General features: G+C 35.5%; 2 protein-coding genes across 2 annotated transcripts; both read left to right on the top strand.

Annotated features, from left to right (window-relative positions):
• The first annotated feature begins 18,279 nt into the window (after positions 1–18,279).
• On the top strand, positions 18,280–30,491 carry LOC125829268 (uncharacterized). Its single transcript, XM_049508519.1, has 14 exons — positions 18,280–18,371; positions 19,290–19,363; positions 19,481–19,558; positions 23,272–23,347; positions 23,649–23,713; positions 24,393–24,494; positions 28,210–28,299; positions 28,384–28,458; positions 28,675–28,707; positions 28,801–28,881; positions 28,956–29,018; positions 29,415–29,483; positions 29,913–29,951; positions 30,038–30,491. Exons 1-14 carry the CDS (start codon positions 18,329–18,331, stop codon positions 30,227–30,229), a joined length of 1,080 nt encoding a protein of 359 aa, XP_049364476.1. The 5' UTR covers positions 18,280–18,328; the 3' UTR covers positions 30,230–30,491.
• A 23,622-nt stretch (positions 30,492–54,113) lies between these two features.
• Positions 54,114–57,679, top strand: LOC125829290 (squamosa promoter-binding-like protein 16). Its single transcript, XM_049508535.1, has 4 exons — positions 54,114–54,501; positions 55,215–55,451; positions 56,626–56,759; positions 56,900–57,679. Exons 2-4 carry the CDS (start codon positions 55,249–55,251, stop codon positions 57,520–57,522), a joined length of 960 nt encoding a protein of 319 aa, XP_049364492.1. The 5' UTR covers positions 54,114–54,501; positions 55,215–55,248; the 3' UTR covers positions 57,523–57,679.
• Positions 57,680–72,089: the final 14,410 nt, after the last annotated feature.

Genomic DNA, 72,089 nt, shown 5'->3' on the forward strand with positions numbered 1-72,089 from the left:
CTTTCTGCAATTTAATATGCGGTGGCCCTCTTGGCCTTTATGAATATGCAATGGCCCTCTTGGCAATTTGAATATGAATGGCTTTCTCGGCAATTTGAATATGCAATGGCCCTCTTGGTAGTTTGAAATGAATGGCCCTCTCAACAATATGAATATGAATGGCCCTCTCGCCAATTTAATATGTGATGGCCCTCTTGGCCTTTGTATAGGATGGCCCTCTCAGCAATATGAATATGAATGGCCTTCTCAGCAATTTGAATATAAATGACTATGAATGTCGTCTTTCATCAATATTTGATATGATGATAGGTACTTTTTTATCATAACATCATTTTCATCGGTATCTCGCAACCTTAAGTGGTAGATACTCTTGTTTAATCTGTCAAATACCTCTTTGATCAAATGATGATGTTACACTCACTAATAGATATTTGTTGGATATGTTCTCCTAAACTAGTTGGTTGATAAATATAGCTCCTTTGATGATCTTATTACACCCTGCATCCACAAAAACATGTTAGTTTTGGAACACTGATATGTGTTGAAGTTGCCTTGCTCCTGGTCTCGTTATCTCTGGAACTTTGTCTGGTAGGTCCAATGAATCGCAGTAGACAAAAAACAAGATCATATTAAAACATTTGCTAGGTATGAAGTTTTTTTTAAAAAAAGTTTTAAAGAAAATCTCTGCCAATTAACTGTCACGACATGCATGACACGAACAAAACCATTTGTCTCAGCTTTTGACATGGTAGGTAGCTTGCTGACAACTTAAAATGCTTTAAGAACACGTCAATTTAAGGCAATTGAATTTGACTTCGAAGGTCCGAGTATCCTTGATGGAATTTTTGAGGTCTTTCTGAAAAATTATGTCCCAGTTAAATGTTTCAAAAACAAATCTGATGATGATCACAGGAGTCTTGAATTTGAGATCTCCTCAAAATTATTCCCGTTGCACATTTTGATATGACCCTTGACTCTTGTTTGTAGGAAATGACTCTTCTTGTAGAACTTTTGAGGTCCTTTCAAAAATTTTGTCCCAATTTCCATTACGAGGGGAAATGGAAATCTTATTGGGAATATGACCGAACCCTTGTGGTGCCTACGTATCCCGTTGAGGCAGGAATCAAGTCAAACGTAGTTCCCCTCTCGAGGATTGATAGAAATAGAAAATTTTGATAAGGAAACGACTGAGGCCGACATAGACCATCTCATTCTTGAGAATTCAGGTCGAACGTAGTTCAAGTACAAGGGTAATGTTTCAAAACATAATGCGACAATGATTACAAGCAAACTGCAATTACAAGGAAATAAAGGAAAGAAGTATCATTCTTCAAATGTAGTATCTTTTGACGACATCTGAATTGATAGTTTTTCGCCACACTTTACCGTCCATCTCTACTAGAACCAAAGCTCCTCTTGATAGTACTTTGTGGACGACATATGATCCTTGCTAGTTAGGTGCAAATTTCCCTTTATATTCCTCTTGATGAGGAAAAATGCGTTTCAACACCAATTGGCTTACATCAAATGTTCAAACTCTAACTTTCTTGTTAAAAGCGCGAGTCATTCTCTGTTGATACAACTGACCATGACACAAACGACACTCATTCTTTTCTCATAAATCAATGTTAATTGCTCATATCGATCATGAATGCATTCGGCATCGCTCAATCCAGCTTCCTGAATAATCCTTAAAGAGGGTATCTCAACTTTAGCTGGTATCACTGCTTCAGTTCCGTATACCAATAGATAAGGAGTTGCTCTAGTTGAGGTTCGAATCGTGGTGCGATAACCTAGCAAAGCATAAGGTAAATTTTCATGCCAAGATCTGTAGTTGTCAATCATCTTTCTCAGTATCCTCTTGATGTTCTTATTAGCAGCTTCCACAGCTCCATTCATCTGCGGGCGATATGCAGTTGAATTGCGGTGGGTAATTTTGAATTGTTCACATATCTCTTTCATCAAGTGGCTATTCAGATTTGCTCTATTGTCTGTGATGATAGACTCTGGAACTCCAAAATGACATATCAAATTGCTGCGGACAAAATCGGCCACAACTTTTTTTGTCACAGCTTTGTAGGAAGCAGCTTCAACCCACTTTGTGAAGTAATCAATGACGACCAAAATGAACCTATGGCCATTTAAGGCAGCCGGCTCAATTGGTCCAATAACATCCATCCCCCAAGCTGCAAATGGCCAAGGAGAACTCATCGTATTGAGCTTGTGGGGTGGTACTTTGATCAGATATCCGTGTACCTGGCATTTATGACATTTTGGACAAATCGTCCACAATCATTTTCCATAGTCATCCAGAAATATCCCGCCCTTAAGATTTTCTTTGCTAATGTAAACCCATTCATGTGCATCCCACACACTCTAGCGTGCACTTCTTCAAGCAATTTTGTGGCTTTTGCAGCATCCACACATCTCAGTAATCCCAGATCGAGTGTCCTCTTATAAAGAACCTCTCCATTCAAAAAGAAGTTGTTTGCCGTTCTTCGAATTGTTTCCTTCTGAATACTTGTTTCTTTTTCCGGATATTCACCTGCTTCTAAGTACCTTTTCACATCGATATACCATGGATTCCCGTCCCATTCTGCTTCCACATGTGAACAATGTGCTGGTTGTTCTTTTAAAACTATCTCAAATGATCGATATAACTTTTTCTGGGTGTTGTATCATGGATGACATGGTTGCAAGGGCATCAACAAGCTCGTTCTGTATTCTCGGCGTATGTCTGAACTCGGTCTTCTTAAATCTTTGGCATAATCTCCGTACCAATTGTACGTAAGGTAAGATTTTAGAATTCTTCACCGCCCATTCTCCTTGAACTTGATGAATCAACAAGTCTGAATCACCAATTATCAGTAATTCTTGAACATTCATGTCAAGAACCATTCTAATGCCAAGAATACATGCTTCGTACTCAGCTATGTTATTAATGCATCAGAATCTAAGCTTTGCTGTTGCTGGATAATGTTGCCCTGATTCAGATATCAACATTGCTCCAATTCCTGATCCTATAGAGTTTACTGCTCCATCAAAGAACATTCTCCACCCAAGATATGATTCTGATATGTCTTCCCCTACAAACAATACTTCTTCATCAGGGAAATATGTTCTAAGCGGTTCATATCCTTCATCTACTGGGTTTTCAGCTAGGTGATCGGCCAAAGCTTGCCCCTTGATTGCTTTCTGAGTCAGGTACATAATATCGAACTCACTCAATAACATTTGCCACTTTGCTAGCTTTCCTGTGGGCATTGCTTTCTGAAATATATACTTGAGCGGGTCCATCATCGAAATGAGATGTGTTGTATAAGCCGACAGATAATGTCTCAATTTCTGAGCAACCCAAGTCAAAGCATAACAAGTTCTCTCTAAAAGGGTGTAACGAGCCTCATAGGACGTGAACTTCTTGCTCAAATAGTATAAAGCTCTCTCATTTCTTCCGGTCTTATCATGCTGCCCCAACACACACCCGAATGCATTGTCAGAGATGGATAAATACAATAGAAAAGGACTGCCCGCACGTGGTGGCACCAATACTGGTGGATTCGAAAGGTAACTCTTGATAGTGTCAAAAGCCTTCTGACATTCTTCGGTCCATTTGGTTGGCGCATCTTTTCATAGTAACTTGAATATGGGCTCACATATTACCGTTGATTGAGCTATGAATCGACTGATGTAATTTAGTCTTCCCAGAAAACTCATTACTTCCTTCTTAGTCTTTGGAGAAGGTAAGTCTTGAATTGCCTTGATCTTGGAAGGATCAAGCTCGATACCTCTTTTGCTAACTATGAATCCGAGTAACTTTCCTGCAGGTACTCCAAATGCACATTTGGCTGGGTTCAACTTCAAATCATACCTACGCAACCTGTTAAAGAACTTTACTAAGTGTGTTAGGTGATCCAAACTCTCACGGGATTTTATGATGACATCGTCCACATACACCTAAATTTCTTTGTGGATCATATCATGGAAAATAGTGGTCATAGCTCTCATGTAAGTGGCTCCAGCATTTTTGAGGCCAAACGGCATCACTCGATAATGGTAGACTCCCTAAGGTGTGATGAATGCTATTTTTTCTGCATATTCTTCATCAATTAGAATCTGGTGGTATCCCGCAAAGCAATCCACAAAAAATTGCAACTCATGCTTAGCACAATTATCGATGAGTATGTGAATATTCGGCAAGGGGAAATTGTCTTTCGGACTCGCTTTGTTGAGATCCCGATAATCCACGCATATCCTGATTTTTCCATCTTTCTTCGCCACTGGAACAATGTTAGCCAACCAAGTGGGATACTTGGTCACTTCAACGACTTTTCATTCAATCTGCTTCATGACTTCTTCTTTTATCCTTAAACTCAGATCTAGCTTGAATTTTCTGGTTTTTTGCTTTACTGGCAATATTCTGGATTGATAGGCACCTTATAGGAAACAATATCAGTGCTTAACCCTGGCATATCATCATAAGACCAGGCAAACACATCGATGTATTGTCTGAGCAGCTTGATCAATTCTTCTCTTTCTGTTGCTGCCAAATGGACACTGACTTGGGTTTCTCTGACCGACTCGTCATCTCCCAAGTCTACTGTCTTTGTTTCATCCAAGTTGGGCTTTTTATCGTCTTCAAGTTGCCTAAAGTCCTCGGTAAGGTGTTCATGTATCATAGTTGCCTCATCATATTCTTCTCATTCATCTTCATCGACCTTACTTGGTTCGCCGTGTTCGTGACATGTCATGACATTAGCAGGTTTAGATTCATTTTTACTAAAAAGAACAACAAATCAACCATGTAAGATAGATAGAGTTTAAATGTATTTATTGGAAAATAATTCGCAATGACAAGATAATCAATTTAAAATAAACGAGGCTTTCATTGGAATTTTAAAAATGCGTACAAACCTTGGTCATGACTCATGAGTCATTTCCATTTTAAACATTATGATGAAAAATAAAGTGACATAAATGGTGGTTTCAGGCCTCGTCCGAACAACACCGATTTTCAAAAATAAAACTTCAAATCTTTTCTTTGTCTACCAAGCCATTCGATGGATCATAAGTGGAGTGGCCATCCAATTCTGCAGCATATCTCCAGGTCCGGCATCTCGGATGGTGGGTGTTGTTGTGCATTCTGCCGAGATCACAGCACAATCTTCTTCATCAAACAATCTTCCCATCCCTTCCACTAGACCATCAATCTCAGGCTCCAAAGCTTTAGCAACAAATGACTGGTACAATACTGGAATAGGCTTCGGTATATCACAGTCAGGCTTCTTCCTTGTTTCTACTTCAAACAATTCTTCTTCTGTTGGGGTATAACCGACACCGAAGCGGAAATTTTGAAGTGGTATAAGAAGAGGTTCGGATATGTCATCCAAATTCTTGCCTAACCCACGCCCAGGTTCAAAACCACTTCTCAGCATAGTTGTAGCTAGTAGTTTATACAATTGCGGCATTAGTACTTGCAGTGTCGTGTCTTCAAAAGCAACATTTATTATCTCCACTATGTGAAAGTCAGTACCTTGAGAAGACTCTTTAATAACTGGAATGGAGAAACCAAGGTAACTATGATTACTCCCTTCACCATGAATGGCGATTTCATGATCCTCCTAGATGAATTTCAAAAGTTGATGCAATGTGGATGGGACTGCTCCAACAACATGGATCTATGGTTTTCCTAGTAATATGTTATAGCTCGTAAATATACCCATCACTTAGAACTCAATGACAAATTCTGCAGGCCCCATTTGGATACACAGGTCTATTTCCCCCATGGTCTCTATTTGCGAACCATCAAACGCCCTTACATTCATACGGCTTTGACGAATTTTCCCTACATCATAATTTAGCTGAGTCAGGGTTGATAATGGGCAGATATTGAGCCCTGAGCCATTATCAATCAATACTCGATCTATAAACTTGTCCCTGCATTTGACGGTGATATACAAGGCATGGTTGTGCATAACCCCTCCGAGTGGTAACTCCACTTCTCGAAAAGAGATTTGATGACTCCCAATGACATGACTTACCATGGTGGCCAGATTCTCACCACTTTTTCCCGTCGGCACATATGCTTCATCAAGTACCTTCAACAGTGTTTTTCGATGATACTCAAAACTCATTAATAGAGCCTAAACAGAAATTTGAGCGAGAGTCTTCTCCAAATGTTTGACAATGGGATACTCCTTAGGCTGCATTCTTCGCCAAAACTCTTCAGCCTCACCCTCTGTGATCGGCCTTTTTTGGTTCTCCTTTCTTCGTGTCTCCTGAGCTAGTTCTTCTGGAATGTAGCATCTTCCAGAGCGTGTCATCCCTTGTGCGGTAGCCGCCTGCACGACAAACTTTTCTTTGGGTTGTACGTTGCTGCTTTCCTTTGTCAAAGCGAATGCTTGATGAGGTGTAGTGATTACAACAAACTCTGGACGGGTCTTTATAGTCAATGAGGCCATTGTTGGTATAAGTGAGTTGACATTTGCTTCACCGATAGTCCCATTAGCAAGCCAATCTTCGTCTCTTTCAATCATGTTGATGGTAGCTCCTCCATGATTCGACAATGGGTTAAGGTTCACATTGGGGGCAGGGGCTTGGAGAGTGATGACTATGTTAACGATCAAGTCTTGAGTCTTATGTTTCAGATTGATACATCCTTCTGTATCATGTCATGCCCCTCCAGAATGGTACGCACAACGTTGATCCGCTCGGAAGAACTTTGTTGTGGGATTAATTGTCCTTGTGTCTACTGGTTGGATCAATCCTGCCGCTCTTTGACGCTTAAAGAGTTGGGTACGTGTTTCTGCCAAGGGAGTGAAAACTCTGGGAGGCTTTCTTTCGAGGTTAGGGCTGGGTAGATTGTTGGCATTTGGGTTGTTTTGTCCTGGATTTTGGTAGACTGGTGCATTGGCCTGGTGATTTGGTAGCGTATTTTGGTAGGTTGGTGGTTGATTTTGGTAGATATGTGGTGGTGCTTGGTAGTTATGTTATGCATAGTAGATTTGTGGAGATGGTGGGTAAATATTTGAGGTGGGGAATCGGTTGGAGTTCCAATGGCAGAACCAGACCCAAAATACCTTTGCGAAATTGGCCTCGAGCTAAAAGATACAGCAGACACGTCCTCTTTCTTTTTCCTAGCGAATCCTGTGGCCATGGATGGTGCGGATTTGTTGGCTGCTTGCAAGGCAGTGAGACTTGTAACCTTTCCAAACTTTAGGCCATTCTCTATTGCCTCTCCCATTTTGATCAGCTCCGAAAACTTCTGTCCCATCATGGGCAACATCCTTTCATAATACTCGGGCTCTTGAGATTGAATAAAAGCAGAGGATATTTCGCTTTCAGTCAGCACAGGTTGTACCTTTGCAGCTTCTTTCCTCCAGCGGCACGCATATTCACGATAGTCCTTCGTGGTCTTTTGCTTGATTTTTTCCAAATAATATCTGTCAGGGACAGCTTCGACATTAAACTGGAATCTTTCCAAACCAAAGCCCTCCATGTAGACCACTGACGGAGTTTTTGAGATGTGAAGCATTCTAATGCATCCCCACTGAGGCTTCGACTAAACAACCTCATAATTAATGCATCATTTTTCCCGATACCCACGAGTTTGTCACAATAAGCTCGTAAGTGAGCCATGGGATTGCCAATACCATTGAAGGTTTCAAATTTTGGAATTTTGTAACCTTTGGGTATTTCCAAGTCAGGGTGCATGCAAAGGTCCTCATACTCAAGTCTTGCTATCTTCCTCGAAGATTGAACACTTTTTACTGTCTCGGAGATGACATCATTCATAACATTCATTTCTTGTTCGCGCTTTTCTTTTCTCAACCTCCACTCCTTCTCCAATTCTTCGTAGTGATCCAACTCCGGTTGAACAGGAAAGCTAGGACATGGCTCAGGGATTGTATAGGCTGGTGGAGTTTGGAATGTTACGGAAGGGTATGTAGGCTGGCTAGGCAAAACACGTGGATTATTGGAGATTGGGGTGGGATTTGGTGGGTTGGTGTAAAGATTTGGGAGTGATTAATGTTAGGTGATTGGTTCTGATTTGGTAATGGTGGTGGTGTTTGGTAGGAAGTGCTGGCGTAAGGAGCGTTGGATACAGTTAAGTCAATGGTATGAGGATTAAAGGTGGAAGTGATGGGTCATGTGGTTTGGGTAGGGAAATAGTTGGGTAATGGGGAACTTAGTGATGGAAAAGGAGGATGAGGTCTTCTAGTTTCAAGGGGGGTTCATTCAATGCAATGGCCAGTTTAGCCAGATCTTTGGTTTGTTAAAGCTCTTCCTGCATGTCTGCAATTCGTTGCAATAACTGAGAGATCAACTCACTCTGATCAGTGAGTTCAGCATTTCTGATGGTCATATCCACTATTCCTGTTTCTTCAGAAGTACCAGTCATTTTGCTTTTGCCTTTCTCCAAAGAATGATCAGGGAAGGATGGTATGATTGCTTTAGATCTTATAAAGTAGGGATGGTCGGCCAGTTTGATTTCAACACAGATCAATTTTTACCTGCAGAGAAGAACAACTCAAAAGACATATATGTTAGTTTTTGTTTTTAACGAGATATGCAAATAAGATGACAGAAAAATAAACACACAAGTGTCATTTTGCTTCAAGCAGATTAATCCACGAAAATATTTTGGGTGAATTTGAGGGCTCAAATGGAAATAAATCTTTTTTGCAATTGAATTGGAAAGGTCGACTTGCATAGAATCTTGCTAATTTCTTCCACTCATATGCTTTTGTAGGCGGAACTATTTAGAATCATTCACTAATAAGGGAGAATAAAAATTGAAAAGATAGGGACCGAGCCTTAAGTAGGCTGCCTACGTATCCACCAAGGAAATCAAGCCCGACGTAGTTCGAATTACATAAGATAACCTAAACGTACCCTTCCCGAAATTGATAAAGAGACTAGGCTCGAAAAGAGCTTCCTACGTACCTCTTATGGGCTCAAGTCTCGCGTAGTTCTTGATTACAATAAAAAATTAAAAACAACATGACAAACATAGGAAAAACGTTACATGAACCTAAATCTACCTAAAGGCTTCTTTCCTTCTTCTTCAAATGTAGGGTGACGATCCGGTGCTCTCTTCATCTGAACCTTCTTTTGTTTTACCATTTCCCCTCATGGAGGAAGCATTCCTAAAATTTAGTTTCTTAATGTCCCGTTCAATTTTGGGGATCCTTATAGACACTTTAGTGATGTTAATTATCTCTTGATCAATTTTTGCAATCTTTCTTTTCACCGAGGTTGTTTCCATGTCAACCTCAATAATTCTCTCTCGTAGCATCCATTCAGTTTGGTCTAGTATTGCAAGTCTCATTTTGGCTGCAGTTATCCTCTCTCTAGTCTCGACAAATTTTCTGAACATTGATTCTTTAGTTTCTTCCTCATTAACCAAAGTAATGGGTGGGATTGGTGCGTTGACACTTTTTCCAGACATTCTAGCAAGTCGACCTTCCTGTGACGGATGAATAAAAACTTAGAAGATTTTTTAGAGTAAATGGTTTATACTTTATGAGAAATTTGGACAACACTTCAGGAGTAATTTGGACGAACTTTGTTGTTGTGAATTTTAATATATGCTTAGAGTGCTCTAAGAAACTAGAGTGGATTAATTCTTCTTTAGACAAAGTGACACATTACAACACAAAGCAATCATATTAGGTAGCACACAAATAATTTATATCACGTCCTAAACTTGTGACCTTTTTATGCCAAAGGTGGGCCTATCGAATTGAAGGATGTATATGTCTTTTTAAACCAATTCATTATCCCCCAAAATATTTCATTAATGGCAATCAAAAATGTCTGACAAACATAAAATTTCGGAAAGTAAATTACAAATAAAGCAATCCCACGCAGGGGATGATAACAAACTTCAAACTCATCCTGATCCTTCGCCAAGTCTGGTCCTCTTGGAGATGCTGACCTCTTCCCACATAGTATATATGTTCGCCCATAGGTGATCTCTTGCCAACCGAGCCCCTTCCTGGTGTCTGAACCTCTCTACCGACTGAATCTGTTGTTCCATGCTATCATCCAATTCTGACATGCATCGTCTGGCTCTTTGTAGCTCTTGCTTCAACTGAGCTATGACTTTGGCGTCTTCCGAATGTCGACGCTGATGATCCAACTCATTCTGATCAAACTTCTCTTGGAGTTGATAAAGTCGAATTTGATGTTTGGCTCCAACATCTGCAATAATATGGGGAACGTTTGGACTGGGTTCAATAGTTCCGACGAGACTCTTCTTTAACCATTCCCTGTAATCCTTAGAGCATTCAGGATGAAACCTATTTGGCACCGGCTCACCCAATACCCTTCGAGTTTTCCATAATTGAAGCATCTTTTTAGTAAAAGCGTCTTCTCCATTTTCATGATCTGTCACAAATCTTGTCATGTCTTTGATTTGAGGAAGCTCTTGTTTCCCTCCTAGTTGTTTAAGTACGCGAGAATGAGCATACGGTCGAGTTCCTCTCAACCCAGCAAATATCAAGTAAGGGGCCTTCCCACTTCGGACCACAATTTGTTTTGTTACTACCAAGCATGAGATTGACCACTGCACATTTTCCTCTCTCAAACCCTGAAGTCTCGGATACCAAAACTCTTGGCCTCCAACCCTGTTGAAATTATTACGTTGCACCCACCAATCGTGACTTTTGAGTCTGTTCGATCTTTCCAAGGGATCTGGTTCTGTTGGATCATGAGATTTGATCAAGTGTCTCATCATCCACCATTGAAGTATTAGGTTGCACCCTTGAAAGAAACGTATGCCACTTTTACATCTATCCAATGCCCTGTAAATGTCAGCAAGGATCATAGGAGCCAAATTGTAGTACTTTCTCGCAGACCCGTAGCCTACTCCGTTAAAAATAACATGAGTAACCATTATTACACTTGGATGGATGGTGTAGTTTGGTCCTTGGGGAAACACTATTGTCCCAAGTAGGCATATCGCAAAAGCGAAGAGGCGTGTTTCCTTCCATTTTTCTTCTGAAACAAACTCTTCTTTGAACTTCTCGTAAGCTATTGCACGTCCAAATCGATAATACAACTTCCGAAGTGGAATATTTGACTCGAGAAGCTTGTCCATCCATTCAGTTTTGACGAGTGGCAATTTTTCTTTGATTTCGACAAAATCCCATACCTTTGGAAAGAGAAGATCAATATCAGATTGGCGTTTCCTCTTGTTGCACATGCCAATACTCTTGTAACTGGTAAGAACTTCGTCGATAGTCGGAGTCAACTCTACTTCCCCGAATCGAATTACTATGTTGTCGCTGTCCCAAAATTTCACCATCGTCCCGATCAGATCTGGATAAGCTACCATTTCCATTAATGACGGGAAATGACCTATATGTCTTTGAACTTTCTTCTTGTCTTCCGCGTTCATAAATTTTCACCAAACCTGGAGGTAAGGATGGGGTATGGTCACCATTCGGGTCCTCAACGGCTCATATGTCAGACTCATCCTACAAGAAAATAGACAAAGTAAGTTACCCCCACCCCCATAGATAATTGATTTATTTTAAAATGACATATACATCCTTCAATTAAACACATAAGCATGATTGTCTTTTTATTGGCAAATGGGCCAAATAGACACAAGGTAGGCTTCTAATGGGCCCAACACGCCTTGGGTGTTGGGTCAACCTAGTTCAAATGCGCTAAATTTGGGATTTGGTTTCGCTCTACGCTAGTTGACTAAGAGTGACTTTTGAAAGACCGTGAACCCAAGTGGACAACTTAGGCTGGATTCACGTCAATCATTGGACGCATGACGTACCAATAAATTGCCGATCCTTCCGGAAAAGGGTTGAGTATAAAAAGTCCGGCTGCGATTATGCAGGAACCGTCCTTAATATACTATACATACAATAGGAAGTGCCATGAATGCAATGCCAATTATAACAAATTAAACACATTAAGCGCAGATAAACAATTCAGCAATTAATAACAATTAGTCAAATAGGTCAAATCTTATGGTTAGAACTTAATTAACTCCCCAACAGAGTCGTCATTTCTGTTATGCTGTAATTTTACTAACCTTTAGAAAAAATCACTTTTTTTGAAATGTTCTAAGTATAAGACAATTTGAGAAAAATATTTAGAAAAGAGTCGCCACTTAATTTTTTAAAGAAACTAAGAAAAACTTATAATTTTCAAAGATTTAAACAGAAAAAAAATCATTTGAAAAATATCAAAAAGGGTTTGGGGTTCAATTTACACTTCGAGAAGGGTTTAGGCATTTGAAGTGTCGGCTAACATGCGGTTGACCTGCGACTTGACTAAAGTATATTTTGACTATTTTTAGGAAAATAATGATTTAACATAAAAAACAATAACTTACAATATTTGATTAACTTTGAAAAAATAATTAAGTAAATGACACATTTTTATATTTATTTTTTATCCTTTATAGAAAAGGATCAAAATGGAAACGTTTGAATATAATTACAAGTGATTGGAACTTTAACAAAACTAGATTAATTAGAATTTGTTTGAATAATTTACACCAATTTAGTTGATAAAACAAGAAATCATTTTAAACTTAATTAAAAGCAAGTGAAAGTTTTGACTAGAAACATTTGAATAAGGGTGCAAGAGTTGATAAAATAAAATTTATTAAAGTATACCAATACAAAGAAAATAGTTCATCCTTTGGGGAATTCAATTAAGTTATTTAAAGTTAGAGTTAATAAAAAGAAGAAGTTAACAATAAGTAATCACAATTAGATAATCTAGGAGAATAAATGAGAAGATGAATTTGGGCCCTATCGGTCCTAAATTCACCGTTGTCCAAAAGTGAGTTGTTGTTGATGTATTTTTGGGCTTTTGACCCATTTCCACCTGTTGTTTCTTTTTACTTATTTTGCTTCCACTGCTAAATAACTGTCGTGGCTGATTCAAAGAAGAGGAACTTAGGTTTTAACTAAACCTGAGATGCGAAGGAGAAGATTGAGCCAAGTAGTCTCGCATAAGTTCACATGAGGCAGAAAAGAATGAATTAGAGATATGAAAGATAGATTCAATAAAAGAAAAATTCAAAATATAGTAAGTAATCTACCAAGGAACAAACTCGGACACATCCCAAAGCGAACATCTCGACTAACTTATGCATTCACTCATTTATTCATTTTAACTAATACACAGATTTATCACTTATCCTAAAATGGTTTCCAAACTTACCTTTTTAATCAACCCAAATTATGAGCAAGACATTGAACAAGCTTAGAATGACAGAATATTTCAATATTGCAACATGTAATGTAACACATAGGCAACATAAGTTTGACATCATACACATCACACATATGAACTTAGTGTTTCAACTAAAGCAACAAATCATAGTATATCTTGTGATAGAACTCAAACAAATTGGTAGCATAGGAAAAGGTCACCTAATCTTAACATAATAGCATCTACTAAACTAAATTGTGGTGACAATTTTAATATATAAAAGATAGCAATTTCCAACGTACATTTAGCAAGTAAAGAACATGGTTTCGCTTAACACAATAAAAAATAAATAAGATAAAAAAAAAGAAAAAAAATGGAAATCACGTTTATACAAATAATTGACTTAATCAAAAGAGCCATTGTTTGTCATTTGGAGCAAAAACCACAACTCATCCTTTCAAACTCAAACAAAACTAAGATATATATCCTAATTTCATGTAATTTCACAAATCCACCCGACAACTAGTGATGTCATACAACGAAGACTTCAAGGAAGTATCGAGCTATGTTTATTTAGTCATGAGTAATTGTTGGACTCATATGATAGGTAAAAGAAAATTTACTACTATACCATTATCTCAAAATGGTATAAAAGAAACAAGCAAGAAGACTTGCATAAATTTCTATGTATACTTTTTTCTTCTTTTTTTATTTTAAAAAAAAAATATTAAAAAGAAAATAGAAGCTTCAAAAAGAGAATCATACAGTGGACTCAAACAAAATATCATTAGAACCAAATAACTATATTAACTATGAAGTGACAGTAAAATCACAAAAGAGGGCTGGCGTAGACACATTAAGAAACATGTGAGGTAACACAGAGGCGATAGTACAATGCTTTAAAACTGAATACGGGCAAATCAACACAAAGAAGGTCTGGACAATTAACACCATTTTAGCTAATCTAAACATGAAAGCCGAAGGGACGAGCATTTAAGGACTAATCTGGGCATAGAAGAAGAGAGTTTCAGAATCCAAATCGGTCCTATGCCAATAATGTACACGGATGGCTTCATACTTTCTTTAATGGAGAGGAAATATTTAACCTAGACCGTCATAAGTATACACTCAACAAGAGGAATTACGACTCATAATCGTAGTATATTACATTACTGGAGCTGACTAATCTTAACTATGTATAAAAACATATTTGAGACACTTAATAATAACACTGCTCATATATTCATAATGAAAATGCTAGAATTGAAAGGAATCAAATATATGCGGGAAAAGACAACGAATTACAACAACTACATATTCATATTATTGAAGCATACTAAAAATTAGATATTACGATATATACAGATTACTAGAAGCTAGTTGATCTCACAAAACTAGAATGTAAGATTGCAAACGACTAGAAACGCAAACCAAATAAAACAGAGAAATTACTGAAAGGAAAGAGCATGCTATCACTTTATTTTATGTCATGTCGTCGAAATCAAAGCGATCGGAAACGAACTAATATTGTCTTAATCTTCCTTAAACTACCTAGCAAAAGATCAACTCTTGACAAGGTTAAGATCATAATCTACACAGAATAAAAACTCTAAATTACTTCATAGTTTGGATACACTTCCATAGCTTCATAAGGCCAAATCAGAGAATATATCACCAATACAAACAAAATAAATAAATAAATAATAATAAAATAATAATATATATATATATATATATATATATATATATATATATATATAGATTAAACAGTAAGCAAACTTTGGATAAACACAATTTTTTTTTTACCTTTCTTGGAGTAGCGATACTGGAGACGACTAGCAAAAGGACTTCTCGCACAACTTCGATTCGAGCAGCAAACCAAGAATTTCAAAGTAACTTCAGACGAAACCTTTCTTAGAACTTAGAATTAGAAAATTGTTTTAAAAATCCTTGAATGTAAAAGGAGTATTGTCAAAGAACCAATCTCTAGAACATGTTTTCTCCCAATTTCAAAACTTTTCCCAATCACTTAAATGTAAAGGATCATTTATAGGGGAAGTTGGGGTCATTTAGGGGGTAAAATTCGTTTGAATTTGAATATGCCTGTTTCTTTTTTAGGCAACAGTGAAGGGATTCAGAAAATCCTAGAAAAAAAGGGGAGAAAGGACGTAAGGGTGGTTGGACGATGCAGGCGAGGGTTATGGGTTCACAGCTTTTTCGGTTTTGCTGGACTGAAGCATCTTGATTTCATCTTGGTCACGTGAAAAAGATGAGTATAGGGGTCGTAGGGTATGGTTATTACTGCTGCGTTGTTTGTACGCGTTTGCTGTTGTTGTTCTTGCGTGAACAGAGGAACGAAAGGGTGAATAATTTTGGGCGAAGAAATGGGCTTGGGTCGGATGAATTGGAATGGAATTAGACTGCTGAATGTTGAGGATGGGTCGCCTATTACTGATGGCATTGTATTGCTATTGTTGGAATGGGTTGGAGGAAATTGGGCCCAAAATTGATTTTGAATTGGGTTTAGATTGGTAATAGGATTAATTTGCCATGTGTGGTTAAGAAAATAGCCGAATTAAATTTAATTAGTAAATTCGGTTAAAATTTAAATAAGACGAATTAACATTAATTAATTAACGAGCTTTTTAATCTTAACGAATAATAATAATTATTTCTATTATAAAATAATTAGTTTAATTAAAAACTAATTAACTCGAAACTATAACTTAAAGTCATAAAATATTTAACTAAAATGTAAAATCTTTGTGATGATTTTCAAATATTTATAAAATAATGTGATTGTAAAAAATATACATATTTATTATTTAAAATTATTAAAATTATTTAAAATGATAATATTACTCTAAAAATAACTTGAAAGTATTTTGAATTTCATAAAATTCATTAATTCAAAATTATAACCCTTGCTAATAAAGTATTTAAAATATAAAATCTTTTCGAGATGATTTTTGAATACTCATAAAATGCATTAATTATATACATAACTATATAAAACATATATATTAAAAAAAGTGACAAAACTATTTAACATAACTTGCAAACTATGTTTATTTTATTTTATTTCTGAAATTTTTATAAAACTAATTATTTTAAATCGTTAGAAATTGAAGAAGCTCAATGATTAATTTATATTGTGGATGTCCAAAATTGGGTGTCAACAGAGTCAATTTCTTTAGCAACCTCACTAGAAAAAAAGAAGACAATCATCATTTTCTAAGAATTTGTGATACTCTTTTTCTTTTTAAAATCAAATCACATAAATTTTAAGCTTTACTACTACAACTAAATAAAAAACTTCTGTCCCCAAGTATAATGAAAATTTCTCTTAATTTTCAGTTTTCTTATTGCAATTTATCCTAATTTTCTGGATCATTAACAACAAAAATTGGAGGAATAGGCTATTACACTCCTTGAACAACATTTTCCCATAGCATTTATAACTAAATTCCCATTTTATTCCTCCGTCTGCATCTTCACCATATATAAATAATATTGTTATTTTTCTTTCAAGTTGCATTTCGATTTTCAAGAAAGGAGGAATTAAGGAATTTAACACAATGAATCAAAATTTTATATAGCACAAGAACACATGAATTTTAATGGGTTTGAAAAAGAATAACACAAATAAAGAACTAAAAGGCATAAGAAAATGAGGTTAGATATTCTGAAGAAAAAAGAAAGTAAAAGTGAGTTTTTTAAAAAATATAAAAGAAAATTCCACATGTCACATGTGATTAATTTATTTTTCCACGTAGGCGTTTTGATACACACTTAAGCTAGTTTTAAAAATATACAAAAAGTGTTAAAATGATATCACAGACCTCCACATGAGGTGTTTAAAATGTTAGTTAAATGGTCTAAGTGAAAATTTGTATCCACTTTAGAGGGCCACCGATGGATCATATCATTAAACTATATATATTGAAAACATGCAACCCTTTATAAACACTCTAGGCAATTGAAGACTGTAAAATAGGAAATTTTGATTGACAACTTAAATAGGGCGGCAGCCGGCAGAAATGCATGCCCCCGCCCATTGGTCCTATCTAAATATATGTGTTGCTCGTTGTGCTCTAAATACTTAGTTATTATAAATATAACTCAAAGAATTTAAGTGAAGAATTTCTACCGACAAGAGGTTTACATGTTTGATTTTAAAATTAAAAGTATATATTCAAAATTGAGTCATATTATAATGGAGTTTAATTTAATTGAATTTAAAGTCATAAATGATTTGACTTTTAACTTAGTTCAAATAAAATAATAATTTTAAAAGTAAAATTTTAGTCAAATTTAAAGTACTAAATATCAGGAATTCTTACCTCTTACAAATCTATTTTAAATTTAAATAGTGTCCTTATATAAATCAAGACTATATTAGGAGTTCTTACCTATTCCAAATTAGTAAAGATTTGGTAATTATAAATTTCATTAATTTCAAAATATTAAATATTAGAATAATACTTTAATACAATAATTTTTTAGGAAAACGATGAAAAGACTATTTTGTCTAAAACGAATTCTTTTAATCAATGACAAAAAATTCAAATAACATTTCTAAGGATCTTCATGCTATTAATGGCTTTTAATATAATATAATATAGATAGATAAATCGTCACATTTGTAATTAACATTATGTTTGTAATTCAAATGTTAATATATTTATATTATGTAAATTAAAATCTTAAATTTAATATTCTAATAATTTTTTCCACAATTAAACTAGGTCCCATTAAACAATAGCGGCCCCATGACCGGCCCGATATGGAACCGGCCAGGCCCAAAAAATTCTGGACTGCTCAGCCCCTTCACAGCCAATTCTTCCCGGTGGCAGCAATTGCAAAGCATAAAACAATATTCTTCCTATTTTGTACCAAAACCAACACCCAGGTCCTTTTCGTAAATACAAAAATCTATTCATATTTATGAATTAATTAAATTAAACAATATTTTTCCCCTAAAAGTAAGCTTCACAAAAGTAGGGTTGATCTCTCGATCAAGGACTCTGCCTTGTTCTCCAAGTTGTCAATTGTAATTTCTCACCTCACGACGCAACTCTGCCATTGCAAATAGAAATCAATGGTTTTCTCTATTTCATGATCGATTCTGAGAAATTCCATGGCTCTACCTCTCGGCAAGCTCACTATCCTCGTTGGTGCTGGTTCGTACTCTCTTGCTCTGTTGTATTGTCGATAGTGACTATTGCTAGAATTTTAGTTGATACTTTACACTCTTGGTGGCGAATTACATGTATTGTGCGTATTATGTTCTCTTTTGTTGGTATCACAAGTTTTGAGTTGCAAATTTAGTGGTTTACTAAAACCCTAAGGGGTCGATTGGTAGCCGGTAAGGAGCCTGGATAAGTAATATCTTTTGTTATGTATAAAATTCAATACACCTAATACATTGTTTGTTTTGCAATTTAGAAACTCGCATAACTAATAAATGTTTAAGTTACTGAGGGAATTCATGTGTTATTGATGGAATAACTAATACATGTTCTGACTTAAAATAATGTACATAGTTTCATCATAACTTATCCCTGTATTTCTAGTACCATAGCTTTAACCAACTACCAGACGTGAATACCTATTTGCAACAGAAGTTCATCAGTTTTTCTAGAAGTTTGTGACCTAGAAATGTCAGCTTTAAATAAAACATCTACCGCCTTTTTTGATGCAAAAGTAGAGTTGCTTTGTCGTATTTGAGATGTGAAAACAACAAATACGTCATAATACATATACCCTTTCCCTAGTCAGGGTGCAATAACCCTTTATTACTTTTTGTGTGTCTTTCATGCCTAAGCAAAGAAGAAGAGTAGAAGGTTTTGGAAAACAAGGTATGATGTGAAAATAAGACAGAAGGAGAATAGCTGGAGGAGATGATAGTGATTTTATACAACTTTTGAAGTTCACATTGAGAGAAAGAACTATTGAAGACATTTTAAGAGTTGCAACTTTATTTTGTTCTGCATAATATTCATTTTAGGAACTAAAATTGATATGTTAAAAAATAAAGTTAATAAGGTAATAACAATGGTATTGGTGGTGTTGAATAACGTATCTCATAATTTGTGCAGGCATTGTTGGGTCAGTACTTGCTAAGGAAGGACGATTGCCAGATGTCTCCGATTTTTTCTCCGGCGCATTTAAGGTCTGGTTGTTATTCACAGTTTAGTGTTTTGAGAGTTTTGGTTGTGTTGTTTCTAGTTTCTCTACCATGTCAATTCGAAATGAGCTAAATCTAATACATTGTATCCTCTGACTGTAGATTGCCTTGAGGCAAATTCGACAAGATAAATCAACCAGTTCAACTCCAAAGCCACGCAATGATTCCTTGCTGCAGCAGGTTTTGCAGTTTCTCTTGCTTGTTCATGTTTGGTGCATATGGTTTTACTCATCTTTGGAATTTGTGTTTGTTCTTAGTTTGTTCATTTTATGATTATGCTGGAGTTAGAAGATTAAAATTTCTTGTAAAGCTAAAGTTTGCATGTCATTCTTGACAATTGGAAATTCGGTTGGGAAGTTTCTTGATGGATTAGGAAGAAGGCGTGGATTATAGAAGATTGATATTCGTATCTGGGGTGTGCCATACACAATATTTTGTCAGTAGGTGTACGACACATATGAGAGTCTGAGAGAGGAGATTAGGACGTCTTTTGATCAGCATAGAAAACTTTAGCATTTTCTTTGGCTGGTTATTTTGTGGAACTAAACTTTGGATGAGATCTGGGAGTAAATTTTGATTACTAACTGAAGGATGGAAAGTAGGTTGTACACAGTGGGAAAGTCCCAATGAATGGTGTAATGAGAAAGGAATGAATCAGCATGTGGAGTATCTCGTTAAGCTGCCAAACAAATGTGGCAAGGAACCTTTGACAATAGAAGCCTGCAATCTAGCTAGGTGATTGTGGAGGTTATTTTGTCAATACAGATGTAGGCTATTAGGAAAGAAGTTGTCTTCCCAATTTAATCAGATATTAATATCATTGCTTTCTGGATGAGAAGACATGATTTGTCCAAGTCTTGGGCCATCTTTTTCTTGATTTTTTTTCGAGAGTATTATGAGATTACCGAGGACATGACCTTAAGATTGAAAGGTATGGAGGACACATATTAGTGTAGAAGGTTAGTAGGTAGTGTAGTGTTGTTTTGCTTAGGGTGGTTGATATCCATAATTATTTATTATTGTTTTCAATACTTTATTCTAGTATTTTGTGTATTGTGTTTCAAGTATTGCACTATTTTGTTGTAGTTGTTGCTTCCTTCTTGTAGACTTTGCACTGTTTCCTTGTGACTCACTATATTTTCTTCTTTGTCTTTGGAATTGCTACATCTGAGCCGAGGGTCTTTCAAAAACAACCTCTCTACCTCCACGAGGTAGTGGTTAGGTCTGCGTACATTCTGCCCTCCCCAGACCCCACATGTGGGATTTCACCGAGTATGATGTTGTGATTGTTGTTTTTCTAGGGTATTATGGTTATTGAAGATAATGATAATTATTGTGGAAACTATTATTTTGAACCAAGAGCTATTTTATTTAGCATTTTGAGCTAAAATTTTCTCAATTCCGATGTCGCTCTTATAACAACTCTCTTATAACAAAAATACCACTTCATGCCTTCTCCTAATGCAGTTATTTGATTAAAATGATAACTTATATGTGTCAGCAATAGTAGTCTCTTTGCAGGGATTTTACTACTAGATGGTTTTCAGTTTTCAAAGTTAAAAAGGTCCATGCCTCATTTCTTGAGGCATATGGCTTACTTGGTTAATGCCCCCTGTTCTAGTTTTGCTTTTTTCTTGGACAAGAGTGTAGGGTGAAGGAGAAATGGGGGAGGTGGATAATTTATTGAGCTAATCGGAGGCATCTTTTACCCCATAGCGAAGAGTTGAACCAAGATTTCAGGATGAACTGGGTTAAGATGTACTACTTGATTTCGACGTAAAGAATTGTCCTCTGCAAACAACATGTTGAATGAATTGGTTGTATATTATGAGATTTTGAAATCTTTTCATCTTTAGGGCTATCATGTTGCGAAGGAAGTTGATGAAAAAAATCTTTACTTCAAACATTGCTCTGAAAATTTATTGGCTTGACTCATTTTTATTTTATATATAATTTTGAATGCTTACATACATACATGCATCATCTTTCTCTCGATTCATCACCTATGTGGGCTGATAATCTGAAGGAGTATTTTATTAAAGAGGAGTTTGGCTAACTTGAGCTATTTTGTGAATAAGGATCTCTAAGCTCAGTAAGCTTGACATTGGCCAAGACATTTACTTGCATCGCATGAACTTAAGATCATGTTTGAGCCCACATTCAGAAATTGAGCTTGCGTAAAACATGCTTATGTTCATGAATTATTCATCTTACCTTTTTTAAATTGAAGTATAAAAAATATACATATATACTATTAAATAAGTTCTTTTAGGTTGTATAATTGATGTGATTTGGTGTTGGGGATTAGAGTGAGTTTTCAGGGACATAAATGATGCGGAAACATCTTGAGATTAACCTTTCCGAACATGTACAAAATTTCATGTCAAAAGGAGATGCTACTCCAACAGTTAAGGAGTATGCAAGGGGGAGAAGTGCATTGTTTTTGAGGTTTTAGGAATAACTTCCAAATTTAAGAGGTTGAGGAATTTGGTCAAGTTGCTCCACAAACAAACAACTTGACAGGATAGACAAGATGTATGGAGATGGTGCCCAGGGAAAACAACATCTTTTCGGTTATGTTGCTCGGACTCCCCAGATTCTCCAAAAGTAGTGTATTTTTGGAGAATCCGACATGGGTGCGGCATTGAAAATGAAGAGTCCACACAACTTAGCTTTTCAGTTAAAGTCCTGTTATGTGAAGCTTCTGATTAGGGAGGAGTCATTTTTTCCACATATCACAGTGTGGATCCCTAGGGTACTGAGAAGTATTTTTTTCACTTGGCTAACTACAAGAGGGGTAATTTTGATGGCGAAAAACTTGAGGAAGAGAAAGATTACTTGTGTAAGTTGGTGCGTCATGTGTAAAGAATCAGGGGACGACGTAAATCACCTCCTTTTGCATTGTCGGATAGCATCTTGTTTATGGTTTGGAATTGAGTAGTTGATGCCCGCCACTGTGAAAGAAACATTGTTTAGCTGAACTTTTAGATGACCGAGTCACCATGATGACGACGCAGTCATATGGACCTTACAGAGAGACGAATAATAGAGCTTTTAATGGAGTAGAGAGGGATTTTGTACACTTGAGGAATGTCCTCTTATCCATTATTTCCTTTTGGTGCATCTGTGAGATTCTTGTTTGTAAAGAACACTCTGTGTCATTCGTAGAAAAATAAAATACTTTCGTTAGGTTTTCTAATTTTTGGTATTCTCCTTGTATACGGGCATGTTTTTGACCGTCATGTAATGAAAGTTTACCTTAATAAAAAAAGATATATTTGAGGGTCATTATCCAATTTTCTGCAACACTTGGAAAACATTTTGATGTACTGTATTCAATTCTAAAATTTGCTTAAGCTATAAAGTCTTAGAATTTTCCAGTAGACCTGAAAATATGCCCATGGATTGATGTTCAAGTTTGAACTCATTTCTAAGCTCGTTCAGTTTATTGACACGAGTCATGCTCAACTCTCAAGATCGATGTGAAGCTTGATTGTCCTTGGAGCTTGACTTTATATGCTACTCGAAGTCAAGCTTGAATATGCAGGTCTTGGGGTTTGGGGTTGGCAGTTCATAGAATTTAACATTATTGGGTGTTGGAGATCACATAACTTACATTCACTAAAACAGATTTTTGTTGATTCCCTTCTTCTCTAAACCATCCTTGTATATTGTTCAATATAATGCTTGTGCAGCTCAAAAGAAAAAGAACACCGATGAGTGTTACAAATAATTATTTGTGCTTTGCATAGTTGCTTTACATTATCACTCCTTTTCTATAAGTGTCAATGTTTGTTCCTTAACAAAAAAGAGTGGTGTAATTGATTTCTAATATCAGCATACCTGCTGCTCTGGAAACAAAAACTTTTTTTAAAGAGTGATTTTCTTTACAGGTTAATAGCTTACGGCAGGAGCTGCAACTCTTGGCTTCAAATAGATCTGTTACAATCGTGACATCAAGTGGATCAGGTTTTTGTTACTACATATCATTAGTTGTATATGGAAGCAATTAAAGGCTCTTTTGTCTTCTGATGGAAACAACAGGACCTTTATGACAGGAGTGTCTTAGGACATATTTATTGTCATTTTCTTAATTTGCCAAGACAAATTGTAGTCTCATTGTCAGTGTACCACATGCCTTGCAAATTAAAATCTCCTTACCTGTAATACTCTTCCATTCTGCTTCATTTATAGCATTACTTCTTGCAGTGACCAATGATATTTGTGATTGTATTTTACGCATTTAACTTGTTTTTTAAATTCTATTCAGGTTCTAGCAGATATACTATAATCATTGTTGTTGTGGTGATGGGGTATGGCTATATTTGGTGGAAGGTAACACCTTTTATTTCTTTCTGCTAGATGGAACTGTATGTCATGATAATGGTGGATGCACAAATTATGTCTTCTAATTCATGTAACTACCCTCCATTTGACGATCAACCACACCGTCCTTATCTCAAGGAATTGAGTGATTGAGTACAGATTGTTTCCTTCCTCCCAAAAGTTTATTGTTCCTAAACTATGCCTTTCAAACAAATTGTTGAATCAAAAGGCAATTGCCATAGCCTATCTTAGGTATATGATTTTAGTCAAATGTGCTGCCCCCCATATATATATAATTATTTTTTTGAAAGAAAAAATGTTTTTATAACCATGGTGTCCGAACCAGCTTCCGCGCACCTCGACTAATTCCACGAGATACCTGCCATTTCCCACCAGCAATAGGTACTAAGTAACCCTGTCTACCAAGCCTACAACATATGGGAAGAAATCACTTAGTGTTTTGTCTTTATTGGGATTTGAACCTGAGACCTCACAGTCCTCAACCCACTTCATTGATCACTATGCCACACCCTTCGGTGCAATATATTTACATTTATATTGGTAAACGAGGTGGAGGTTAATAGTTAAAATTATTTGCCTGCTAGTTCGGATGCCATAGGCTTGAATGTTTTCTAACTGAGTCTTTTTGTCAACGACTGCACCTTAGAATTGACTTGCATGCTTGTAGGGTTGGAAGCTTCCTGAATTTATGTTTGCGACCAGGCGGAGCTTATCTGATGCATGTGGTAGTGTGTCCAAACAGCTTGAGAGTGTATATACATCTATTTCTGTAAGTTCTTATTTCCTGATTTACTGTGCTTATCTATACTATTCTAAAAGCACAAAGTCCCTACACAAAATTTTGGACTTTTTTATTCATAAAAAATAGATTTCATATTGTACACTTGTAATTTAATTGTTTTTCTAATTTTTATGACTTTGAAATCAACTGCTCCCTCTGTCCCAATTTATGTGATGCACTTTGATTGTGCACAAAATTTAAGAAAGAATATTTGTGACTTAAAATCATCTATTAAGGGTAAAATAGAAGGCTTAATGTTTAATTATTTCTAAATATTGAAAAATATCATTCTTTTGGGACAAACTAAAAAGGAAATTGTATCACATAAATTAGGTTGAAGGAGTATAATTTTGGTTATTTATTCTTTCCTTATATTATGTAGAATGTCCTAGTATTTAGGGTTTTCAAAACGACTAAGATTTTACTTTATACAAATCATTTTCTTACTTGAACTATGTAATATAACTATAAGTTCTTTCTTTTATCATGTCATATACATTTATTTGAAGCGAAATTTAGCTCGGTGGGGTCGAAAGTACTTCATTTAATGCACGTGTTATTCTACATTTTAGGTGTTGTAAATACATGATAGTGAATTTACCGGTAGTCAATCTGAATGGATTCATCTATAATGCCAGTTCAATTCAAGTAGCAGTGTTAGGGGAGTTGTAACTTGTAAGCTTCTTAACATTAGAGAATACACGGAGAAAGAGGGAAGAGGAAACAAGTGGGTAGCTAAAACCTTGGGAGCTGAAAGTAACATGGTAAAATTAATTTCTACACAAGCTTATACAAGGGGCTTAAAAGACCAGACATAATTACAAAGGCTGAATAGAGGTGTAGTCTAAATTAATTATGATACTGTACTAATTTTTAACTTTTTTTTTTATCATTATGAAAAAGGAAAGACAATGTTGTTAGAATCTTTCAAATAAAATCTCATTAACCACTTGATCTATTATAAGGTTTACAGTGATAATACTTCATAGTTCCCGATGCTTAGGATTATAATATATTGCGATCATGAAGTATAATTATGTCATATTATATTTGTACTTTGTGTTATTTGACAAATATTTGAAGATTCGTGATAAACGTATTTTTGTGTTACTTGTTTGTTTTCAGGTTGGTCATTTTAGAACTTCACATTGTTGCTTATCAATTTTTAGGAGCTATAGAGCCAACTTCATTCATTTCTAATTCTAATAGACCTAAAGATTCAAAATTTCTTTTGTGTTATTTGACAATTTTTCGAAGAATCATGATGAATTTATTTGTGTTATTAATTTGTTTTCAGTGTAAGGTCACAAAAAGTAACAACAATTTTCTTAATATAATCCCATAGAAGTCCTCAGAAATCACAGTAAGGCATATATGTACTTCTGTTAGGTAGGATTTCTCCTTATTGAGCTTAGCTAGATGAGTTCGATGTTCACCATTTTTGGGAATTTAACCATTTTTTAATATTCTATAATTCAAACACATTATTTAATAACATTTATGTAATTTTTTAAAGTTGTTTTAAATTGATATGAAGGACACGTGCAAAGTGCGTACCCAGAAACTAGTATATTCAAACATGTGAAACTCAGAGTGAGTTGGACAATAGTTACATTGTGAAATTGCCATGTACCATATTAGTGAAGTGGATATTGTGTGCTTGGTGCAAGTCCAATGCCATTGGAAAGTTTCCAAGGGTTATTACCTTAGTTTGTATACGCAGTGGTGAATTCAGACCGTTCTTTGTGGCAGCTCTGTGTCCACGCATCTTGAACTTCACAATTGAGGTTGCACTTCTCTGTTTGTGTGTTACATAACTCTTGTTGATGAAAATAGTCATCAAGCTAGGATGGTTACCTCCCAACTTCGGGCCCTGAAATGACACTTGTGAAACTGCCTTTCACAACAGAATACTCATCAGCCTAGGAATTTGACATTCATACTATAGACTCTTTTTCTTTTGATAATCGTGGTGTGCGGACCAGTTAGTGCGTACCTCAACCAATTCCATGGGTACCTGGTGCCTCTCGTCAGCACATGTGCCAATAACTCTGTTTATCAATGCTTTGGATAAATGGGAAGAAATCATCTAGTGTTTTTGTGTCACCTGAGATTTGAACTTGAAACTTCATTGTTCTCAACCCATTCATTGACCACTAGGATAAACCCTTGGGTAGCATTCCTACAATGACTCCTTATTCTGTTGGTTTTCGTAAAAAGGTGTAGTGCTCTCAAATTGGTGATTATTGGCATGATTTCACTTCTAATATCTAGACACCTATTGTGTATGTGTGCTCATTGACATATGGCACTAGGCCTTGTTAACTTACAAGTAGCAGTTTATTAAGCATGAATGACTGCATGAGCCTTGAATATTTTACCATTATAGAATTTTCTGCAGCTGACTCATGACCCAGAGTTATCTACCGTGACTCGTGAAAAAGAAAAAAGAAAGAAAAATGAACTGCATGGTTCAGGTCATTCTGCATGTGGCTATCACATAAAAGATGCCCAAGGTTTGCTCACTTTCGTAATTATGCAATAGGTCCAATGTACTTGTGTTGTCTATCCCCTGGTGATGAGGGTAGTTAGTAAGGGGTCGTTTGGTAAGGAGTATTACGAGAAATAGTCCATAGATTATGTATGACATTATTTAGTACTATTTTTGGAAGGAATTTTAGGTCACCCTACTAGGATGTATAACTAATACCTCTCATTTGGTGGTATTAGTAATACATGAGATTTAATACCATGAGGTTAATCTATGTAAAGATAAAAATATCCTTCAAATCCTTTTAATTATTTTGTTTAATTTCTTGATTTATGTTTTATATTTGTACTAGTAAATTTATTTAAATAAATTAGATTACAAATTTTATTATTTAGAGAGAGTTGTTTGTTGTTAAATAAATCCAATACAAATCAATATAATATTTGAAATGTGAGTTGTTTAATATTTAATAATTGAAAAAGCAAATATATTACTACATGACGTTTGTAATCTTAATTGAATGTATTATTTGTTGATATATATATGTTTTTCTAATTATTTGTATTTTGAACAATTTATAAAATTGCATACATATTAAAACTACAACTTGCAATTTTTATGTGTAAATGTAGATGGTTTATTCGATTTTACGATTGCTTACCATCTTTTCGGTTTTAAAAGTTGATGGTCTATTTTTTTAAATTGAAAATTGATGTTTTGTGATTGATCAATTTATTAAGATGACAATTATTTACCCTTAAACCATTCAAGTGAGAAAATAGCAAACATGTGAACAAAATTGTTCTTCTCCTAGCTAGTTAGAAGGCCATAAAAAAATAATATTGTCTAGCAATTATCTACCTTGACCCAATTACATGAAATAGAAAATGCCATAATAATTCAAGGGTATAATTGGAATTAAGCTTTCTATATAAACCAAAAACACAAGATGAGGTGGGAAGCAATGAACCAAACACTTGGAAAAAAATAAACCCTGCATTACTAATCCTTGCACTACTAATCCATGCATTACTAATCCCTCCGTTATTAATCTTTGTACGAAACGACCCCTAAGCGTGCTGGAGAGATGTCTGTTAAGACTATGGCCATTGCTTGCTTGCCTGGTGTAATATTTATGTTCCATGAGATACTTTACCTTTTCTTCTATGTTTTAGTGTCTTTAAAATTTATTTTGTTCCTTTATGTTGCCAGGCCACAAAGCGCCATTTAGCTTCACGAATTGATCGCGTGGATACTAAAATTGATGATTGTGTGGATAATACTGCTGCAACAAGAGACGAGGTGAGACCAATAATGGCTTGTACATTTAGTTAAGTTGAAGCTTTGAGATTTCTTGTAATTGATGCAGCATCATTAAATGTATAGGTTTCTGAAATTCGAGGAAAAGTGAGAACATTTGGTGAGGATGTCCAGTCAGTTCATCTTGTTGTCCAATCATTGGTGAGAAGATCTTCCATCCATCAGCATTTCCATATGTATTTTGTTTTCACTTTATTGTGCCAATTAAGCTTTTCTTCTTACACAGAAGGTTTTTGCTCTCATATTGCGTGTTTTCCACTTCATTCGGTTACATTAGGGCTTTATACAGCTCTACTTTTCGTTAGCAAAATTTGATTGTCTTGTGGAACTGAAAACCGCCTTTTCTTATATGACCAGGAGACAAAAATTAGTAGAATTGAAGGGAGACAGGTACTTGAATTGTCTTTGCTAATTTCATAATTTTGATTTAGCTTAAATTATGTCCATGTTATAGTCATGGTGGTATTATGATCTGTTGTGTAGAATGAAACAAACTATGGTGTGGGAAAGTTGCTTTCTTTTGCGAGGAGCATTGAAACTAGTAGACCCAAGGAGCAGATTGAGGTATGACTTGTCTTAATGTTTGATATCTTTTTTCCCTATGTTTTTCTTCTAACTATAGTGTTTTCAATGTGTAGGCACCTCCATCTAGCTCATCTAGACCTGCCCTTGAATTACCATCAGTAGCTTCCTCAGCACAGGTAGAGACTGAAACTATTTTTACATTGCTGGGTCAATAGTTTCATTGTTTATAGTTAGAAGGGCTTATCGTGCCGCAGACCTAGTTCTTCATCCTTCTCTTGTTTGTCTGTCTTTTTATGGTATTCCTCTCCTGGGGAGTTTAAAAAGTTAAATTATCTACTTATATTGCAAGACCAAATTGGTTATGACTTGTCAACGCATGTCTTCAGTCATGTGGACAGGCTGACTATGCTGCCTTTGTATAAACAGATTCATAGACCTGGCAAATTTTACATTGTAGATTGATTTCTTTACTTTTTATATTGGGTTTTCAGTTCTTTTGCATGCCAATCTTGTGATAACTATGCACTGTCTAGTAATAACCTGCATTTTGCTTTCTTGATTTTCTTCTGCAGGCTGGGTCTTTGCCTCCAAGTTTATCAGTCGAATCATCATCTCCATCTGCTTCTAGTGTATCTCCGAAGGTTAGTTAGTTGGTTAGTCTTGGCAGTGATTTACTGCCCCATTTAAGAGTTTATTAGCTTTATAGCAGTGTTTTTGCTAGCAAAATTCTAACTTGGCTTCGACTGGATACACCACGACACTGGGGCCTTCCCAGAGTGTAAGTAGCTTATAGAAGTATTTTCAACCTTGGTCTGAACAGTCAGAATACTTCAGAAGTTAAGGTCTTCCAATAGTTTGTTGGAGCTGGATAATATGCTAGCTATAAATTGTTGGTGTGTTAATTTGGCTTGCACCATGATGAAAGCAAAAAGGGTCTCAGTATCTTTGAAACCTGCTGTTTCCAATTTTGGTGTTCAACAAAAAGGATTAGTTGAAGGTGTTTCTGATAAAACTCTTTATCATCTTCGACTTCTAATTAAAAGAACTAATCCTCTTTTAAACTTTTGCAGCGTCCTTTGCATGGTGCTGTATCTGCCTCAGGCCTTAAGGTAGTAATAATTTTCTTTTAAGTTCTAAACTTTAACCATGGCTATGCAGTTCTGAAATTAGTTCCTTTTTGTTTTCGTCTCTTTAGGAGCTTGGAGGTATATCAGATATAGTCCAAGTGTCAAGTGAAAGCAGCCCTCAGGTTTCCAATGCTGTTTTCACCTCAGAACAGAGGAGCAATGAGAACTCTGGTTTTGGTAGCGTGTTTGGGCGTAATTTTGCAGGCAGTGGTGCTTCTCTTCTCACAAGAAGCCGCAGTGCTATGCAGAGTTTTAAGTGAGGTGGTTCACCAATCATTAAAATAATTGAACTTCTCTATGGTATATATTAAAAGTAGTGTTGCTGCTGAGCATCTATCTTGGCTCAGGGAGTATTTTGCCATTTTTTTATGGCTGCTGAATTTTGTAGAGCCAATATTTAATGAGGTACTTAGGATACATGTGTACGTTCATGCTAGAAATTGTTTACCTACCTTTAGATAAGCTGAAGAAAGGAAAAACAGGAAATTGGATGAAGGGATCTTCATGTCAATTTATCTCCTTCATAAAAAAATGATCCGCTGTTTTCTGCATATTAATTTTGTCTGCAGCTTGTCGTACCTAGGTCTTTACTTTCTATCTGTTGGATTTGATTTGTTGCTTCTGGGCCCTGTAGTACTTAGACCTTGAGCAGTTCTCTGTTTCGATGATTCTGGCCAAATGCATAGTCCAGGAATGGGTACTGTCGTCTGTTTATGATACAAATGGTACTCAAATATGCTGCAGTGGAGATGATGGTCTGAATCCATCATTGGTGAGCGTTTGTGAAATCCTGTGGTGTCAAACGCTCATGCAGGGTGAACCTTAAGCATGGGTCACTTGTTGATTGGTAATTTGGTAAAATTGTTCACAGAAACTGTCCTTCCTACCGTTTCATATGCAAAACTACTTTTCCCTATTATCAATAATATAAATAAATGGACTCAACTCGTTTCCTTGAGCTCTCTTTAATGGCTCTTAGCAGCAATTCAATAAAACCAACACAAAAGCAGAAAACGGAAAAGCAACTACAATGCCATCCTGTCATTTGGTATGCTCTATCTAATAACATAATATAAAAAACAGATTGCAGATCCAAGGGCCTTGACTTGATGCCATCTAACACCCCCACAAAACTCTCATCAAGGAAGAAGTAGAATGAGAAACTGTGAGTTATGAAACAATGAAAATAAAGAGGCCCTGAAGAGTTGTATGTATCAAACTAGCGAATATGCAGGATCGGATCAACCTTTTGAATTTGAAACTTAAAACTCTTTATTTGATGAAGTTTGATCTTGTTGAATACGTGCTGAAATCGATCAACTATAGGATTGTAGGACTGATTTTGATCGTCCTAGCTAATTCATGTCTTGTCAATGTTTAGAATCTAAAATGAAGAAAATTGTAAGGTATCTTCTCTTAACACACGTTTCACTAGCACATATTGCCTCCCCTTCTTAATATGTTTATCTCATTCACCACCGTACTAATATTCCATCAAGAATCTTATTCATGGCCATTGGATCAGTTCCCATCACTACTGGAACTAGGTGGTTAAAAATGCAGAATTCAGCTATGATATTTGAACCATCTTGTATCCTCCTTGCTTCAGTCTTGAGCATGCACCAGATCTTAACCAGCCCTCAAACCTTACGCCTATAGCCTACAAAGAATATCTGAGGCCAGTGAATGTTTTGAAGCCAACAATACCTTACTTTGGCCAAAATATATGTTAATCCTTTAAGTAAACACCGTACGTACTCCATGCATTACTATGTTTCTTCTTTTTCAGAGCTGCCATAAAATAAGAGTAGAATCTGCTTTCAATATTGGCTTGAGCTTGTATGGGCAATCAATAGTCCACCATTTGATCACTGCTGCTTGATGAACTTGTACAAAATTAAAGGAACCGGATGCCTGGATCCGAGCTGATGTAAAAAACTCCATGTTTTGGCTACGTGAGAGACGTTTCTTGATGAGGATCTCTGCAGCACAGACATCTAGATATCATCATATATAGAGATGCCAATCCTAGATAATACTTTATCAATAAGAATTTTATATTTTCATAGACCTACAAAAGCAACCCTTCAATTCATAAATTTTGATAATATTATGAGCCTTCTATCTAATTACTAGATGTGCATGGCCCGTGCCAGTATGGGCCCAACATGTTATTTGGTGTATCCTTGAAATTATGAAACGACTTAAAAGAAAAATCAAACTTTGATTTGTCTATTATTTTGATAATATTTAATTGCATCTATGTCAGAAGTAATGGTATCTTAGATCAAATGTACATATGATATGAGAAGCTAAGAGAATACTATTTTTCCAATTTAATTGGATGAACCGTAGCAGCACTTGAAGTGTAATTTTTTAAAATATGCTTATTAAAAGGAAAAAGTTTATTGCTAAAATACCCAGAAACCTTCACACTTAGAAAAAGAAGTACTAAACTCCCATACATATATGGATATACAAGTTGGCACAACGCTTTCGCTTTAAATTTTTTTCGCTCATTTGAACTTTTGTTCTTCTTGGCATCTGTTATTTTGGCACAAGTCTTTTTGGTTCTTAAAAAGAAAAAGTCTGAGAAGGTTAAAAATGAGAAATGGATCGACTCTGAAGATGAATAAAGGATAAATTCAATTTTAACAATTTTCGTGATTTCTGTTTCCTCATCAACCATGAAATATAGAGGCATAATTCTCATTCCGCCTTTGCTAATGAATCTTCTCAATGTTTTTAGCAATTACAACTCTCACTTTCTTACCGTTCTCTTCATTTAATATGCACAGAGAAGAACCTGAAAGAAATGTACAAAAATTTTAAAAGCAATGTTAAAAAATTCACCAAGATGTGAGACCCTTGACAACCCAAATTTCGCTCACTTCCACTTCCATACTCAGCTCCAAGATCAAAGTGTCTTGCACAACAGGCAAAAATTTAATTAGTAACTAATACATACAACAATAAGGAGAACCAAAATTATCTTCTCCATGAAATTATTTACACCAGATAGAGAACATAATTTTAGTCTCAAGTCCATATTCCATACTATACAAACTAACTTGCAAAACACTACTGCCAAGAAAAAGAATAATACATGGAGCACCTTCATCAATTATTTTTCTGGTGTAGTCGACATTTAAATCTATAAATATGGAATACAACAAGGAAAATGTAGAAAGTGAATACACAAAATAATAATTATCGATTCTAATGAAATAGTTAATCCAATCAAGTATCTAAGAAGAGGTATCAGCTAATGTTTTCACAATTTTAGAGAAGTTCCTAAATATCATTTTTTTCAAGCTATACATCCCTACATTGTGATGAAAGAATAACGCAGAAGCTCTGACTCAATGTGTATAGAATCTAACAAGCCAAGATTGGAGAAGAACACAAAGAAAATATAGCAATATATAGAAACCACTTCAACACTAAAAATATTACAAATATGAAAAGAAATGAAACAAATTAAAGAAGACCGAGAGAAAGTGATAATGAAATGAAAAGGAGAAGCTAAAAGTGTTTGTGGCCCACAAGAGAGGATCTTCATAGCGACTATATGTACATTTATTACCTTTAAATCAATATTTAATAACAAAGACGTTTAGATCAATTAATAACAGAGACTAATAGATAACAAATAAATGGAAAGCATACATCTAAAGCAAGATTGCTTTCTGGAACCATTCAAAATGGTAAAGAAGATGAAGAAACATGCTTGAAAGAGAAAAGACTAAAGTAGGAATTGCAAATTTTGCTACATGCAGTTTCATTTGTCTTTGATGTTCCTTCAGCCTTAAAATTTTAAATCTTATATTTGAATGCAATAGGGTTCAGGCCTCTAAAATTCTTGTTTAATGCAAATTATAGAGTTAGCAAAGTCATCCCAAAAATTTTTACCCTCCATCAATACCTCAAGTTTACGGCTAAGTTTTTTGACCAAGCATTTGGTTAGGTCTTCAAAATTATCAACTTGAAGAGTTCGAACTACTAACCTGGGCTAAATCAAGTGGCAAAAGAGCTGAATAACATCTTTGTTAGTTCCCTATGATGGATCTCCTCTATGAGCATAGTTGTACCGGCTGATAATTTCAAAAAGCTTTCTTTGCAGTCACCAAAAAACACAAAAGTAAGGAAGATACTTCCTGCAATTATAATCTCATCTAAGTTCAATTGCAGGTACCTAAGTAGACTGACCTTTTATAATCCTTTTGCTGGTGTGGATGGCTTAATTTTCAACTCTGAGTAAACCAATCAGAAGCTATCAAACAAAGGTTCGAAGTACAATTAGCATAATCATCTACACCAATAATGTTATATTAATCTCTTCTGATTTTCTTCCCCCTATTATTTAATTAATTGATAACTTGAAGTTATATGAATGTTGCCTAACCAAATAAAATAATTTTAAAAAAAATAACACCAATAAACGAGATCACCTAACTTTTGATTTTATGCATTTCATACAATCAAGACCAATCTCTTAAATATTATTTACTCTATGTTCGTCTGAATCAATAGTTTTTTTCCATTAAGTGTTCATTAAAATCTTAATGTTAGAAGTATATTCATTTATTCTACAATCATAAGTAGACTGACGTTTTACAACTCTTTGAAAGGTGTGGACGATTCAATTTTCTGAAGATTCAGACGCAATACCTGTTTTCCTGTATATTTTCATGTGGTGAATGTTTTGCATAGTCATTTGGTGATGAAGGAGTAAGCACAACAACTAAGAAATAAAATAAGAGTGACAAATGTATGATTGACGCGAGTAATTTTTAGCCAGTCCGTAATTTTTTAATAATAGCAGCCAGTTGAGATATTAGGTTTTCTAATTTACTGCTATTGCCTTCCTTCCGGAGTTCCCAAACTGAAAAAATAGCAAGCATAGATGTGACGTAGCCTTTCTTCCGTGATGAACTGTTGGCACCAGTCCTACATTTTGTCTCTGTGGACCGAGGAGGAAAGGGACTTGGTGGGAAGAGGAGTGTACCATGATAGAAGCAAGGAGATCAACCTCTTTCAAATATACAACATGGATTCTGGCAATGTAGTTGAACTCTCATGTCGATCCGAATGAATCATCCTTTCCACGGAGGTGAATCTTTACCTACAAACTAAGTAATAGTGTTTCTTTCGTTCTTGCCTGTAAATTTTCCAAATTTCTTAAACTTTTTAGCTGGATCAACTCAGACATCCTTTTCTAATCGCTACATAAATTTTATTGTGCAACTTAACCACCCAATAGATATCATGTGATAAATAAAAGATGCTCAAACCTAGTGATAACTTGTCTACAAATATTCAAATTAACAATTCAAATATTAGAAAGAACTAAAGTGAAAATTGCTGCTCCAATATCAAGTAAAATTGCAAAATATATATTTGGAGGGTTTGTATATGCGAAAAATTCCTTGCCTAAAAATCCATCTTCTTTCGATCTAAATGTCCTTTGTTGTCAAACATTTTCTTCTTCAACACATAAGAGAGTATAAGAATCAAAATAAAAAAATCAAGTTTTGTGTGTCAAAAACTTATTTTAGATGTATTAAATAGTTTGGAAGAGTAGTCATGCTTTGGGCATCAATTTGTTCTATATAAAATTATTTAAAAGAGTAGCTATGCTCTTCGCATCAATTTGTTTTTACTATTACAAAGTAAAGATGTTTATCAAAGACAAATGACTATCTACCTTCATGTAAAGCAGAACTACAAAAGACTATCTCACTATTCATTTAACTAAACTTTTAGTGGCAATGCTTAGCCTCACTTACTAATAAAAATTAAGGGAAAACAGTTTGGTATGAAATTTTATTAGGTTTCTCCTTTAACATGTCCACACATAAAAGCTTTTATAAATATTAGCTCAAATAGTTGGACTTTTTGGTGTTTATAACTTCAAAGCATGTCTTTGTCCCCTCATCACACCAAGTGTGTCAAGCACAGACTCACAAACATATGCTCATACAAGCTCTGTCCTAAAAGCGCACATTTACACCCCTATCTGTATGGCACCAGGAAGCTGCAACCCAATTAATAGTTGTATAAAAAACTACAATAGATATTCAATATTGGTATAACTGCATCTTCTTGATGTTCTTTCTATAAAATATATTACTTCCTCAAAAGAAGGATTGCAATAGATGTTCAATAATGTTGATACCTAATTAATGTTCAGCTACAAAGTCTACATCATTTTGATCGGATGTTCTTTGTGTGACAACTTCTTTTCTTACTTTTTCTTTCTCAATTAGGACCAATGTTTGAACTGTGCTCTAGATTCTCCTCGAGTTCATACTTTTTCTCCCTGTGACTTGTGAGAATGAAAAATATTTGTGTTGCATCTCAATGTTTGTACATTAACATTGAGAAATGCATATTAATTGAGTTCAACTCGACTAATCGAGAATGCAAATGAACCAAACAGATTCTAATCGATCAAGAATTAGTTAAATAATAAGCCGAGAATATATAACAAAAAGAAAATAATGAATCACAAAAGTGAAAAATGTTGTCTAATCTCTCATAAACTTATCAAAATTATGGAGAAAGGAAGGGGCAGGAAAATCACCAAAAGTGACTATCGGCTAACACGTAGTACTAACCTTTAGGAGAAAGAAAGAAAGGGGCAGAAAAATGTTGTCTAATAGAGCCTTTTTGTATTATCATTGAATTCTTCCTAATACCATATATGCCTATGAAATTGAGACAAAATAGTGAATTAGTACATGCATGTGCAAAATCAGTTAAAGAAGAGCGCCAAAAGCTCACAAGGTTTCCAGTGAGTTTTACTTCATTCTCTTTCTTTCTTTGTTGCACCCATTTCATAGTGATGGAGAACCTGTAACTTTTTTCTAATTCCGCGTTAAAAACACATACGAAGTAAAAGACAACATCAACAACTCAGAAAAAGTAAAATAATTAAACCCAAACACTGGAAGGGGGAAACCCAAAAAATTATGATTAGAATGAAAAATTACCTCCAATTTCAATAGCCAAATGTAAAATTTCATTACCAGCTCGAAACTCGAATCACTCTCCTCTAATTTTCCATCAATTTTCTCTTACTCTCCGAAAATGCCATACCTCCATTTCAAAATCTCTTCTTCTCCTTCTCCACCAAGAGTGAGAATATGAGGAATGAAAAAAATAATTAAAGTTAAAAATGAAAAGGAATCAAAATAACATACCGTAGGATGCAGAAGGACATATGTAGTACACGTGTTTATTTAACAGTAATAGAGCTCAATGGTATAGTACAATTTTCAATTCTCTTGGTACAACTTTTTAGAGTTGTGTTAGTACTTTCCCTTGTTGGCTTATATGTAAGGGTTGCAATTTAGGTTGCTTTTGGTACAACTCTTTTATGCTGTGTTTGTACACCGTAAGTGTCATTTCTAAATAAGAGTAGAGTAATATCTAAGTAGTTCCCAAGCACTATGATGTACATTCGAATTTGGGTACATCCTATGTCTTTTACTTGAAGTTATATGTGTTTCTACGCTAGTTTTAATATTAGAATGTTATTTTGTAGATTTTACAACTCAAGACAGCCAAAAGGAGATTATTTTTTGGAAACTGTGAAGCGGGCCCTACCACGTATACAGTTTGTGAAACCACGCTCTCTCTTACAAAACAACGAAATTAAATGGTTCGAATCTAAATTGATTTTAGGATGTACACCTAATTTTCCTGGGATTGTAGTTCAATCGGTCAAGAGAACCAGGCTTTTCCAAAGAATTACTGCAACTTTCCCACTCCCTTTGATTATCATATACAAAAAGGTCTCTTCCACTTTCCTACCATATGATACTTAGTCATTTCTGCCTCGCTGCGGGTCAGCACCTCCGAAAGAAATGGAGGACTTCATTCAGTGACCCCGCGATTGTCCTCTGAACGACGATCAAAATAAGGTAAAGCTTGAAGATAAATTTTATACTCAATTAATTTCTCAGTCCCTCTAGTCGGGTGGGCGCCGACAGGGAGAAAAGGTGATCTATGGTCACTATACAAGTCACATACAACATATTAAGTTGTGGAAATATTTAAAGAGTGTGTCAAAAGGACCCTACAAAATTGTTAAAGGTACTAGGAAAAGTATGATCGTCTCTCACATTCACGACTCATACACTAATAGGAGGATCTACGGCTAGACTTGTAGACCGTGAATCAAGGTATGGTCCGTATGGTAATCCACAAAGTGAAGATTAGCACCCTAGAAATCAGTTGACAACAAGTTTAAAGGAAACCCATGGACCGCAAATCAATGTATGGCCTTGGATTGGGTCACACATCATGTCGGTAGAGCAGCTTGATATTTTTAGGATTCCAATTTTGTGGACCATTATAAATAGCATTTATTGGTCTATTTTGTAAAGGAGTCGCAAGTTAGATTTTAATTTTAGTTTTCACGTCAATTTTGAATGTTTTTGGACAAGTTTCAAGGTTTCTCGCTCTACTTTTTTGAGCGAAGAATATCATTATTCTTTCGATCTTTTATACTCAAAGTAAGTTAATAAATTCTTCTACTTGTTATTTTTATTGTTTTACTATAAGCATGAGTAGCTAAATCCTCTAATGAAGTTGTAAAACCCAATGCGATAAAATAAAGTTGATAAGGTTTTTGTGTGTTGCATGTTTTCAGATAGCTAGTAAGATATCAACCTTCTTTTCATTCTTAATTATTAGTTGGTGGTTGCAAACATTGACATGTACCATAATATCTTAATTTTTTTGAGAAAATGAATTAGGGTTTGGTACAAGAAGCATGGTATGAACTCGAGACCTTAATCTTCATATAATAGATTTGCTTAGGAATAAGTTGAATTTACATGGTATAATCAATCGATGTTATTTAAATAACTCATATATTTATGAGAACATCATACTGAGATAAATCGTTCAACTCTTAGGAAAGATTGAGTGATGGTATATGGACTACATGCATATCTAGAACTCAAATATATGTTTGCATGAAAACAACCAACGACACAAACCATTGTGGGGACACAATCTTAGTGCTTTAAGATTATAAGTTCACAACTTTTTTAGTTATTATTGTAGTTTTTAGTTTTAGTTACACAAACTATTCTCAACTCTTAGGGAATAGAAATCAGATCATCAATCTAGTATTTGTTCAATTCATATTGTTTTCTCCCTATTCTCGTTGGATTTGACCCCAACTTATTGGAGTTACTATATTTTCACAGTGTGTGTTAAATCACCTTAGGGTGTATCTTAAGCATATCAAATTTTAGCGTCGTTGCCAGGAATAAAATTTGAACTTACTTATTGGTGTTTACTTTGATTAGGTCTTCTCTATTCTATCATACATTTTCTTGTTTTGGAACTAACTATGTTCTTGATTTACTCGAGTACACGCAAAATTTTAAGTTGGGGGTGTTGATGAGTGGTAGATTTCTACTCACTTGAGGCCTTTTTAGTTCAACAATTAGTGTCCTCAATGCCTAATTATGTCTTACTCTGGTGATATTTTGATATTTTTCAGCTATGAAGGCTAAAGGACAAGCCAAGGATGAATACATGAAAATGAGGCCAAAATCATTGAAAGAAGTACAAACTCCAAATTGGTAGTCGCCTAACCAAAAGGACAGATCGCCCAAGTGGCTTGACCTCGCCCAAGTTGACAGTGTTCAAAATTAAAAATATTCAAGGCAGGTCGGTGGACTAAAGATGAAACGACAATTCGCCAAAGCTGAATGGGCGAACTAGAAGTCCATCGCTGAAGCTGAAAGAAAAAGCTGAAAAGGCGAACAAGGTGGTAATCAGTGATCCGCGGAATGTGAAAGGATGACTTGACCTAGTGCTCCAACTGAGGTCCAAACACCTAAATCCTAAAGCAAAAGAAGGGCGAGCTAAAAGACAATCGGCGATCCACCGATTTAGAAAAACGAGCCTGACTAACGTTGATGAATGGGACGAAATAGGAATTTTGGGCTGATTTTGGAGAAACTATAAATAGTGGAAAAGAGAGAGAAAATGAATGAGATTTTTAGTATCAACTTTTAGAATTAGTTTTTGTATGAGACTTGAGAATTTTAGTCTCTTTACCCTTTGAGAAATACTCTTAGTTTTTGGGGGGTTTTTGAACAACCTTCTAAATGTCATATGAGGTTCAAATCAAAGTGGGTGTTGAAGATTATTGCTTAATTTCAACTCTCCAATGGATGAAAAAATAATTAGTATACTTTGTGTTCCTTTTATGATGCTTGGCTAAAATCCCAATTTTAGGGGTGTAATTATGGGGTTGGGTGTTGATTTAATTTAGTAGGTCTTGTGTCTTGCTCTCTTTTATTGCTGTTTTTCTTTGAATTTGAGTTATTTAGCAAGGAGTTAATTTATGGGTTAAGGTTGCAAACTTAATCCTAGCTTAGATCTTCAGTTAATGCTCGAAAGAGATTAATTCAAGTGGGTAAAAAGCTTCATGCATGCAATTTAGGGTTAATTTCTATAGCTTTATCTAAAGAGATTGTGGTTTGATTCTTGTTGCCAAATCTGCTCGAAAGAGAGATTCTAGTAAGGTATTGGATTGATTTGTGATCGACATAGATGAGACCGAAAGAAGATTCTATGTTATGATGCTATGAGATCTAAAGAAGATTAGTGTCATTGAAGATTACCCAGCTTATCCGCAATAGTTTAGCATTATTGAGCAAGCACATGTACCCTTATTTGACATCGATACCGATCCCCATACCCCTAGATTGTCTTTTAATAGTTTGAATCCCTGATTTTAGTTTAATTGTGTTAATTGATACCAAATCCCCTTTTGTAAATTTGGTGGAATCATCCACCCACTTGATCTAATTTCTACAATGAATTGGTTTTAACTCGTAATTTCCTAATTGAAGCCTTGCCCTTTTTCCTTGGCCCTTACCCCTTTGCCTTAGCTCTTGATGCCCTCATACTTAGCCCTAGCTGTCCTACTAAACTACGAGGTGTTACAATATCTCCCCCTTGGGAACATTCATCCTTGAATGACGATCTAGACATCCCCTAAAACAAACGACTCTAGACTAACATCCCATCATGTATGCAACATATCTAAATGCACATAACCAAGAAGGAAAACTTCAACTCCAAGCTAAACATACTCAACACAACACAAGGAAGTGGGAGCTACATCTATCAACCCATTTTGCATGAAATCTCATAACTAATCATGTCCATGGAGGAACTACCATCTCCAAGCTAAAACATGCTCAACACAAACTCATGAAGCCTATATGCAACCGATTCTCAAAGCACACATTCGAAGAGGAACTCTCAACTCCTAGCTAAAACATGTTCATCAATTCATCTCATGAAGTCTATAGGCAACTTATACATAATGCACTACAACATGATGAAAATCCATCATATGAACTCATTTTTTTTCTTTTAAAACATAAGTTTTCATGAACATTTATCACATAAGGAAATCATAGGAACATCTAAAACACACATGACTTCATACACATAACAAATACTGAGGAACTCATCATCTCAAGCTAGGGGAGGAGTAGAAGGATAAGGGGTGAGGATATCGGGACATCATAACGGCCTCGGCCTCCCAAATAGCACCCTCACTAAAAGATTCCTTCCTAACAGTTTCACGGAAGCTACCTCTTAACTTGCCGGTCTAAGATCTCTACCGGAACTTCCCTTTAAGAAAGATTCCTTTTTCCTCAACTCCCTAGTCATGAACATTAAAGTCACTTAGCAACCTTGACATCTAGGCACACCATCTCCCCCTTGGGAGGAGGCCTCAACGGACTTCCTAACACCGTTTATTTCAATTCTACTAAGGTTGGATCCATACTTTGCTTAACTTTCACATTTAACACGTAAGACGATCCGGAAGCATCTTAAACCATAACACTACCCTTGCAAGACTCTACTAACCGAACATATCTAGGCATTATCTAAACACCCTACACATAATGACCATACTTAGGATCAATCTTAAAAGATAACTAACTCTTTGTAGTTGGTCAACACTTGAACTCTTCTCTCTCACCTTAACTAGGTGGTACATACAACCCTTTAAGTCAACTTTAAGACAACATAATCGAAACTCTTGGCATAGACTTCCCCTTTCCACTCTTGGATAGGTTCCTTTGAGAACTAACAATTTGACTATACGGGTTTTACAATCACATAGGAGCATAATAGGAGTGCAACCAAAATATCACAAAAATGACATCATAATCTAACAAAGCATAAACAATCAATTAGGAAGCTATCAACTTACCGGGATCCACATTTGGAGCAAGCTCATGGTCACCTCTAGCTTGAAGTGCATAAAACCGGTTTTGGTTAGGAGCATCTTCTCTTCCTTTAGCCTTTGCCTTAGGACAATTCCTCATTTTGTAACCACTTTCACCACAACTAAAACAACATTCTACGCCGGCTAAACATTTACCCTCATATCTCTTTCCACACCTAGCACAAGTAGGCCATAGGGATTCACTTCTAATTCCTTGCGGTTTAGGTTTAGACACCATATCCTCCTCATACTTAGAAGCATTGAAAGAACCTGGTCCAAAAAACATTTGTCAGCTCCTAGAACGACCATATCTGTCAGACCCATCATGAAAGGACTTCTCATCATCAATTCTAGACCTCTCTTTTAGCTTTGTCTCCTTAATTTGTCGGCAATGAGTCATAAGACGAGCAATATCCATGTCGTGGATAAGCATTGCCATACGACATTCTTTTTTTATCAAATCGGACACACCCGACATAAACTTACTCATTCTTGTCCTAGGGTCGAATACTAGAGATGGATCATACTTAGACAATTGGGTGAACTTAAGGGCATACTCTTTCACACTCATACTCCCTTGACGAAGGTAAAGGAACTCATGCACCTTGACTTCCCTCATCTTAAGGGGGAAGAACCTATATAGAAATGCCGATTTAAACACGTCCCTCTCTACAGGACCCACTCCTACCGGCCTAGGGCTGGCAGGGGGACCGGGTCGGCCCGCCCCGACCCGCAATCGAATCGCCGGACCCGATCCCGTAAGTTTTTGCGGGTTGGGAGGGGTTCGGGATAGGGGATCGGTTAGGGGTCGGCTCACCCTTTGGTCCCGGTCGAACCGGCCCGACTAAACCGGTCGGTTTCGCAGGATCCCCTCAATTTTTTTTAATTTCTTTTGTTTTAAAATTATATCTGTTGGGGACCGTTGGGGCAACAGCTAGTTGGGCCCCCCAACGGATTTATTTACCTTTTTCACTTCCCCAACACCCTCTATCACCCCCCTACTTTTAATACTTTAATTTAAACCCTCAAGTTATCATAAATACACTTGAACCCATTTTTAATATTATAAATACCCCTCTATCCCTTATTATTTCTTACAAAATCATCTGTTCTCTCATCTATTTTATATATCCTCTCAATCTTAAGTCTCAATTTTTTATTCCATTTAAGTCTCATATTATATCATAATACATATATTTCAATTCTAAATTTTCATATTATATCATAATATATATAATTCTCATATTTGCTATCAAGTATTGGAGTTCCAAATTACAAGTTACAACAAACTACAATCTTCAAAAATTGGTTATAACGTTTGCTATTAACGCAGACGTGTTTGGTATATTTGTTTCATAATATTTATATTTTATTTTTCGTCATTAATTTTGTGTTATTATTATTTTTATATTACACTTTACATATAATTAAATATGAGTTCTAGCAAAGAAAATACCGGTAAAGGAAAAGAGAAAGAACCAAGTGGTATTAGTAAATTATTTAATTTTAATAAAAAAATAGTAAGGAAAAAAATAAGAGTAAATGTGGTGGTACTTCTTCTAAATCAATGTCTAGAGTTAGATTTAATACAAATGATTTTACTTATGTTGATGATACTTCTTATGATATTGATTCAAATGCTCAACTGGATCATGAAATTTTACAACAAATTTATGGTGATATTAATCCTTATCTTGATGAAAATTCAGGTAAAGAAGTAGAAGTTGGTTCGGGAGAAGAGGAATTAGAAGATACACCTACTAGTCCGGTGACAGAAGTTCCAAATGAAACTACAAATTCAACGGAGCAAAATTGTGGACGCCCACCCCTTGTACCTGCTACAAGGGAGAAGGTGAAGTATCAATGCCCTAAAACTTCTGTTGTGTGGCAATTTATGACTTTAGAGAAGGAAAACTCTATTGTTATTTGTAATAAGTGTAAGCAATCTTTTAAACATAAACAAGGTGGAGGTCAAGGTGGGACGGGGGGCTTAAATAGACATTTGTTATCTTGTGTGCCAATTCAATATAAAGAAGCTAAATCATTAGCCGATAGAAAAAAAGGAATTCCAGTTAATGATTTTGATATTAATGTTAATGAATCGGTAGGAGCTTCTAACATGGTTCAAGGAACATTAGATCCTTCTAACCCCAGTGTCCACTAACACAACGTAAATATAATAAGGAAAGAGATCACGAAAATTTAGCTAAAATGGTTTATGTTTGTGGTTTGCCTTATAGTTTTCCTTCACATCCCAGTTTTGTTGAATATATTCAACAAACTTATAATCCTACTTACAGAGGTTTTTCAAGAAATACTGTTAAATCTGATGTTTTTGTATATCAAGGTAAACATTGTCAATATCTTCGTTGTATATTTAGCATATTAGATTGTAGAGTGTCTATAACTTCAGACATTTGTCGTAGTGTTAATGGACGTGATTATTTAATTGTTACAGCACAATGGATTGATCATAACTGGAATTTGCAAAAAAGAATCTTAAGTTATAAAGAATGCGTAGAGAAAAAAACTGGTGCATATTTAGCTTCAAATATTTTGAGTGTTCTAGATTATTACATGCTTATAGATAAAGTAATGTATGTCGCATTAGATAATGCATCTAATAATATAAACGTTGCTAGTATGTTAAAAACTAGATTATGTCCAATTGATGATAATTCTTTTCATGTTAGATGTGTTGCACATGTATTAAATTTAGTTGTACAAGATGGTATTTCATTATTTAAATGTGATTGTATGAAAATTGAATATGTTATTGCCTGGATTTTTTATGCTCAAAGAGCTGCTAGAATTAGGGAATTTAATGAGCGTTGTGTACTATGTGATTTGCCACCAAGAAAAATTCCAAGACATATTAAAACAAGGTAGAATTCTTTTTACGAAATGGTTTTAGTTGCTTACGAATATAAAAGACCCATACAAATGGTGTTTAATGCTCATAATGCTGACCCATTAGAGAGAATTTGTGAAGAAGATTGGGAAGAAACTAATGAACTATTAGAATTTTTAAGACTTTTTTATGATGCTACAATCATGTTTTCTGGAATTTATTATCCTACTATTTCATCAGTATTAATAAATATTCGTGTTATTTCAATTCAATTTTCTAAATACAAAAAAATTGAAAAATTTAGAGTTGCAATTGAAGGTATGACTGAAAAATTTTAAAAATATTTTTTTCCTATTCCTCAAATTTTTTAACTGCTACTTTACTTCATCCTGACTATAAATTACGAGGTGTGCAGGGACTTGTTGACACTTTTTATGATACTTTAGAAATTTTACCGAAAAAAAAATCCAACTTGTGAAATGTGTAAGTCTAGCAAAAATTTCGTATGAAAAATATATAACTACAGGAAATACTCAAGGAGAAGTTGGTCAAACTTCTAATCCTCAGAGTAAAGCTCAAATTTCAAGTTATATGCGAGGTTTTCTTGGTCATAATTCTACTAACCGTGATGATTTTGAAGAATATCTTAATCAATATTTAGAAACAGTGGAAGACAGAGATGGCAATGAAGATTTATTAGCACGGTGGAGGAGGCGGAGCGTTGCATTTCCAATTTTGAGCAAAATGGTTCGTGATGTTCTAGCTATTCAAGCTTCATCAGTTGCATTAGAGGCTGCTTTTAGTGCGGCAAGGTTTCAACTTGGCGATCATAGACATTCATTGGCGGAAGAAAGTTTGGAAACATCAGTTTTATTTAGAGATTAGGTCAACGCTAAGAGGAGGAACCATAATTTGCCAAGGTTAAGTTCCAAACAAGAAGCTTGGATTAATGTGGTAATTGGATCTAGTGATGATGAATTACAGTCACAAGAGTTTCTAGCAAATTTGCCAACACCGGAGGATGTTACCGTCGATATGATGCGACAATTAGAATTGAATTTTAAAGGAGAATACAAATATTAGATTACATCTGAGAACTAATTGAAACAGAACCCTTCCTAGAAGGTGGCTACGTAAATTAGTTACTCATCTAATATTTGTAACAAATATTAGTTTTACATATGAGAATTTATTGAAACAGAACCCTTTCTAGAAGGTGGCTGTGTAGATTAGTTACTCCACTAATATTTGTAAATTGTAACTTCTAAGTTCTAAGTTGCAATTAGATTTTATTGAATAAATTTGAAGGCTTTATTCAAGTCTTTTTTATATAACTATTGTCTTGCATTTCAATTTTAATTTTAAAATACTAACTTTAAAATACTTAATTTAAAAATTGAAATTTGACATTTGAAATTTCAAGTTAAATTCTTTTAAAATATTTAAAATACAAATTTGAACTTCTCAAATTTGAAATTTGAAACTTGAAACTTGAAACTTGAAATTTGAAATTTGAAATTTGAAAACTTAAGCATTTTTTATTAGCTAAAAATGTTATTGAAAACTAATTAACTAAATAAACTAAAAAAGCTATTCAATAACATATAATTTCAATACAAATAAATTAACATATAAAAAAATAAAAATCCCACGTCCCGTCCCATCCTGTCCTGCCAAATCCCGTCCCATCCCGTATATATAGTAGGACTGGATGGGACGAACTTTTATCCCCTAAAATCTCGGCCAAGGAGTCCCCTGTCCCGTCCCGTCCCCCAGTCCCCGTACCCTTGCCAACTCTATACCGGCCTAGTCTCTTTCCATTAATTGTACCACACTTGAGCAACATCATTCAATTGGTAAGCGGCTAATTCTGCCTTCTCTACCGGGGTTACTCCCATGATAGCAAGTACCTTATACACCTCATCTATAAACCCTTGAGGATTTTCCTCAACTTTGGAGCCATAAAATTTCGGAGGGTTCATCGTCATAAAATCCCTCACTCTTGAAGTGGTCGTACCCACTATTGGGTTCATCGGTGTTACCACTTCCCTATTAACTTGTGCCATCATGGCTTGGGCCAATATTTGTAACGTCAACCTAAACTCCGCATTTGTAACATTCTCACCCAAAGGGTCAATCGAAGCTTGTGGAGCTTGTGGAGGAACCTCTTGATCCACCATGTCTTCCTCGTTTCTTCTAGCATTTACCTTTGTATTAGCCATATCCTATAGACCATCGGAAGTAAGAATTAGGAGAAAGACCTTATAGAGCTAATCTCCATGGAACGACTTAGAGAATGAAGAATTGAGATTTCCTAATAATCTAATAGCTTCCTATTCATAAATGTGGTGCGCTTCTCATTTATGAACAAGACTCTACTAGACGTGGTTTTGAGACATCCTAGAATCATTCTAAACCTTGTGCTCTGATTACCAAGTTTGTCACGACCCAGGGGTACCCCCTAGATGTAACAAGACGTACAAGACCCCGAGAGGCCTCATACAATCCCCTTAGTATATCATAACATAAAGTACTAGAAATGATGCGGAAATTTAAAACAATTTTTTCAAAATATCAAAGTCTTTTAAAAACAAGCGGAAGTCTTTAACACTTTGTCTCAAACCATCTAAAACCATAAATGTCTTTGGGACTCAGCCCATACAAAAGTTCTAACATAAAAATAAAAGACATAAAGGAAAGGTGATCAAATCATTGATGCTCTGAGGACTCACCAAGTCTTCACTCCTTGCTCTACTATGAACCTAGCCACGGGGATGGAACTCAATATCACCAGACCCTACATTTGATAAGAATGTAGGGAAGAGTATGTGTTAGTACAAAATGTACTAAATATGATAGCCAACATAACATTAGCAATAGCATAACAACATAATCATAGGCATAATCACCAACATAGACATAATATAAGCATTAGTCAACATAAGACATAATCCAAAAACATAAGAGATACAACATATTCGTAAGCATAGTCCATACTTAGATCTTCATAACATAAGAGAACCACTTCATAAGTAACCTCGAGGCATACTTGTGTAATGCATGGATAAGATCCCATAATCTCACCCATATTAAGTACCACTTTACGCCATCATACATATTTATCATCCTTTGATCTCATCCTTAGCTTATTTCTCATAGACAAGGGAACATTCACCTTTAGTCAACATATCAAAGAAGGCAACTATAGCAACAATCCAAGCTAGCATACATCATATAAGCAAACCTCATATAAAAACATACTTACGATACTTTCTTGAAGTAACCATGTTTCATCATAATAATGATACTTTGATTAGGACTTGTCCCTCTTTATCTATATCTACTATTCATGGAAGAGTACTTCTGAACTATTCCAATACATACATTACTCATGAATGGTTATGATTTTACCAATTTAAGGCTACCAAGGAAAAAGTACCATATTATGCTAGACCAAGCTACCAGGTAAAGCATACTATCAGGCAAGTACAAATTGTTCAAAGAGGGGTACTATTGCTCAATCCAAGCTACGAATGAAATGGTTTGGCCTAACCAAGGCATGCTACCATGCAAGCATTCTATTATGCTAGTGCAAACTAACCTTATGAAGGGTACGATTTCTCAGTCCAAGGCTACCATGAGATCTTCTACTCAAGCAACCATGCATGGTCTTGTCTTACCAACTCAAGCTATTCATGAAGGGATTTTATGTCACAATTTCAAGCTATCCAAGTCTAACATGCTTGATTCATTTTAGGTGAGCAAACCTTTCAACCTAGAATCATTCTATGTGAGAAAACCTTTCACATTATACATTCATGCATTCATGGTATGGATTATGTGGGTAAAGGCCTTCCACAACAATTCCATTATAGTGCAACATTCATGGTATTAGCTTTACTCTTAAAGCCTCAACAATCATAGTTCATCATGCAAGCTCTACTCTAAAAGCCCTAATAATCATAAGTCATCATTCATGCTTTATTCTCAAGACATTACATCTCATAAACATCATACATGCCTAACTTTTAAGACAAGTCTAATCATAATTTCTCATATATGTTTTACTCTTAAACAATTCTAGTCATAATTCATCATATAGCCCCAATCTCAATCAATACAAATCATATATCATCATGTATACTTTAACCTCATTCAATTCATATCTATATGCCCTAATCTCAAACAATCTACTATACATATCATCAATCCTAGAAGATTATCTCTAAATCCTCAATCTCCCCTTTCAAGGCACAAAACCCACATACTTCAATTTCATCTTTCAAGACATGGGTTAGGAATGTAAACATGTAATTTCATCATAATAACATGATTTACTACTAATTCAATCATAAACAATCAATATCCACTCAATTGGATCAATATATAACAATACCCATAATATTGGAAGAAACCCTAACTAAAATTGGGGATTTCATCTTCACAATTGGGGAAAACTAGGGGACTCCATGGATGAAAGAAGCCCATGGATGAAGAGCTATCATACCTTGATCACAATGCCCTCAAAATCTTGGAGATTTGGTGCCTTGATCTTGACCTAGCTTCAAACTCTATCTTCTTCTTCAAGTTCTAGAGAGAGAAATATTTGAGAGGATGAACTTTGGGATTCTTTTGGGGTTTTGGAATTAATGACCTAATTGGGAAGGTTAAAGGGTTAAAATAGCTTATATAGGTGTACTAAGTCTAGGAAAAATGACCTCACTTAAATCTAACTTAAAAATGAATTTCCCAATTTAGCCCTCACTAGGAAGCCTACTCTCAGGCACCACGGCTGGCTCCACGAGCCATGGTCCTGCCCGTGGTCCTTGGTAAGTGCCTAGGCCATGATGTCTTGGCCTCCAAAACTCTAAGGAACCTTCACTGGCCTTCCCACGAGCTGTGGTCTTCACCACGGGCCGTGAAGTGGCTCGTGAAGGTGAGCCATTTTGAGGCAGCTTTATAGGGGCTACTTCCTTAGCGACCACGAGCCGTGGTGGTGGTCGTGAAGTGGGGAAGCCTTGGCCCTTGCCCCTTTGCCTTGGCTCTTGATGCCCTCATGCTTATCCCTAGTTTGCCTACTAAACTACAGGGTGTTACACTATAGGACAGTTCTGGTAGCGTGAGCGAGCTGTTGTATCATCACATAGCTCATAGTGATGGTTATCAGTTAGAGAATCTCCCAAGTAAGAGTAAAGAGTTATTATTGTATTTCCATATACATTCGAGTTATTATCTACTGTTTAAAAAGTTTCATGTATATCTATTGTTGCTTTCATATTGAGTTGAGTATTCTTGAGTTGAGTTGAGTTGAGTTGGGACGAGGTGAGTATGTTTCCTTTCTATCAGTTCAAGTTGTATGTTATGTTTTAGTGGTTCCCCTTACATGCTTGTACATTCAATGTGTTGACGCCATTTAGCGTGCATCGTTTCATAAATTAAATACAGGTACTCAAGATCATCAGCAGGTGTTTCGTTGAGATCATTTGACCTTCCAGTCAGCTTTGGTGAGCCTTCTAGTATTCCAGAGGACTTCACCTTTACCTTATAGTAGTTTGGAGATGTCATGGGTTTTGTTTCAATATCCTTTTGTAATAGTAGAGGCTTCATAGATAGACAGAATTGAGGACTTTTTTTGTATTTACTTTCTTTTGAGTATTGTTCAGACTTTTTAAGTTGAGTATTTCATGTCAATGAATTTCTTTCAATTTAATGCTTATGTATGCTTGAGTTAGTCTTCCGCTTGTAGTCAGCCAGGATGAGGGTTTGCTTGGGGACCAGCAATGGTTCTTGAGTGTCGGCCACATCCAGGGTGTAAGCTCGGGTCGTGACATCTATTACTGACTGATGTCAAGTCTTGGGGATGATTTCTTGTATTATTTCAATTGATCTCTCTTTATTTGCATTGTTATTAGCTTATTGCCTCTTTTTGATTATCTTCCGCTTAATAGCATGTTGCTTGCGGGTTGGGGTTAAGGGTTAGGCTTACCAACTGGTGGGGTGTAGTAGGTGTCATCATGACCTGAGAAATGGGTTCGTGACAATTTTTTCCTACTTGCATACTGAATTTAATAGAAATTAAATTTTATTTTTAAAAAATCTTGCGACAAGTAGAAATACTTTCTTAAAAACATATGTATATCTCTAACACAATATGAGATTTAAAAAATTGGGAGCGGAGAGTTAGGTGAATTAGGGTAGGAATTTTCTGAAAAAAATAAAAATATTATCAAAATTTTTTTTTGGAGGGAGGGGAGGGAGGGTTTGGGGGAAGAGGGGATGAAGTAAGATGTTTTTTTTCTTAAAAAAAAAACTTTATAGAAGAAATATAAAAAATTAAGAAAAATATTTGGTGGGGGGGGGGGGGGGGGTCGGGGGTACGGTGGGAGGAGGTGGTGGAGTGGGATAAGAAAAATATTTTAATTATCTTTGATCTTTTTTTTTACAAAAAAAACTATTTATTTATTTTGGGGATAGTGAAACTTTTATCTTTAATTTTTAACTAATTCTAATAATTTATTTATTTTTGGGATAAGGCACAAGTACAGTCCCCCCCCCTCCCCCTCCCCCTCCCTAGACTATGATCGAAATCTCAGAGTCACACCTAAACTTAACTAGGACCCTAGTTAAGTTTAGGTGTATCTCTGGAATTTCGGTCATAGTCTAGGGAATACTTGTGTCTTATCCCTTTATTTTTTGTCAAGATGGAATGTTTTGTCTATTTAGAGTGTCATGTGATAATTTTTTTATAAAAAAAAATAATCAAAGAGGGATTGTAGTAATTAGGAGAGGAGTTCGGAGCCAAAAAAGGCTAAAAATAGAGCAAATTTTTTAAAAGGACAACAATAATTGAGTATGAAATCAAAAGAGTAACATTTGGATGGAGGGGCAGACGAGGTTAAATTGTATATACAAGACTCATATTTGCATGAGCCTTACAAGGCTCATATTTGACATGGGCTTTTAAAAAAAGGGCGTTTTTTAAAATAAAAATTAGTATTTGTTCTTCATTATTTATTCAATCGTTTATTGTTGTGTTTTCGTGTTTATTTTTTATATTTTCACTATTAATATGTAAATAAAAATGTAAGTGGTCCGGTCAAGTTTAATAGTTTTTTAATATAAATATTGAGGACAAAAATAGGGACATAAAGGAAAAAACTTCTACACATTGCATATTGTTTTAGAGATTATCGCCTGTCTCAACACAGTTGTTGTGGTTTATGTGTACTCGTTCCACACATGGTTGGTACGTGTGGCCTTGTTATTTAATTTTGCAGGATATTAACAACCCTCAAAGAACAACAAGGTCACACGTACCAACCATGTGTGGAACAGGTACACATAAACAACAACAATCGCGTCGAGGTAGATGGTAATTTCTAAAATAATATGCAATGTTTAGAAGTTTTGTCCTTTATGTTTTTTTCATGTCCCTATATTTAGCCCTCAATATATATATAAAAAATCTAATAATATATCATTATATATATTTACTATTCATCTTTCTATTTTACTTTTTGATTATTTTAATATTATTTGTATGGTATCATTAATTAAGTCTTGATTTTCTTTTCAATTTAATTTAAAAAAAATAAATTTCAATTTCAATTTTTTCACAAGACATAAATTAAAACTATGAATTTAAGAAGACTTGGATAGATTCTACTATATCAAATTTAAAATGGTGGAAAATAAAAGTGGTCCAATAGAAGTGTTTTGGATGGAGTAGAATTAAACCGCGGCAAGGGATAGAGGGAACAGACAAAGACTTGGGAACTGAAAAGACCAACCTTTTTCTTAGTTTGTTTTTGGCGCTTTTATCTCTCATTCTCAATTATCACACGCACAAAACACAGACAATATATACTAGTAATAAAACTTGAAAGCTACGTGCCTCCTTGTCCCTTTCCTAGCCACTCGTTTATTGGTCTTTCTTTCATCTTTGACTTTTACTTTTCAAAATATATTTAAATACTTACTAATCATTCATCTATTTACTTCTCAATAAATTATATTCCCTCCATCTCATTTTATGTGAGCTAGTTTGATTTGGCACAAAATTTAAGAAAGAAAAAAAAGTTCTAAAATTTGTGTGGCTAAAAATCATTTCATTAAGGATAAAATAGACATTTTAAAGATAAATTGTAGAAATATGTCATTATTTTTAGAACTAACTAAAAAGGAAAGTAAGTCACATAAATTGAGGCAGAGGGAGAACTCTTTAATACTTGTCACTTCACATAATCGATACATAAATGACACTATTTTTCTTAATGTATTCTTAAGAATTATTAGTCTTAATAATTTATTAATTAATCAAAATAAGTTAATTTATGTTCATTTATTGGAAACTTGACTTCAAAAAAACACTACATAAGGCTATAATGATAAATTCACCTAGTTTCTTAGGAGCGTGAAATGGTGACAACTAAATAGGAACGGAGGGAATTTAAATTTTGATAGTTAATTAGGAAGTAAGTTATTTATATATAATTTGCAACTTAAAAACTCACATAACAAATAATATATGGGTTATAAAAAAATATGTGATCTATCATCTTATGATAATTAAGAAAATGAAATAACTAATACTAACGTAACTAATACATGAATAATTGTAACTAGTTAACAAACTAATCCTTAGATTTGTTTGGTGTGAGGTATAAGTAATAATAATTTCAGAATAAAATATAGAATTATTTTATCCCATGTTTTATTATAGGTATATATATAAGGTAGTCATTAAATTAGTTATCCCATTATTTTTGGTATAGTAATGGAATAAGTTATCATATATATGATAAAATAATTTATTTTAAAATAACGTGTACCCAACCAAGCAACCCAATAAAGCTATGCGCCTATGCCTATTGGCTATTAACCTAAAAAGTGATGCAATCTTTTAACTCTTTCCAACTCTCACATAGAAGTTCAATTCCTTGTATCCTCACTCTTTTCAAGTTTGGTGAGTATTTTTCATCCCTACCCCTATACTATTAAGTCCCTTTTTTTTACCCATTAATCAGAGACCACATACCATTGTTTCTGAGTAACAAGTCACAAGACACTATTTTTACATATCTTTTGTCAGTTGCCACTTTACTGGTCTATGATGGAGTCTTTGTCAGTGAATGAATGGCTGTAAAGAATAAGTCAGACTTCTTCCTTTACACTTGTCTCTGCTTTTTTTCAAAAGAATGGGTCTTTAATTATAACTAGCAAGTATTATTGATTCTTACTCCATCCAAAAGACTAGTTTCATCTTATAACCAAGAAAGGGGTACATTATACAGTCAAATTACAGATAAAAGAAAAAGAAACTGTCACCCTTTTTCCTTTTATCTTTTTCTGTTCTGTCTTTGCAAGAATCTCTACTGTGTTTTTGAAACTTAAGTACAGTTAAGTATCTTTTTCCCCTAAAAATTGTTCCTTTACACTGTAGCTTTTTATAACCTTCCTCTTCTTCTAACTAAATTTACACTTGTTTCTTGACATTGTAGTGAATTTTATTGGATTTTGCTTTTCTTTGTGGTGTATTTCAGTTGGCACTTTTATTTTCCCTTTATGGATTTTGGTTGGTCCAGCTGATGAGTTACTTTAATTTGGAAGGTTATTCAATCATTAGACTTCAGCCGACAGTAGATTAATTTATTTATAATAATACTCCGTATGATTAAAGTTTGAAAACATCTACATTATTGTGTTAAGAGTGTGGCTTAATTTATATATATCTGAGATAACTTTTCAAGATTCTCTTAATTCCCTATTTTGACACGTATTGTTATTGAGAATTTTACCTACATGTTCCTCCTTTTTGCAAACTTGGTCATTTTCTTGTTTTGTTTATCATTAGTGAAAATGGTTTGTCAGTAGTTTTGATTTTGAGGTACATAATCTGCACATCTTTTACATTTTGTGTTGAAAACTGAGGTATGGTTGGTTGGATCTTGTTAAATGTTTCGATTTTGTTTTATTGGATTTGATGTGATGAAAATCTTGGAGTAGCTAGGTGGATAGATGAGCATGAAAATGAGGTGATTAAGATCTTGGGGCGGACTAAAAGCTAAATTGTAACTTTCCTTCACATTTTGTGACGTTGTTGTTAACTCAGGTCAAGAATTTAGAGGCAAAAATTGAATTGTGTGATGGAATCATCATCATCATCATCATCATCAAAGAGGGCCAAGGCACCAGGGAATATAGTTCATTGCTTGGTTGATGGGTGTAATGCAGACCTCAGTGAATGCAGAGAGTATCATCGCCGGCATAAAGTTTGTGAGGTGCATTCAAAGACTGCCAAAGTCACCATTGCAGGTCGAGACCAACGCTTCTGTCAGCAATGCAGCAGGTAATGCCTCTTCTTCTCTGACTCATTTTGTTGTCATCTTAGGGGGTTTGGATTAACCCAGTAACTTTTTGTACACCCTGTATTTGTATAAGAATATTAAATAAATATATGTGTATATTAACTTGTTCACCCCTAAGTCAAAAGGAGCCGTGGAAATGCTTTCCACGCTAGAACTCCTAATTCTGGCGCCGCCTATGCCCTAATGCATTCAAACAAGTGATACCGTGGATCAAGTAAGGAATCAAGCAGTCATGAAAGGCAGGTTCTGTTTACTCCATGTTCATTGCGTTGGAGACAATTGTTCGGTTAAAAATTGGAATTTCTCTGTGTAAGGGAAAATGTCTAGTTGTTCAATATTTGGAAGGCACATTAATTAGGAAGGTTAACTGAAACTTGAATGGATAGTATGACAATCTGGTGGCATGTTGCTCTTCCCTTAGTTCCTATGCTTTCCAAGCTATGTTAATTAACGTTAAGTTCCAAGCTAGTAAACAATTTTGATGTAATAGAGTTGGTGACAAGGTTTGTTCCGTTTAAATGTTGGAATTCCTTGTAAAGGCTAGAAAATGAGCAAACTAAGATGTTCAATCCTCGGAAGAAGCGTAAATTAGCAGAGTCAAGTGCATTTATTTATGCCTGTATAGAATAACGACGTTCTTCTTTCTCCCAAAGTTAGACTTGTGACTTTGTTCTTGACCCTTGGTCCACCAGATAGTTCGGAAGATTGTAATTAGAGAGGTGTCTAGATTGGCATAGAAGGTAATCGAGAAAGTGAGCTAAAATTTTAGTGCAAGGATTAAACCTATTATAATAGATCATGATCTTAATTCTTAGTTAGAATTCACTTGTCTCCATTTCTTTCTGCCAACGTGAAGCTCAGATTAACGAGTTCTGGCATGTAGAGGAGTATTGGTGTTTGATGCATTGCATTCAATTCTAAGAGTCAGAATTTTTCCCTTTATAATGTAATGATACCTAGAAGAAATCTTCTGCTTTATCAGCAATTTAGAATAGAAGTTGCTAGTTAGTCCTGTCCTAAATGATTGTCTGCTTGTTTATTTTTCAGATAGTAGCTTAGATAATGGAAGCTTTGACTATAAGGTTTCTGCAGTTGTCCCATCCCCAATAAATTTATGTTGCAGCATTGTCTCGTTCTGATCGGATCCTTTTGTAGGTTTCATTCATTGGTAGAATTTGATGACGGAAAGAGAAGCTGTCGGAAACGTCTTGATGGACATAACAGGCGTCGAAGGAAGCCTCAGCCAGATTCTATGGCAAAAAATTCTGGATTACTTTTTGGCCAACAAGGTTAGGGTCATTTGTTTATATAATAGTAATAAAAAATGAAACATGAATGCATTTCCACCTTATTCTTAGAATTGGATACCGTTATTATATTTGTATGTTTATTCAAATGATGGTATGATCAAAAGGCTGAATCATTGTAGGATCGGAACTCCTGTCATTTAGCAGTCAACAAATATTTCCAAGTGCAGTTGTGAGCTCTGCATGGGCTGGCGTTGTCAAAACAGACAGTGATATGGTATTATACAACAACCAATCACATATGAATGGTATGGACAGTCAAAACTCGTTCCCTGATTCTTCGGGTCATAGCTATACAGGAGGAAGCCAATTCCAGTTCATGCAAGGCAGTGATCATAGTCTGACTGAATCTTCTTCAATCTGCCAGCCACTTTTTGAACATCCCACTTCTGCAGCAGGAATTTCTAGCAGCGGACAAAAGATCTTCTCCAGTGGATTAAATGATATTGTTGATTCTGATCGTGCTCTCTCTCTTCTGTCATCAGCACCCGCTGTAACTAGGGAGATTGGTTTGAGTCACATGGTGCAGCAGCCTGCCTCTATCCCGCGTTCCCAGTCACAGGGCCTGCAGTATGATGGTCTAAGCCATTTCCCTTTTGCTCAAGATTTCAATAGCAAACCTCAAGATTCACATGTTAGCAACAGCAGCAGCCCTCTCCATTTCCATGATATGTTGCAAAATGCACAAGATGGATCATCTACAAGTGGTGGCTCTCAGCAAACACTAGCCTTTATGTGGGACTAAACTTTTAACATCAAGGATATTCCGTTAATCTTGAATCCATCCAACCAAATGGTATTCCATTTCAGAATGTTTAGCTTCTAATTAGAGTCGAATGTTTGTGTGATATATCACTTAACTTTTCTATATTTTCCCTTCATTATGACGATTCTCTCCTCTCTTCTTTATTCTCTGAATTTTGCATCCTATCCCGAAAAAATATTCAAAAATTTCTTAATGAAAACAAATATTCCAGCTTTCTGGGAAATCAATAAAAACCATCATTATCACTGAAAATTATAGACAAGGGGACCACAAAACCATCAACAATAGGGATTCACTTCTATTTGAAAAAAAAAAACAGAACACTTTGGACTATGCCTTAGTTTGAATAATATAATGTTCATTTGTAATCTTATATAGAAGAGGCCTTCTAGGGTCTAAGGTACATTCATCATTTACCAACTTAGTTTTCATTTACTTTCTTGATTTAAATAACTCATTGATGGTCTGCTAGATTATGTGGGCATTATCATCCTCAATATCAATAATTCATTTAGTTTCTTGATCTAGAAAATTAGTACTCCAATCATGCAGTTTGAAAGAAGCAGTAAGCAGGGGGGCTTCATGACAATAATTTTTGTCTTGTCCTTCGATAATGTAGGGGGTCAAATGAGCAGGTTGTGTTGAATTTGAAGATATTAAAATGGATTGAAATAGAAATTAGGTTGGGCCATCACCCGCCGAAATTTACAAATAAAGAATTTTAAAGACCGTTTGAAATTGGAGACTAATTTGAGCTCAATTGAAGACTTTTTTAAAATGAGTCAAGTCTTGAATAGATTGATATTGAGCCAACTCAAATTATCTTAAGTCCCCCAACTCAAAAATTTTTGGACGGATTGAACAAGTACATATATATGAGCTCATTTTGACACCCGTGAATGTACAGTTTATGGCACGGATGGTGGCAACGTTGATACTAAGGCTTCCGGTTATATTTCTCTCGTTAAAGAGTGGCTCAGACTTGAAGAAATGATGCATGCTACAAATGTATAACTATATATACTAAAAATAAAGTCATTTAATTCATATCAGTTACATATGCCTTTTGTTTTGGGAAAATTGTATGAAATAACAAACTATTAATTCAAATTAAATGTTATAGCCATAGTTTCTTTTATTTGTAATTCGCAACAAACATTCCATATTTTTGGTCATCTCATTTGTATACCGAAATATACAAATAGACTCATTCGGTATACATATGTGTTGTATAAAAATTAATTGCAGGACTCATTTGTATACCAAAATATACAAATAGACCCATTCAGTATACATATGTGTTGTATAAAAATTAATTGCAGGACCCATCTGTATACCGAAATATACAAATAGACCCATTCGGTAAACATATGTGTTGTATATATGTAGTAATTTTTTTTATATACAATTACTATGTTTTAGTTTGTATGCCGAAATATACAAATACAGATTTTTATGTATATGTATACGGAAATAGACAGATTAATAGCCATAGCAAACATAAAGTTTGTTATGGAGCACAATTATACAAACTATAGATATAGCATACAAATATGATTTTTATGTTTGCTAAACCTAAAATTTACTCTTTTGTTTTCCATAATTAATTAATTATTTAATTAGATGGTTATTAAGGTTTAATAAGGAACCTTCGAAAACATTAAAAACTAAATAGTTTGCAACATCTTCAGCAAATTTCTTCATTTTTTCTATAGTGCAAATTTTATTTTGTAGGAAAAAGATGTAAGAATAATTCTTACTTATGGCCCAAGTTTACTTGTAATCCAAGTAATACCATAAATAATATTTAATGAAGAATAGATCTTGTACGTACATCGATTACTTGATGGACGTACCAGATTAAGTCATAACCTCTATAAATTGGTCCTCCCTCCACCCATTAGGGTTACCACATATTTTCTACATTATTTTCATCACTGACGGTTATGGTAACGTAAGGCTAGGACAAGAAGGTAGAAACCAATTTATGACTAACGCTTCTGTTTTTCTCTGTGATGATGTCTTTTCTCATTAGGTATGTGCCCCTAATGATCTCTATGTAAGATTATCGTGTTCAAGATCCTGATGTGTATTAAAGTATTTAAATCTTACATGTGACATTCGAGCCTGGACTGTTTGAACGGACAATCTTTGTATATCTTCTGCAACTAATTAAAATAAGTAGAAAAAAATTGTCACTGATATAGTCTACTATTTTTGCCCAATCAAAAATTATGTATTCGTCGTAAGTGTAGCGCTTGAATAAATTGTTTGTGTCATAAATTATGTAACTGCACCAGAAATTATGTAGCGATGTATGTATGAATTATGTGAACTACATTACATTATCTTCAAATTGTGGATGTTCAATACAAATTGAACATAATACATAGGTAACTAATTATTTATTTAGTGATTTTGAACAAGAATGTTGTCAAGTAGACGAATCTGGATGAAGGCAAATAACGTGAGAACCATGAATATTTTTATATAAAAAAAATCCTTCTAAGTTTAATTTTGTCCAATCAAGTTATGTTCAAACTTATTGTTGAATCCTTTTGTAGTAGCGTAATTTTGTGCTTCCCTATTTAAGGTGTTTGGACTCTTAAGTTAATCAAGAGTTGTTAGCAAAGTTTAATTTGCACAAATTCAAAAAATCTTAAATAATTTTTTCCATAATGCAATAATTATGTTTCCTTTTGTGCAATAAATTAAATTGGTCGTTATACTAAGCAATAAATAATATGTGTGTACTTAGTGCAAAATAATTTGTTAGTCACCAATGTGGTCAAATTAGAGAAATTAGCGTCTACACATATAATATTTATGATCACTTGATACAAGTATTATGTTTCTATAGTTTGTTAGTCACCAAAGTGGTCAAACTAAAATGTATAAAAAAATTCTCATGCACAAAATTTATGATATTATGTGTGCATTTGTATTTATATAGTTTGTTAGTTGCCAAAGTGGTCAAACTAGTATGGTTAAAAAAATATGCATTCATAAAATTATCGTTTATATATGAAAGTTAATGAAATTCCTATATTGAAAATAAATAGATAAATTAACTTTCACTATTGCTAGAACTTAAGAATCTACCCAAAGGTGATTCAATCATTCTACGAATAGTGAACATTATGAGGTAAATTAATACTTTCAATCAAACATATATTGTATATCCAAAGATGTCGTATATATATGGTTAAAAATATCTAATTGCCTATTAAAGATAAGAAAAAAAATAAGACATTTAAATTATGATAGTATGTCGTAGTATCTACCCAAAGTAGAACTACGATATACTTTTATCGTTTTACTGAATTCACATTATTTTTTGATTATTGAGCATGTATATCTCTATTGAAGCTATTCCTCTTCATTCGCATGCTCAATGGATTGAACTTCTCTTAATGGCATGAACAAGTCCAGTTCCACTTAGGTGTGATGGATCTTGACTTGGCTCTGTTGAATGACAAACCTGCTGCCATTACTGATAAAAGCAGTGAGGATGCGAAGTCTTTTCATAAATCATGGGAGCGCTCTAACAGATTAAGTCTTATGTTCATGTGAATGCTTGTTGCTAACAACATTTAGAGTACTATTCCACAAACAAAAAGTGTGAGGGGATACCTGAAGTTTGCGGAAGAACATTTTCATTCTGCTGATTAGTCTCTCACTGGTACACTAATGGTTGAACTCACGACCTTGAAGTTTGATGGGTCGTATAGTATGCAAAATCATAATATCGAGATGACTAACATTGCATCAAGACGTTCAACCTTGGGGATGAAAGTGGATGGCATCTTCTTGGTTCACTTTATTCTGAACTCATTGCCTCTTGAGTATGGACCATTCCAAATGAACTATAACACTATTAAGGATAAGTGGGATGTTAGTGAATTGTCCATTGTGCTTACTGATCTTAGGCGTATTTGTGCGCCTAATAACCAATTTATCTCATATATATAGCCAAGTTCGAGAGCAAATTCCTAGTTTGAATTGCAATTTTAAAGTCAATTGATTATGCTTCCTCTAACTAATATGATTAGTTGTTTTGTCACGATCCAAACCGTCATGATTGGCACCTACACTATTCCTTCGGTGGGAGAACCATTACTACAACTCGACTAAACAACTTAACGAAAAACTAGGCATTTAAAAATATGAAAGCAAGTTTAAATGACGATAAAAATGGAGTCCTCATAAACTCTAAGGGTTCAACTAAAACAACGAAACATAACTAATGAGGAAATTCAACCCCCAAAACCTGAAAGTCATTGTACCAAAACTCTGATTAACTAAAAAGTCTAAGAAAAGGGGTACAACCCCAACTAACATAAGAAATATCTAAACAACATCTAAGTTCGAACAGAATGGACTATACAATAAGGACTCCATGGTAGCCTGAAAGAACTGGCTCACCCTTGAATCCGATCTTGATCACTGATCTCCTAAACGAGATCTGTCAATAGTCGCCTGAAGATGCCCTGTACTCAACAATGAAAGAGCAAGTACAATATCAGTACACAACCACAATGTACTGATAAGATCACGCGGCTATCCCAGTAAGCACAACATATATCAGAATTACAACAAGGTAAACACATACATGCATATAATATATATACACATCGATTATCATTTCAAGAGCAATGGATGATTCCACATTCTCAATAACAAGTAGATATAACAAATCAATGGTTCTCTCATGAAAATCAATTCAATGGTCCTCTCATGGAACCCATATCCAAATTATTAGTGTGCCGGAACGTATCACTCGATCCTTTATATGCACTGAAATGTGACACCCGATCCAAGTTAGTGTGTCAGAACGTGACACCCAATCCAATATGTATGTCGATACGTGACATCCGATCCCAGTTCGTGTGTCGGATTAAATGACATCTGATCCATTCAACAAGCCACAATCACAATCGCAATGTACATTCTCATAATCATACAATGAAGTGTGGATTCGTGGAATACAATTACTCGTTCATACTCAATTACATTAGGTGTGATCAACAAGACCTCATTCACATACATGCATGCATTACAATGAAGCAATTACCAACATACATCACGCAAAACATGAAATCAAACCATCACCTACCTCGAAAACAAACTTCAATCATCCTAAGAAACTTGATTCTTCCCTTTTCGGATCCTTTTCGCTTGTTCTAGGTCTACAAACAAACAATTCATCACAAAGATCAATAATTAAGGTCTAATTACCTGGATTATGATGAACCCAAGACCCAAATTATGATCCTAAGGTGCATCTAGGGTTTTTCCCACCATGCAAAACAGTTCCAAAATCCTCCCCCAACGATAATTACCCATGCATTTACATTCTACGGATCGAAAGATGAATTCGGGGAGTAAAAACCTTACCTTTAGCTTCAAGAATGGTGAAAAATTGTCAAAAATTTGCCCTGGTTCGTCTCCTAACTCTCAAGAACGAAAATTGCCGAATAAAGATATTTTGGGGTTTATTTCCGACTTAAGTCGCAACTGGCCCGCTATAGCGGACCCCATCCCTACACAGAGGCCCTGCCCTGGCGGGAATAATCCTGCACTAGCATCTTGCACAGAAACAGAGAGTCGCATTAAGAGTTTCAAACCCCCATTTCACAACACACTTTCATCCGATGTCACTTAGAAACTACCCATTAGATCAGTTTTGGGAGTTCTACTCGCCCGAATTCGATTCCGTAAAATCGTATGGGTTTTTTAACGTCTTAACTATCTACTCATATGATAAAATTTATAATTAGATCTCTCATTCATTACCAGATCTCCCTAGACCTCACTGGCTCTAATTTCGTCCAATTCTAGACTAGGCTAGGAAATTCCAAGTTACTACAAAAAGTTTTTTCGGCCCCAATTTTTTTTCCATTGGCTTTTCATAACGACGGGATCAGGTCGTTACAACATATACCAATTTACCCATCACTCGTCCCCGAGTGACAAACTAGGATAGAAGGGTTAAAACAAAAGTAAAGTAGTATTTGAATCGTCGAATAGCTAGGGATATTTGTCTCGCATGTCCTTCTTACCAAATCTCATTACCCCCTTTATGGTTGACACTTTTAGAAGAACTTGTTCACCAGCCTGTAAGGGAATGTCCCTCGCCTTATGGTCTGCATACCTTTTATGTCGACTCTAGACTGCTAGAAGCTTAGCTTGGATGTTTCTCACCTTATCTTGAGCATCTTTCACCAAATCGACCCCCTAAGGGTTTCACATCTCCAACCTCAAACCAACCAATTGCATACCTACACATCCTCCCATACAATGCCTCAATGAAGTCATCTCAATACTCGAGTGATAAATATTATTGTATGTAAACTTGACTAACAACAAAAGCGATTCCCAACAACCACTAAAGTTGATCGTACACTCCTCTGCAACATGTTATCAAGGACCTTGACAGAATCATCCGGACGAATCCTTTAGCACTTAAGCATGATAAAATTCTAAATCAATACTCGCTACAATTAGAAGTGAACTTGAACCAACCAACGCACCCTCATAATACCCAACATTCATAGTTCTTATCAATATCTCCATCTCCCAACATAAATCTCCATGATCTCAAGTTACAAAAATTTGGTTTTTAGACATCTGATACTCATTGATTGGTATGTCCAAACATACAAACCCCCTAACAACACTATAGAAATTCTAGCTTTAGCAATTGTGACTGTAGATTACCCTTAAGAACAGTAAAATTGGACCCAATGATCCCCACATTCAACCACACATAATTGTTACATGACCTCGACGACAAGATGATTATTAAGATTATCGGACAACCATAATTACGCATGGTAGCTCTTCTTATGAATTCTCATAAGTAAGGTGGTATATGTAGAACCACTGAAATACTTTAAAAACTCCAAGATAACACCAAATATGTCATCTGAAATAACTAATCTTCCCAATCATCCCACTCAACCAAGAGAACATCGCAGGATTAGTACCCTTGATCCACCACTAGGGATCCACCCATAAAAGTGAAAACACACATGAGAATGGCTAGTAAAACCTACTCACCACCATGTGCAAAAAGAAATAGATGGTCACATAAGAATTTTACGGAATAACACTAAAGGTTTTGCTCAGAAGAGTCAATACCAGTCCTTTCTATTGAGTTGACTCCACATACTCTTCACATCATTCCACTGAAGTCCACATTAGCTTGTACCTTGAAGATTTTTATGAATTCATGAATCTTCGCTTATCATTGATCGTATCTCCATCGATCTTACAATATCCTTTGCTAAAAATTCAATCGCACTCATTACTAAAATCAAACCAAATACATAGAACTTATCTTCACACTCGAGCTAATGTATGTACACTCCTTTCTCAAGTCTTTTCCCATCGTTTTTAACCAATCTGATGGACCAGTGACCCTATTACCGTAGCCACAACAACGAATGAATTCACGCGTCACTGAACCCAATTCTATACCCCTCTGAAGATACCTCTTTAGCCTTTGTAATCACATAAAATATTATTGCTCTCGCCTCTCTCTATAGGTTGTACTACATCCCACTATTTTTCTTCATTATGACTATCTCTTAAAACCTTCCATACAACCACGTTACTCACCAAATAGGAAACCACAACCTTAGATACTCGCGAGTCGTAATTACTATACAAAATTTGCTTACCCACAAACTTATTATATAGTTGTATCCTATCACAATCCATTACAAACTCTTATTACCATTATGCTCAGTCAGCCCTGACTATCACCACGAAGTCAACCTTTTCATCAACATAACACCTCAAACTCAGGTATCCTCATCAAATTCAAAGGACTAACCCAATTTTTATACGCGTTTTCTTACTAAAATCTTCAATTTCCTTCACCCAAGTATACTCAATGGAACTTTCTTTATCCATAAGTTTGTCCCTCCGGTATCAATCCACTCTTTTATGGTTTAAGATAAAATCACTAGTCCTCATACTACCATCCTTCTTCTTAACAAAAAAGATAGGAGCACCCCACGGGGAAACACTAGGAAGGATGAAACATTTATCAAGAGGCTCCTGGATTTGAGCTTTAAGCTCTCTCAATTCTACCAGAGCCATGCGATACGGTGGGATGAAAATGGGGCAAGTGCCCGGTTCCAAATCAATGTAGAAATCTATATCTCTATCCGGAGGCATACCAGGCAAATCGGTAGGAAACACTTCCTCAAGTTCAGACACTACATGAATAGACTCAATCGAGGGAGACTCAACCTCCACATCTCGAATATGAGCAAAATATGCCAAACATCCCTGCCCCACCAGTTTCCTAGCCCAAATGGAGGATATGATCTTAGCTGGCTTAGGCTTGTACACCCCTTCCCACTCTAACATTTCCCTGTCGGGGATCTCTAGAGTCACAAATTTTGTATTACAATTTAACACAGCAAAATAGGGGGACAACAAAGTCATGCCTAAGATTATATCAAAGTCAGTCATATCCAATATAACCAAATCAACCCAAGTTTGAAAACCCATAAACAAGATAGGGCAAACACGATATACATGAGTGACTATGACTAACTCTCCAACTGGGGTAGAAACATGGATGGAGAAATCAAGCATATCACAAACCGCCTCAAATCCTAAGGCAAACTAAACTAACACATATGAATAAGTAGAACCTGGATCAAACAAGACAGTAGACATCCGGTCATAGACAAGAATAGCACATGTGATCACTGCATCATATACCTCAGCCTCAGTCTTTCCCGTAAAGGCATAAAATTGCCTGGAGGCACTTCCCTACCTACACTACCATTTCCTCGGCCTCCACAGCCACGTTGATTTCCTCTTCATATGCCCAGGTTCTCCACAATTTTAACACACTTAATAACTTAACCAAGTAAGCATTGTTGCTATTGAGGTAGTCGTATCATGACCCTCTTTCATATATACTCAATCTATGAAATCGTAGTAGATATTCTAACTTCAATTGTCGCAACATAATTTCATCACTTACTAAGCAACCCATACATGTTATGACAACAATACTAAATGCAATTTCCAAAGTAATGGTGTTCATTATCCAGTAGTTCCTTACAAAACTTTTTGAATGATGTCACCTATAAGCTCAAATCTGTAAATCTGACCTTAATCACTTCACAAAATGACTGCTCTATGTTCAAGAACTCATCTCTCTTCCTATCCCTCAAAGTTCAGGGTATATACTTCTCTATACATAAAGCTATAAAATGTTTCGCAAGTCATGAGTAGTGCATTTACTAGTCAGCACTCAACATGAGACCACCACTATATTTTGGTCTCTCTGGGATTGATATGTCACAAACTCAACCCCAAACCTCTCCAATATATTCATCTTAAGAAGCAACTCATGACAGTCAACAAGGAAGTCCTAAACATCTTCATATTCTGTACCCATGAAGAATTATATTTTCAACTTTAAGAACATAATAAAACCTCATATTTATCTCTAGTCATTACATGCCCACAACGAGTCAAGAAACATACCTATTTCCAAGTACACATTTTCTATTGCTGGTGTTGTTGTTTCCACCTTTACAACTCAATTACTAACCAAATGTGACATAGAGTGAAAGAATTCAGAAACCAATTTGTATCACCTAGATACCAATTGGATTTCAGTCATAACACAAAAATGGTAGAAAAAAGTAAGTTTTTACTAAAGTCCTATAGCCTCTCGAAGAAAAGTATAGGCATCTCCGTACCGTTCAACAAGACTCTACTAAACTCGTTTTGGCACAATGAGATAAACAAACCTAGGGCTCTGATACCAACTTTGTCACGACCCAGACCCTCGTGATTGGCATCCACATTAACCCTCCGATAGGAGAACCATTACTACAACCCGACTAAACAACTTGACAAAAAACTAGGCATTTAAAGATACGAAAGCAGGTTTAAATGACAATAAAAATGGAGTCCCCATAAACTCTAAGGGTTCAACTAAAACAACGAAACATAACTAATGCGGAAATTCAACCCGTAGATACTAAAAGTCATTGTACCAAATCTGTGATTAACTAACAGGTCTAAGAAAAAGGGTACAACCCCAACTAACATAAGAAATATCTACACAATGTCTAAGTCCGAACAGAATGGACTAAACAATAAGAATGACTCCATGGTAGCCTGAAAGAACTGGCTCACCCTTGAATCCAATCTTGATCACTGATCTCCTAACAAGGTCTGTCAGTAGCCGCCTGAAGATGCCATGTACTCAACAAAGAAAGAGCAAGTGCAGTATCAGTACACAACCACAGTGTACTGGTAGGATCCAGCGGCTATCCCATTAAGCACATCATATATCACAATTACAACAAGGTAAACACATAAATGCACAGAATATATATACACATCGATTATCATTTTAGGAGCAATGGAAAATTCCACATTCTCAATAACAAGTAGTATAACAAATCAATGGTTCTATCATGGAACCTAATTCAATGGTCCTCTCATGGAACCCATACCCAAACTATTAGTGTTTAGGAACGTGACACCCGATCCAATATATGCGTCGGAACGTGGCACCCGATCCAAGTTAGTGTGTCAGAACGTGACACTCGATCCAATATGTATGTCGGTACGTGACATACGATCCTAGTTAGTGTGTCGGAATGTGACACCCGATCCATTCAATAAGCCATAATAATAATCACAACGTACATTTTTATAATCATACAATCAAGTGTTGATTCATGGCATACAATCATTCATTCATACTCAATTACATTAGGTGTGATCACAAGACTTCATTCACATACATACATGTATTACAATGAAGCAATTACCAACATACATTACGCAAAACATGAAATCAAAATATCACCTACCTTGAAAACAAGCTTGAATCCTCCTAAGAAACTTGATTCTTCCCTTTTCGGATCCTTTCCATTTGTTCTAGGTCTACAAACAAACAATTCATAACGGAGATCAATAATTAAGGTCTAATTACCTAGATTATGACGAACTCAATAACCCAATATCCAAATTATGATCCTCTGGTGTAACTAGGGTTTTTCCCACCATTCGAAACAGTTCCAAAACCCTATCACAATGACAATTACCCATGAATTTACATTCTACGGATCGAAAAATGGATTCGGGGAGTAAAATCTTACATTTAGCTTCAAGAATGGTGATAAACTGTCAAGAAGTTGCCCTGGTTTGTATCATAACTCTCAAGAATGAAAATTGTAGAATAAAAACGTTATGGGGTTTATTTCTGATTAAGTCGTGACTAGCCCGCTATAGCGGCCCTCATCCCGCCACAGCGGCCCCGCCCTGGCTGGAATAATCCCACTCTTGCGGCTTGAATGGAAATAGAGAGTCAAATTAAGAGTTTCAAACCCACATTTCACAACACACTTTCATCCCATGACACTCAGAAACTATTCGTTCACGCTAAGATCAGTTTCGAGAGTTCTACTCGCCCAAATTTGATTTCGTAAAATCGTATGAGTTCCTTAACATCTTCGTTATCTACTCATATGATCATATTCATAATTTTATCTCTCATTCATTACTAGATCTCCCTAGACCTCTTTGACTCTGAATTCGTCCAATTCTGGACTAGGCTAGGAAATCTCAAGTTACTACAAAAAGGTTTTCCAACCCCAATTCTTTTTTTATTGGCTTTACACAACAACGAGATCAGGTCGTTACATGTTTGTAGGGCGAAAAGCAAGGAAAAGGAGCAAAAAAGAAAACCATCCAAGAAAAGGAAAATATAAGTCGAAGTTGCTAAGTATAAATGGCTAAGAAGCTGGAAAAATGCACTGTATAGGAGCATATCTGTATCGCGGAGCTGGAAGATAACAGTGGAAAACGAATTACACAAAATAGTGGAGTGTGCAATAGAGGCGCGTCGTAGGGGAGGATTGAACTTCTCAAAATGTGAAGCGAGGGAACAAGTCTACGCCGCAGACCTGGACTCCAAAATTGGACCACATGTTTTAGTCCACCCTATAAATAGTCCAGTTGTTTTTTTTTATTATTCAGTTTTTGAAAAAATGAGAACAACACGAACTCTAGGGTTTTTCTTCTACTCTTTCATTTTGGTAAACATTTTAATGATCTTTGAACATTATTTGATGATGATTCATACTATGAGTAGCTAAATTCTCAAGTTCTAGGGTTGTAGCTACGATTGTTGGCGTAATATTGTTCATTTGTAGCATGAGATAGGTTTTCTTAGGATTTATGCTTACATTCTAGTTTTTACTATTTTGATGCTCGATCAATATAAAATAAACTATTTGTCCACTCTTGAACTCGGAATATGAATAGAGGGATAGACCACGGAATGTGAGGAATGTGTTCAATATAGGGTAAAAACTTAGAGTGTTTCGCCTATAGGATAGAAATATATTTATATGTCTTATTTGGTTAATATACAAGACGATAACATAATGCTCTGCGATTGGTTCATGCCTATTCCACTCAACGATGTAGTTAGGTTGTCAATGGTGGTAGGCGATTAGAGGTCGGGAGACCATGATAGTAAATTCAATCTTGTGAATCTATAATGAGAATAACCTGTCAATTGCTTGAATACTCTTTATTATGCTTGAAATCAATGCGCTACAACCCTGTACTTCTTCCAAATTGTGAAATTCTCGTTTGCAACAGATATAATTGTTTAGTAGTTAATAATTGAGACTGTTTTAATATTGATGCTATAAAAAAAAGTTAGTGTTTGTCGATTTGAAGTCCTTTGAGTTCGATAATCTAGCTCAAAAGAGTCACTGTATTACTTGAGTGACCACGTACACTTGCGTGTGCATTTGGGAGCAACAAGTTTTTGGCGCCGCTGTCAGGGATTTTAAAATCCAAAAATATTTAATTTTTGAGTTTCTAAATTATTTGTGCAAGGGTTGACAACTTGATCTTGGTTATTCATTTTGCAGGTTGTGTTAAAACTTCAACCTGGAAGACGACCAGAATTTGGTAGAGCCTCTCGCTGAACTGGAAAGATTTGTTAGTCATCGGAGAAGGAAAAGACGACTCACATACCTTGTTCCACTTGTCACTAGTGAACCAGTAACCCTAAAAGAAAGGGTGGAACAAAAAGCACCGTCAGTAATGGATGAGATGAAAGTGAGAGACGTGGCAATCCCACGCACCACCAGTGTTACTTCTTGTATCCAGAAACCTGCAGCTAGTGGGAGATTTGAACTGAAGTAGATCATGGTGCAACTATTGAACACAAATAGACAATTCACTGGTTTATCACATGAGGATCCACAAGTGCATATCCAGAATTTCCTCGATATCAGTGACACGTACACTCCAACTGGAGTGAACTCTGATTATGTGAGGCTCACCCAATTTCCCTTTTCTTTGCTAGGGGAAGCAAGAAGATGGTTGAACTCTGTGCCCGCAAACTCTATAACATCATGGGATGATCTTTCACGAAAGTTCTTAATAAGGTTTTTCCCATCCGAGAAAACAGCCTAGTTAAGAAGCGAGACATTAAACTTCCAACAGAAAGGATGAGAAAACTTGTATAAAGCTTGGGACAGGTTTAAATCCATGTCGCTAAGTTGTCCACACCATCATCAAGCTAACAAGGTGTTGGTCCACACCTTCATTGAAGGGTTGGAACCAAACACCAAAATTTTACTTGATTCTGCTGTAGGTGGACATTCTTTGGAGAAGACATATGCTGAGTTATTTATCCTACTGAATAAAATTTCACAGTGTAATCTTGAGTGGAATGGAAGATAAGCCAAATCGGTAGTGCAAAAAACTGTTGGCGTGCTGGAAGTAGATGCAGTTACTGCTTTAACTACACATATTGTTGCAATGCAGAACATGATGAACACGCACTTCAGCAACTTGTCACTAGGACAACAACAAGCTCAGGTAAATGTGGTGCAACAACCACCAACATGGTGTGAGGTCTATAGAGGTGGAGACCACACTGTAGAGGTATGTGGAGAAAACCCAAAATCTGTGAATTTTGTAGGAAATGCACAGTGTGGAGGAATGCACCAAAATTATGGCAACACCTACAATCTAAGTTGAAGGAACCACCCAAACTTTTCATGGGGTGGTAATCAGAATCAACACCAAGGACAAAACTATTACAGGTCACAAGGTAGTGGACAACACTATAATCAGCAAGGCAAAGGAACTCAACAGGCTGCTAAGCAGGGTGATATGAGTGTCGAGGACATGTTAAAACAGATTATGGTTAACCAAGCTAAGTTGGCAGCAGATGTCCAAAACAACCAACTAGCTACCTAGAATTTGGAGAAGTAGTTTGGGAAGTTTTTCAGTGCCCATAATTCTCTGCCACAAGAGGGTTTGCCTGGAAACACTGATCCAAACCCAAAATAGGTAAACGTTGTGAGTACCTATAGTGGTCATCCCCTGGAGGAGTTGACCCTTAAAATAAAGACTGGTAAAGAAAAAGGGAAGATGATAGATGAATCTGGACCAAGTGAGCCAAGGAATTATAAGGAGCAAAAAGCAAAACCACCTCCTTCATTTCCACATAAATTTAAAAA

This window comes from Solanum verrucosum, unplaced genomic scaffold (assembly GCF_900185275.1).
Source record: "Solanum verrucosum unplaced genomic scaffold, falcon-dt-bn FXZP01000028.1, whole genome shotgun sequence".
NCBI lineage: Eukaryota > Viridiplantae > Streptophyta > Magnoliopsida > Solanales > Solanaceae > Solanum > Solanum verrucosum.

What these genes read in the sequence shown, in the direction of transcription:
- LOC125829268 (XM_049508519.1), top strand. Translation starts at nt 18,329, where the DNA reads ATGGCTCTACCTCTCGGCAAGCTCACTATCCTCGTTGGTGCTG. An exon ending in GTGTATATACATCTATTTCT is followed by an intron (nt 24,495 to 28,209) that starts GTAAGTTCTTAT and finishes TTATGTTGCCAG; the next exon opens with GCCACAAAGCGCCATTTAGC. An exon ending in CTTCTAGTGTATCTCCGAAG is followed by an intron (nt 29,484 to 29,912) that starts GTTAGTTAGTTG and finishes AAACTTTTGCAG; the next exon opens with CGTCCTTTGCATGGTGCTGT.
- LOC125829290 (XM_049508535.1), top strand. Translation starts at nt 55,249, where the DNA reads ATGGAATCATCATCATCATCATCATCATCAAAGAGGGCCAAGGCACCA. An exon ending in TTCTGTCAGCAATGCAGCAG is followed by an intron (nt 55,452 to 56,625) that starts GTAATGCCTCTT and finishes ATCCTTTTGTAG; the next exon opens with GTTTCATTCATTGGTAGAAT. An exon ending in ATTACTTTTTGGCCAACAAG is followed by an intron (nt 56,760 to 56,899) that starts GTTAGGGTCATT and finishes GAATCATTGTAG; the next exon opens with GATCGGAACTCCTGTCATTT.